This window comes from Sarcophilus harrisii, chromosome 2 (assembly GCF_902635505.1).
Source record: "Sarcophilus harrisii chromosome 2, mSarHar1.11, whole genome shotgun sequence".
Classification (NCBI taxonomy): Eukaryota; Metazoa; Chordata; class Mammalia; order Dasyuromorphia; family Dasyuridae; genus Sarcophilus; species Sarcophilus harrisii.
In genome coordinates, this window is record NC_045427.1 from 531,156,411 (window position 1) to 531,226,348 (window position 69,938).

Consider the following 69,938-nt stretch of genomic DNA (forward strand, 5'->3'; position numbering starts at 1 on the left):
ACTTCCAGTAAGTTTGGACATGACCTTGGCCAACTCACTTAATCATATCTTAATCCGTAATTCATTTTCCAGTTTTGTGGAATCCTGCCTACTTCCTGTCTCTATTTCTCTGACATGCTTTATAGGAAAGCTTGCTAAAACTGTGTTAAGTATTTTGAACTTTTTAAGTAATGAGTCTAGACAATGTTTCAGTAATGTGGTGGTAAGAACATGAAATTTGAAATCAATAGATTGAGTTTTGAGTTTCAGCTCTGCTGAATTTACTGAGTTAGTTCCTATAGAAGTGATAGGGAATTGGAATTCAAGTTCCTTGTCTTTTAAAGTGGAATTAGAAACATCTTAACCTATTTCTTTGGGTTTCAGGTTCCTTATTTGTAAAATGATCAGATTGGGTTAAATAACCTCTAAAATTCCTTCCAACTCTAGAGTTTGTGATCCTAAGGATTAGAGAAAGGGGTTTGTGCTATTCTAGGATCCCAGACTAGGTTGAGGATCTGGATAGTGACAGCTGTGGACACAATCCTGTAGGAAGCATGTATTTGTTGCCCTGGACAACTTCATATAAGGGAGAGAACATTAAACTAGCAGGACACCTTACCAGAATGAGTTACAAACAAATCCCTCTGTAACTTTGTGCAAATTTCTTAGATTCTTTAGGGTCTTTTTTTCCCTATCCATTAACTTAAAGAGTTAGAAGACACTATTTAAAAGGTCCTTTCCTAGAGTTGGAAAGTCCTATAAGTTTGTTATTATTGTTAAGATTTCCAATATATTGTTATTATTTCCAAAATAATATTAAGATTAGGTAAGACCCAGAGAGATCAATTGACTTGTCCAAAACCACTCAGTTAATTAGTGGCTGAGTAGATCCTTGTCTTAGTGGAGGATTCATGTAGAGTTCTTTGAAAATCTTAAATCTATTGCTGAGTAAACAAAACTAGGAGAAAATCACACATACAGTAACATAAAATTTTGTTCTTCTCAGGCAATACAATGATCTAAGACAATTTCAAAAGACTCATAATGGAAAATCATATGCACATCCAGAGAAATATGGAGTTTGAATGCAGGTTGAAGTATATTATTTTCATTTTTAATTTTTTCTTTCTTGTGGTTTTTTCCTTTTGTTCTGATGTGATACATTTTTTTACAACATGATTAATGTGGCTTTGTGTTTAATATAATTGTACACATATAACATATCAGATTGCTTTTGTATTGGAGAGAAGGGTGGGGAGGGAGGGAAGGAAGAAGAAAAAATAGAAATCAAAATATTACAAGTGCTGAAAACAAATAACTAATTCTTAAATTGATATATAAATATTGACTACTATTATCATCATCATCGATATAGCTTTTGTTAGCCATTGCTTTTTGTGCCACTGTGATTGACAATGATTTGAATCCTTTTAGTGTCTTTTTATAGCTGCTTTCCTCCTTTGTAAAAACTTATTTGAATTTGTGTCCTTCTCAAAAAACCTAGTATGTTTTCCCACTTCTAGATGCTTTTCTTCTGCTATTCCCTCAAGGACAGGGAAAATCTTCATATTAGAACGAGAAGGAAGTGAAGGAAAAAGAGGAGAAGAAGGAAGAGGAGGAGGAGATTCAGTCAAAATAAAATTGAAATGTGAGAGGGGCCACATTCCCAGGATGTAACCATGTGTGAGATATTTTTTTCTCCATTATTTCAAGAAATGTCTGACCTCTGACCCATTACTGGGATTGTCTCTGGTAGCCTAATATCATGACTGGTTCTTTTGCAGTGAATGTCAGGCTCCTTCAGGTATGCAGACCTGGATAATGGGATCACATTTCATCCTCTTCTTCAAACTCTCCAACTTACATAAAGCCCTACTGTTGTGCATCAGAGCCATTCATGAGCATCCTCCTCTCTCTCACAGGGTCTTCTCTAACTGCTCTCCTTCCTACTTCCCAGCTTTGTCTGCAGCTGTAAAAAGAAGCCCCTCGAGACTCCTGTAGGTCCATCAGGCCAACAGAGAACAACATATAAAGTCTGATCTTGGACTCTTAGGGTCTGCAGATTAACTCAGGAGAAAGAACTCGGCAGGAGGGCATTCCAGGGCCTGAGTTTCAGTCAGTCACGCATCAATGCTTGGTGCATTAAGGGGCTAAGAGACAGGTGCTTTCAGTCCCAAGTTATCTTAGTTATTGAAAGTCCAAGTCCAAGGGAATTTCTGTGTCACATTATCAGCATGCTACTAAAATTGAACTGGGTTTAAAAAATTGTCTGGAATAATCTGGGGATGAAAACCAGACAGCATTGTAGAACTCCTGAATCTGAGATGATTGCCATTCCAAAAGATACAAGATTAAAAAGTCTTTCATCAACAATTGGTATTTAGATGAGAGTAGGGATTTTTAACCTTTTTGTGAATATAAAGATATCTTTGAAAATCTGGTGAAGTCTATAGCTATCTTCCAGGATCCTGCTTTTAAGTGCATAGAATACTATGGACTTATAGAATAAAGGACTAAAAAAGAAACTAGCTGCATTGAAATAGTCATCAAATTTGTTTTATAGTGATAGACCTCAGGTTAAAAACTTCTGGTCCATAGGAAGCAGCTCTATTTTTTTTCTCTTTTTCTCTCTATCCTACTTGTCATGCAAAGTTGGTTGGAGAATTTGAATATTTTTGGAGTTGCTACACTGATGTTTGTGGATTGTTGCACCTAAATTCTCAATTATTCCAGTTGTATAAAGCCATATTCCTGTAAAATACTTTAGTTTTGAGACTTATTTCTCTTCCCCTCATTCTCATTTCCTGCCTACCCAGCCTTGAGATAATTAGAAGAGGTTCTGGAGTACTGCCAAATCAGAGTTTCTCTCAGTTAAGGAGAAGGCAGTGTTGCATGTGTTCATCATAATGAACAACTAATGTAATAGAATTTGAGAAATTAATTTATACATAGAGCTGGGAGGCCTAGTTCTGGAGAAAAATAGGAAGCATAAGTTCATCTTGACTTCACAAGTTTATGTTTGCAAATTTAATATTTGAAAATTTATTTTCCTATTCAACTATCTTGAATACAGATAGTACAAAGTGTCATTAAGTGAGCATAAGTATGGTTATGATATAATCTGAATAGCCTTACTTCAGCCATTGACAAGGTTAATTGAAAGCTGAGCAGGGTTTTATACTCATTATCCTTTTAAAAATAAAATACCCAATTATTTATTAAATGGCTGAACATAATCATAACTATTTTAAAAATAATATCAATATGGAACAAAATTGAAAGAAATTAACACCTAATTACACTTCTACTCTTTTCTCACTGGTCCCAAAATATTACTATTCTCTGATTCTTCTTCTGTTTTTCCTGTACAACTTCTAAGTTACAATCTTTTGGGTTTTTTTCATCTGACTTATTTTGTTTGGTACAGAATTTCTAATTCTTATACAGAGCATTGTAGTTTTACTTGGGAGTTAATATCTCCATCCCAGTAGCTTCATTGACAGCTACAGATTATATCTACTAAATCATTGTCTCTCTTATTCACCAGGGGGATTACTGCTAAGGGGAGAAAGCCAAGACATCTCTATCAGCATACCTCTTTAAATATTACTTCTTTTTCTCCTCTGCAGCAAAAGCAGAAAGAGATTACTTTCAAGCTACTGAATCCTAGAAGAAATGGAGCCAACCTATTCTAGTAAATGCTGTAATTATGGGCAATAAATGAGGAAAGTACCCCCTAGGAAAAGAAGAACTCTTCCAAATTATACTCTGAAAGGATAAATCATAGTCTGTGCTAAGTTAAGTTAAAGGTGTTCAGGGTACTAAAACCAGATGAGAGATGAAGAAAAAAAAAAACAGTTTATTGCAGCATTTATGAACCTGCACAGATCAGCAGAGAAAATACTTCAGGGCTAAAAATGAGGGAGTTAGACTAGATGACCTCTAAGTTTTCTTCTATCTCCATTATCTTAAAAACCAATAATAACTCCTAAATATAACCAGTGTGAGAATTTTCAGTGATTTGCACTGATAAGATATTTTATTTTTCTCACTTTAAGTGGGTATTATCTAGCTCAGAATTCAAGCTAGTGTCCCTTTAAAATAAATTGTGAAGGGAGAAATGTCTTTTAACATTCTAGGGTATCAAGGATAGTGAAGTGGTCTTAAAACAATAACAACAACAATGGAACAGGCATTTCAATGTAAAAAGAAAAAGAAAAAGAAAAAAGAAAAGTAGTAACAGTCTGAAGAGGTAGAAGGGAAGCCTAACTCAATGGAAAAAGAAAAATATTCTCTAGAGGAAAAAAAGAAAGAAAAACTACTGTATACATGAAAAGACAGAAACTGGATGCCCTGAGAAGCATGTAGTTTGGTACATGCTGTTGGAGGAGAAATTAACAGAAAAGCATCAAAACAGGAAGAGAAGAATAACATGTGTACTCAAACCTATTCATCAATCTCATAAATAGCAATATATTTTTGTCTTCCTAGGGCACATATCTAGGATATAAGACAGGTTCTTCCATGATTTGTTAAAGTGGATAGCTGCTACCCATTCACAGGAGACCAAATGATAGTGCCAGAAGGAGCCTCAAAAGCATTACCACAGACTATGAAGTCTTAGGGATGAAACCAAAGACTATCAGGTCACAGATATTTTTATACTACCACACATTGAAAGTAAGTTTACAAAAGAGAAGAACTGATTCTGGAAGTAAACAGCTGGTTAAGAAGATGTTATCTCAAAACAAGATGAGTATATCTAGACTACAGATTAAAATATAAGGATGATGCACTCCAAGCTAAGGATGGAATAGACCTTAAAAAGTCTAGTAAGACTATATTTGCCTCAAAATTACAAAGAACTACATGGCCCCAAAGAAAAGATATGGGAAGATACTCCCATCCCACTCTTTTGCAGATGTTGAAAACTCATATGTATGTGTGGCACATTGTATATATATATATATTTTCATATTTCAACAATATTGACAAATGTCAATTTGCAACAACATATATATATACATATATGTATATATATAAAAACACACACATATATAGTAGTTAAGGGTCTTAATCATCTGCTATAACTCTCTGCTGAAAGAAGAGCAACTAATATTTTTTGACTTTCCTTTTTGGAGGAGGGAGGATAAGGGAACTGGCCCTATTATTTCTTTAACATTGGGAATTTGAAGTAAAGAAATTCCCTCTACTTAATGCAGGGTAGCATCTCCTAAACTGACAAGTTTAGTGATCTGCCCAAGATCACATAGCCAAGTCAAAGGTGATACTTGAACCTAGAATGTGACTTTCTATTCACTAAGACACGACTTGTTCTAATGATAATTTAATCCTTCAAAAGGTGAAAGAAGCAACAAAGAGAAAGAAATTCTATTCTGGATCTCATTTTCATTAATGGAAAGTTGGTTACCAGAAAAATATGGGAACCTCATGGGGGATGGGAGTGAGGAAAATGATCACTACCTTTTAGAGTTAGTTATAGAAGAGTAATTGGGCAAAATCTGACATGTCTTCTATAATTTGGGAATGGAAATTCCAGAGAGTCCAGATTAGAGTAGATTCAATTCTGTGGAGTTGGAGGGTTTTAATTCAACAAAGTAAGAGTATAAGAGAGATGAGAAGCTTTTAATAAAACTTGAAAGACAAGAAGACAAATAGGCTCAGTCAGGGCAGTGACAAAGAATATCAGCTACTTCTGATTTTGTTGCTGTTGTTATTATTGTGGATTTTAGGCATGGGCAATCTCACCCTATGAAATTATGAGGCATTTTGCTTTCACAAAAGGTAAACAAGCTAGATTAAACCCCAAAAAATAGCATGAACATTTCTATTATATGGTATCAATCTAGAGATTCCAGATTTTTAACATTAAATAATGTCTATATTTACACAGGATTCAGTAATACAAAACACATCTATATTTTCAATCTTCTACAGAATTTAATAATGTGAAAATATAAATAGTCAAGCAGTCAACAAATGAAAATCTGGCAAGATTGTGCTAATGACAATGACTTATTAGAGAACACACATCTGAAAAAAATGACCATACATTTACAGCCTGATTTTTTGGTTCAAATTTCTGTAGGATCATAATTACAGTTTAGGAATTTAGAATAAAAAATCCAAGGCAGATAATCTTTCTAGGTTTTTTGCAAAAAAGCCCAGTCTTATCCCAGACATGCCCCATATATAATATAGATCACAATGACTCTCACTTCCTAGAAGGTCAAGTGAGTCAGTTTTCTCCTCCTTCAGGGTTCTTGGGTATCCTTAAGAGGATTGGGGGACAATTTCTAGGCTCTCTGCAAGTGGCTACAATCTCTACCAATGGTACCTCAATTATCGGGGCTAAGTTCCCTGTACCTAGTCCTATTTGTTTAGTAACAGGGTAGCTTTTGCAGGAAATCTTTACTCTAAGATATAATCAGAAATAGACATATTTCATTTGGATGTGGAACCATTGGTTATAACAAATGGAGAAAATGTGAATGTTGTGGATAAGGTCAGTTACTTTGGTAGTATACTTTCCAGGGAGGTACATGTAAATAATGAGGTTGATGCAGCCAGAGCTAGTGTTTGGGAGGCTCCAAAGGAAAATATGGCAGAGAGGAGGTATTCATACTAAGGTCTGCAGAGTCATTATGCCGTTCTCATTATTCCAGGCTTGTGAAACCTGAACAGTATATTAGCACCCTGCCAGGAAACTGAATTGCTTTCATTTGAATTGTTTTAGGAAGATTCTAAAAAATCACCTGGCATTCAGACTCTACTATAAAGAGTACAATTCTGATGGGTTGGCCACATTATTCAAATGCCAACAGTTACATTTGCCTAAAAGATTATTTTAAGGAGAATCCACACAAAGCAAGTACTCCCATGGAGGTCAGAAGAAGCTACACTCTGGAGGTCTCTCTGAAGAACTTTTTTTTTTTTTTTTTTTTTTTTATTTAATAGCCTTTAATTTACAGGATATATACATGGTAACTTTACAGCATTAACAATTGCCAAACCTCTTGTTCCAATTTTTCACCTCTTACCCCCCACCCCTCCCTAGATGGCAGGATGACCAGTAGATGTTAAATATATTAAAATATAACTTAGATACACAATAAGTATACATGACCAAAACATTATTTTGCTGTACAAAAAGAATCAGACTCTGAATTATTGTACAATTAGCTTGTGAAGGAAATCAAAGATGCAGGTGTGCATAAATATAGGGACTGGGAATTCAATGTAATGGTTTTTAGTCATCTCCCAGAGTTCTTTTTCTGGGTATAGTTAGCTCTGAAGAACTTTGAAATCAGTTGTGAGACACTGGTCTAGAACTACCTAGCATGTGCCCACATAAAAGAAGAGGCTGTATTCTCTGAGCGAGGCAGACTTTCAGTTGCTCAAAAGAAATGTAAGTTGGGAAAATTTATAGATTTCTCCACTCCAAATGTTCATATGGATTATTTGCGAATGACTTTGGTAGAACCTTTGAGCTCTTATTGGTAGGATCAGTCACAGTTGAACACACTGTATCTCATTTACCCCAACATAGTAATCTCATTTTGGTCCTCTTCCAGAACAAAGGACAATAATCAACTATAAAGAAATACTCACAAATATATTAACTTTCCAACACATGGGAGGAATAATCCCCTTCCTTTCTTGTATTGTCTCAGTCTCTAGGGTGAAGGAGGGGATGAGGGTAGCTTAATAGTTTCCCTTAGTTCCTATAGAGCACAGTCTCAATTTCAGATATAAAACTCCCCTTGGGCTCAAGTTCCAGGCACCCTGGTTTCTTAAAGCTTCCCTGCTAGGCTGACTGGCTGAACATCCTGCTTGCAATCCTGGCTCTGAGGAGGATCCCTTGGGGATCATTTCTGGCACCCGAAACTGAGGAAGACAAATAACATAAAACCAAAATAAATGATCTCAAGTCTATTTCTTAGAGTTATAAGAGAATGAAATGGAAAGAAGTCTTTCCCCTCTTCTTAGTTTAATTCACAGCATCCATAGTAAAGGTGAATGCTAAGCAGGAAGGAACATATGGAAAGAGAGAATGCAGAAAAGCATAGAAAGATTCATAAGCAAGAAAATTCATAAGTGAACAAGAGCTACAAGAGATCAAACAAGGCAAAATGTATAATTTTGATTTGACAAAATTTTGAATTTAAAAATCAGTGTTACAGGAATTAAAGGAAAAACTAAAAATCTTCACATCAAAAATGATGTTAAATAAGTGTGATACAGAAGATATATAGGGAATGATACAAATGTAAGACCAGGAAAGGAATGCTGGATTTTAACATGGCAATCACAGAACATTATCCAGATCCTTGTTGGATCTCTTGGTGAAATTGCTTCAGTCTGGAATGCTATGGCCCCTCTTGGCCCCTCAATCAGTTGATAAGGAACTGTCTAGAACTATGATGGACCTACTGTTTTTTGTCCCTTTTTTACCATCCCTTTTAATGAGATTCTCCAATACTTAAAAATATCAATATTGGAGATTAGGATACCTAATCAAAGTCCATTGACCATTGTAAAGTACGGACTAACTCCCTGAAGGCCTCAGGAACAGTGGGAGTCAGGATAAGTAAAAGTCCTTGGTCTCTAGGGGGAGAAGTGAAGGAGACAGACAAATCTCCATGAGGCTCAGGTCACCACCAACTTCCCTTCTCCCGGTCCTGCTGCAAAGTGAAATTCTCTCTGCCTCTCTCACTCCATCCCCTCATTCTTACCTACAATTCTCTTAACCTCAAACATTGAGCCAGCATTAACTGTGAGAAGAGCAATTCCAAACATATGCTAATAGAGTCATTGTCAAATAGTAAAAGCCTTAAGTGCTTGGTTGTCTGATTCAAGTGCACCTATTCAGAGTTTCAGGCCTTTACAGACCATCATTGCTACAATGTAGAGCCTTATACAGGCTTCTGGGAGATATACTTTAAGTAGATTTTGCCCCAGTGAACAAAGCATTGTGGGACTAAGTTGATATTTGCATAACTAATTCATCTCTCACAGCATACAGATACTTCAATCCAATTAAACTAACAAGTATTAAATATTTACCATGTTGTAAGGACTGGAAATGGGTTGTGTCATAGATTTTCACAGACAAAAATGAAATTCAGAAGCTCTTAGATGTCATTTAATCTAACCCTATCATTTTACAAAGGAGGAAACTGAAGTCTAGATAGATTTAATGATTTACCTAAAGTCATACAGTAAGTAGGAGAGCTGAAATTTGAACCCAGGTCCTCCAACTCCAAATCCAGTTTTGTTTTGTTTTTTTCCCTTCAGTACCTCACAACACTGTCTCACCTACTTTTACAAAACTTATGTTTACCTTTCAATCAATTTGAATGGCTCTAAATGTTTTTCTTAACCTAAGCATGATGATTTGCCTGCTATTCTGATAAAGGGTTCTTAGTTTTTCAAAGATGATTTAATTAAAACATTCATACATATAAACTTAGGAGTCACCCATCTACAAATTTATGTAGTTTTTTTTTTCTTCTATGTATGTTTTATTGTATAAACATAACAAAAATATCACATTTGTATTTAGATCCTCCTGTCAAATTTTGGCAAAACTATCCTACTGATCCTCTTCTTTTGATTTCTCTCACCCTCCCCCACTCAAATCAAACTTACTGCCCCCAGGACTATCCTTGATATTCTTGCTGGCTATTGTGAAATGTCAAGTAGCAGCATACTGCTTTCATTACCAAGGTAGAGAACCTTATATTAAATAGCATGAGGAAACTTTCTTGGGACTTTCCATTTACTATGGATTGAGAAGAATTTATTGATGTTATTTACATAGCGAAACCATGTCTTCTTAATTTGTAGATATGAATCTGTTTTGTAACACCATTAAGTTGGCCTTTGTCTTGGTATCTATATGGGATGAGACAAATAGTTTAGTTCCACTTACAGGAAGATTAGTCACTTAGATAAACAAGGATACAAACTTCTTGAAGAAACTAGTTCAGTGAGATTCAAAATGGGATTATAAAACACTGAAATTTATAACATTAATTATATGAACTTATCACACCACACAACCTTACTCTCTAAATATTCTATTCGTCCTCCTTACTCCTATACCATGAACTACACTGAAAGTACTTTCTTTTCTCTCCCTATCCATCCTCACATCCAATCCAATGAACAGATGTTATTCCAGGTAGAAGATTCAAAAATAATCCACATTCTCATCAACTAGCTAAGAGCAGTAATTAACTAGTGTCAATTGATCATAACTAATTTGTTAATAAGTACTAATGATAAAGTAAGTTATTCACCTTCTTAAAAAAAAAGCTTTTTTAAAACATGTCATCTCTATAATTAAACAACTAATTTATGTCCAAAAATTATTAGCCAATTTGTGGATTTTTTTAATAGATTTATTTGAGAATTTATTTCCAAATTAGGAGGATTTTTAGTTCACCAAAATGGTAAATATTGCATCTGGTGAAGTGATATATTATACATTGTATCTATTTTTCCTTGAGGTATTTACAAAAACCTATACTATCCAATCACAACACACACACACACACAAATTATTAGTTTGAAAACAAATGTACCAAACACACATAACTCATTATTGGTGGATATTAGATAGTAAATGAACCCTAAATGCACCAGAATTTTTCATGGCCCATTATATAAGTATCTGGTATGTACTAGTGTGTGTGTGTGTGTGTGTGTGTGATTTGTATTTGCCATTCAATCCAGGTGAAATTGGTAATTAATGACCAAATAAGGCCTTCTCTTCTATGTATATTTTAAAAAAATATTATTTGGTTGCTCTTATATATTATATGGTTCCTCTCTGATACATGCTGACAGATAAGTCTGATGAAAATACTTTTTTCACTTATGACACTGATCCTCCAATTGCTATCTCATTATTTATTGAACCAAATCCAAATTCTTCTACCTTCCACCAAAGATCCTTACCTACTCATCTATCCAACCATATAGCTTCCCATTCTCTATTGCATATCTTCTTTTCCTGTGAAACTGGGGGTTTCCTAACTCTACCAAGCACTTAACTTTTACTGTTCCTCCATCCAAGAATTTGCCTTTTCTCTCCCTTCCTCTTTTCCTCCATATTTTAGCCATTCTTTTAGGCCAATATCAAGTTCACTTTTCTCCATAAAGTCTTCATTACATGACACTCTCTTTCCCTATTGGTGATAAAATGGATCTCACTGGGTTATTTATATTCAATTACTGCTATAAGTAAATATTATCCCTCCTTTTCAGTAACAGTAGTTTGATATATGAGTGTGTTAAGGTTTGTACAACACTTATCTAAACATGATTATGTATGTAAAATAGCTTTTTGAATCAAGATTTTTTTGATATGCAAATGTCAGTTGTCATTATTCCTCACAACCACCCTATAAGATAAGTAGTATGCATATTATGACCATTTTATAAAAGGAGCGGAAAAAAAAAAAAAAAAAAACATGGCTCTGAGAGGATGCGTGATTTGCCTAAGTTTAGAAACAGATTAAAATTCAGCTTTTTGACTCTTGTCTAATATACTTTCTCCTAAGCTTGTCTTTGTCTTTAAACTCTTCTTTTTTGCTCAATACAATCAATAAATCATTCAGTAAACCAACCTATTCCCTCTAGTGAAATGTTTAAATAGTAAAAAAGTCATATCTGACAGCCAGTCAGCCTTGGGTGAGCAGAGTCTGATGAGTGACACCCATGAACGTGATAATTTGTGGAGACTACAACTGAGATAACTGATTGCTCCCTTATGTAGGGACATAATTAATAACTGCTATCTAGACAAGGAACTATGAATTTTATTGATATACCTTGGATTGCCCAATTAATTGGGGAGTTAGGACCAAATCACTTTTTTGTTTCCTCAAAAGGACTGGCCCAGATCCCTACTGTAGACTCTCAGAGCAGATGGATCTTTGATATTGGGTTGATTTTTTTTTAATTAGGCAAAGAAATCATTCTCTGCCTCACTTTTACCTAGCCTTAATCCTTGAATGGGTATTGTCTCAGTCAAACTGAGACCTGGGAAGGATCATACTGTAAAAAGGACGATGTCTCCCATTGCATCTGGGGCCATTTCCAGCTGTTCTGGTCTGTGTTTTGCAATGGTACCCAAATAGCTCTGGTTGAGAAAGTGAGGCTAGAGGACTTTGCACAGCCCATCTCCATTCAAATCCAATTTATTTGGAAGTTATGCCATCACCTTCCTGATGTCATGGTCTTCTTTGAGAATGAAGGACAAACAACAATGAAGGACTTATAGTAGTGTACTCCTCCCCCCCTTTATTTCCCCAGGTTTGATTTTTAATCTCACAGAATTAAAAATCTGTCCCATTAAATGGCATCTTTTCCATTAAAATGAAATGAGTACCTGTGTTAGCAGTTGCTACTAATCAGTTTTCCCTAGGGTTTTTTGTTTTTTTGTTTTTTTCATTTCAGGGGATTGGACACTAGAAGGAGGTAGGTTCTTTTTAAAGAAAAGAGGCACAATGGGAATATATCTCTTGCTGAATTCTGAAAATATCAAGCATTGAGTCTCTGGAATCTGTATAAAGCCAAAGAGCTTCAGGGAAAAAGTAGTAGGGGACAGTATCTTTCCTTCCAACCCCACAAAATCATTAAAGGTAGCAGAAGTTTAGCTTAGCAGATAGAGCTCCCAATTTGGTGTAAAGAATCATATAAAAAATCAGACCCTTACTAGCTCCTTTGAGATCAAATCACAAATCAAACCCTTACTAGCTCCATGAACTCTGGGCAAATCACTTGGCACTCTTCCTAATCTCTCCATCTCTACCCCCCAGTTTCCTTTGTAAAATGGAGATAATAAAACACTTAGACTACAGTTGTGAGGATAAAATTATACATACATACATACACACATATACATATAAATTTATACTTATATAAAAGCACTTTGCAACTCCTAAGGCACTATATAAATTTTAGATGTTAGTATAACACCTGAGAATTAGATGAATGGCATCCATTAAAGTTGTGAAGGCTCTTCAGAAAATCTAACTCTCCACTGATGTTTCTACAATTTACAGCGCTTTGCTTCATTTGGGGAAGTAGCACCCACCTTTTGGTTCTAATTTGCCCATACCAGGAATTGCGTTTAATACTAAGCAGGTAGGCCTATGAGCAAAAAGTCAGTAGTCATATAGTTGTTTTGTTGTATGGATTCACTAGCTTATTTAGATCCTATAACACTGTTTCTAATCTCTTGACCTGTTTAGGCAGGGTATCTCTGTGCTGTTAATCCTTTTAAGGGCCCCTTCTAAGGAAGAATAGCTAGTCATTATCTAGAAAAAAACATAGATGATTCTTTCCAAGTTCTGAAGCTGACTCTCAGAGTAGAATTCAATACAAAGGCAAATAGAAGATAGCATTGTACTCCTTGGGAAAACAGACTGGATTTGGAATCAAAAGATCCATTTTTTACTCCTAACTCTGGTTCCTACTTCCTGAGGAATCTCAGGCAAATTTTTAACATCTCTGGATTTAGGTTTTCTGATCTCTTAAGTGAGAGGGTTGGATGAAATTATATCTAAGAGTGTCTAAATTGATGATTCTTTATTCTAACATTAGACTCAAAGTTTAGAGGTTTTCCAAACCAGGTAGTGTACAGCCTAGAAGTTGTCATCTTAGCAGGAAGATTCAGGAGGTAGTATGGTCAAAATAAAGAATCTCAAAAGTTTTAGTTCAGTTTTAACCATTAAAGTTTTCATCTGCACTAAGACTTTTAGGATGCATGGTATGGTTGTCTGGGAGTTCAAGCAGAACAAGAATGAGATTCTTTGGTAAAGTTCTAAATCAATAATCCTACAACCTATGAACTATTCCTTCTGGTTCCCTACCCACTATTAAATCCTGAATTCCCACCAATAATTAAATAGATTCCATTCCAGTATAATTTGGATTCCTGGATACTAATTCTAACCTAAATATTTTGATCATACATCTTGGCAGTTGAAGCTTTGGATATAACCTCCAGCCTTTACACTCTGCCTAATTAGGGTCGCTTAACTAAGACCTGGACTTTGCCCATATCCTCCAAATGTAGTACTGTGGAAAGAGTGCTATTTGGACTCAGAGAATCTGGGTTCTAATTCTAGCTTGACTATTTGCTACCTTTGTAACTTGGGGCAAATCCCTAAACTCCTCTGAGTTTCAGTTCCTCCTCTGTAAAATAAAAAGACCTCCTCTGAGGTCTCTTTTCTCTCTAACCCAATTCAATCTAATCTAATCTTTGAACTCTGTCATAAAATTCAGCCTTATAACTGGCAGTAATCACATGAACCTATGCTAACCTCAACATTCTAATCATCTCTTCCTCCTTACTTGTCCTTTCCCATGGCCACCTACAAGCCAAGGCTGACATCATAGTGTCACTTGTCATGCCATCTGAGGTGAAAGCCACAATGGCAAGTTGCTAGTGAGCACAGCCCAGGGCCACAGGGCAAACATGTTTGGAATGTGGAAGAAGTTTCCTAAGGAGACAGGTACAAAAAGGGAGTAGCTCCTGAGTAATGTTTTGGGGTTATATATAGATGACATAACAGGGAGTGAGAGGAAGAAACAATTAAAAAGAAAGATCAGTTCTAGAGAAGCTTCCTGATGGTATGAGTAGGAATGAATAACTACCCTAAAGGAAGTGACCAGAGACTTATTTAAGCAATAATTACTCTTGTAGAGACATCTCCATTTTGATTCCTTTAAAGCCCAGGGTCGGTTTAGGTGAGCCTTCCAATGAAACATTAATCTGCTCTCATTCCCCAAAATTCATTTTTTGCTTTCTGTTTGCCAAGAAGGAGCAAGTCCCCATTTATTCAAAAGAAACTCCCAAGTTTTGTTGGCCCACGCAGCCACCACATTTGCACATCCTCTCCCACGCTGGTTAAGGATGTAGCAATGAAGCATCTCTTTGTTAGCAGTGAACAGCAGTTGTCTCAGGATACACTAGTGGCCCCACCTCTCTCTGGGACTTAGAACTAATTTGCATGGATAATAAAAACTAATGAGCATATCCCAGACAACACTCTCAGCTGGATGATAGGGAATAGCAATGATTTCATACCTTAAAGAAAGCGTTGTCAATCTCATTTCAGGATATGAGCTACCAGTTTAGGAAAACCCCGTATACTTTGTCCTTAGGAACTGCCAGCAAAAGTCCGAGGAAGACCAAATTTGCTGTTCCATTATTTGTAATATGAGCCTTAGAAATTTAGACTTGGTCATTACTCATGTAAATACTGATTTTAAGCATCAACAACAACTGAGTAATTCCCATGAGGTATTGGGTCAGATTTTTATAAAACCTAGAACAGATTGAGCCAAGCAACATAAATAAAAGATCTGTTCTTAGTTACAAAATAATTTTACTTCTGTTCTAAACTAGAATCAGGTCTCTGTTCATTAAAAAAAAAAAAAAAAAAAAAACACAAAACCAAGAAGAAAGTCACATAAAAACATTTACTAGCCCATATAGTCGCATCATTTACATATCATTTTCCATGCTTACCAAGATAGTAGTAGTAATAGTGATGGCCGTAAGAATTAGTGAACTGATTTTAAAATAAAAACATGTTTAACGATTAAATACATCTTTTGTTCAATTTTTCAGTTGTGATCACCTCTTCATGATCCCATTTTGGGTGTTCTTGGCAAAGTTACTCGAGTGGTTTGCCATTTCCTTCTCCAGCTTATTTTCCACAAGAAAAAACTGAAGCAAATAGGGTTAAGTGATTTGCCCAGAGTCACATAGCTAGTAAATGTCTAAGGTCAGATTTGAACTTGGAAAGATGTTTTCCTAATTCCAAGCCCAGGACTTGTAATGGGCTGAGGCTTGAGTTGATGCACTGAGGTCCCAAGTACGTGAGGCTAACTAGTAATTGGGCTATACTCTATTAATATACATGATTGGATAAAGAATGGTCCCTTCCCACTCTCCGTGCAAGTCCTGATGTGTTGTATAGGAAATGACGATTTTGGTGGGTGGAGGCAGAGAGAGAGACAGGAAGAGAAGCTGGTTGTGTAGCTGCTGGTCGAGCTAGCTTCTTGACTCAGCTGCACACATTGCTATCGCCGATTCTCTTCCACCTCTGATCTTTCTTCACTGAGAATAAAGACTGACGATTTTCCCCTAACCTGAATTCCTGTCTCGTGCTGATTTTAAAATACACGATCTTCACAAGGACTCTATCTGTTGCACCATCATATTTATAAGGCAAATACAAATTAATGAGATAGGATAAGGAGGCATTAGCAGCTGGTAAAATTTTTTAAAAGCTCCATATGGAGAGTGCTTTTGAACTGAGTTTTGAAGGAAATTAGGGATCCCTAGATTAAGAATTGATCAATAAAAATTATATTCAATAAAGGGGCAGAGAAAGATAAGACTAAAAACTAATTGGAAATTGAATAATTTATTTCTAAAAAATGAGTGGGTCAAACAAGAAATCACAGAAACAATCCATAATTTCATCCAAGAATATGACAATAAGACAAAAAGCAAAACCTATGGGATACAGCCAAAGCAGTTCTAAATAGCTACATGAGTAAAACAGAGAAAGAGATCAGTGATAAGGGCATGCAACTGAAAAAGCTAGTAAAAGAACAAATTAAAAACCTCCAATTATAAATACCAAATTAGAAATTCTGAAACTCAAAGGAGAGATTAACAAAATTGAAACTAAGAAAACTATTGAAAGAATAAATAAAACTAAGACTTGGTTTTTTGAAAAAAATAACAAAATAGATAAACCTTTGTTTAATTTGATTAGAAAAAGGAAAGATTAGGACTTAAGCACTGAATGAATTAAAGACTAAGGCTAATTGCCAGTACAAAGGCATAGGAGTGGAAAGTGGAATGTTGCATTTAAGGAATAAAAGGAAGATCCATTTGGTTGTGTCAGAAAGGATATCTAAATCTTAGAATATCTTTTCTATAGAAAAAGTGTCTGTTGACACAAGGGCAGCTTCAAAACCTTCTAAAGAAGGTTTTATTTAGGTAGGGACTTTGAAACAACTTCTTCAACGGATATGAATTAATGACAATGAATAAATGAGTGTAAATGCATTTATTAAGCACCAGTTGATCATTTAAAATGAATTCTTTTCTTATTAATGTTGTAAAGAATAAACCATGTTATCACCAGTGACTATTTTTTCTGTGAAGAACTAATTTTATAAATAGAGATTAGGGACTTTTTGCAACTCATGATACACACTTAAAATCTAAAACCAAATGAACCTAATTTAGGTTAAAATGACATTCTGCTGAAATCATTGCAAAGAAATGTTTACTTTTAATGTGGGTATATAGAATCCGTGTGATGATCTTGGGTTATTTAAATGCACTTTGCCTCTAAAGCAGAGCAAACACTAGGTGCAGACAATGACCTAATATATAAGACAGCAAGGCCACAACAAAGGGCATTTTTTATTATTACTTTTTACAAATGTTTCTTTTTCTTAACCCCCAAATTGCAAATCAAAATTCATTAGTTCAGTGATCTGAAAGTGCAGTGTCCTTTTTTTCTCCATTCATCCAAAGATGAAGGGAAATGAAGGCCATCGCCTCTGTTGATACAAGGACAGCTTCAAAGCCCTAAAGAAGGGCACAATACAATTCATATATACATTCATTTGGTATGAAAAAAAAGCTACCATCTTTTGAACTACTGTCCAGTGACATCCCAAATCAAGCTTGGTTTTCATAAGCCTGCCAATATATTATAGTTAAGTAAAGAAAATTGCCAACCAACTCCAAAGTGACAAAAACATCCCCCAAGCCAACTGGCTACTGGGCTAGAAGCCTAATGATCTTTTAGGTCGAAGACATATAAAGTCAGCCAGAGCAGAGTTTTGGCTTAGACTAAAACAGATCTTGGGTCAAATCCTAAACCCTTCTAAACCCTTAACATAGGACTTGGATTAAGAAAAACCTCAGATCAGGGAATTACCTTGTAAATACAAAGAATGTGAGAATCCTAGCCTAAGAGAAAAGTACTAAGGACTGAACACTATTTCATTAATATTTAATCACTCAGGCTATGGAAGCTGAGGGAAACAACTGATTATTTAAGAAGTTGGTTAGGTATTCTTTGCCATTATTGCTATTAAAAAGCAATTGTTGCTTGAAGTTTGGCTCTCAGGTGGTTCTACAATTCCAGAAGCAGCATTTCATGGGCCATCACTAAAAATTATTAGCAGATTTAAGATTTTATCACCTGAGGTCCTGAATGAAGTCAGATGTGTTCTGACCAAAACAGCTTAAAAGTCCATTTAAAAAGTTTTATTAATTATTCTTTTTACTATAGTCATTTATTATATGTTTCTCCCTCCACTGAATTCTCCCTTTTAACAAAGAAAAACAGTTAAGCAAAAATCAATCAACACAGTGATCTTGTCTGACATTTTATACTGTACTCTTTAACCTCTTATCTCTACTGAAGAGACATGTTTAATTATCTGTTTTATATGGCTCCAACTGATTATTACAATTGGAATATTGTTGATTGTTAATATGGGTTTTGTTATCATTATTGTGCAGTGTAGTATGGTCATTATATGTATTGTTCTTCTGGTTCTTACTTCAGATTTTATCAATACATAAAAATTTTTATGCTTCTTTGAATTAATTTAACTATTTCTTATGGTACAACAATTTCCTATTTCCATTCATATATCATAATTTGATGAGTTAATCTTCATTAATGGACATCCCATTTACTCCCAATTTTCTACTACCATGAATAAAACACTATTGTCAATATTTGGGGTACTAAGGGAACTTTCTGACATTTTATTTTGTTGAAATATAAATCCCATAGTGAAATTTCTGGGTCATAGAATATGAACAATGCAGTGATATCTCTTACATGATTCCAAATTGTTTTCCAAAATGGTTGCAGGGGTCCTCAAACTTTTTAAATAAGGGGCCAGTTCACTGTCCCTCAGACTGTTGGAGAGCCAGACTATAGTAAAAACAAAAACTTTGTTTTGTGAGCCTTTAAATAAAGAAACTTCATAACCCTGGGTGAGGGGGATAAACGTCCTCAACTGCCACATTTGGCCTGCGGGCCATAGTTTGAGGACCCTTGAAATTCACAGTTCTATGAACAGAATGCAAATCTGCCTGTTATATTGAACACATACCAAAATTTACCTTTTGCATCTTTTCTCACTGTTATTAAATTGTTGCTATTTTTGGAAGAAATAAACTGAAATCTCAAAGTTCTACTATACATTTTTTTGTAATTAGTCATTTGAGGAATATTTATATGGTTGTTGACAACTTAGAATTCTTTTGGAAACTGTCCATATTCTTCAACTATTCATGGTCCATTGGCTCTCGATCTTATATATTTGTATTAATCCCTACTTAACTTGGACATAAATATTTTATCAGCTCTATTTTATACAAAGTGTTTTTTCCTATTTATTAACAGATTCTTTTCTTATTTTAATTGCTTTTTTTCAATTAAAAACTTTTAATTTTAATATAAATAATATTATTTATTTTACATGTTATGGTTTTACCTCCTTTACATACTGGCTTAAAGCTCCAGACAATTCTTGATAGCCATGATTTGCAGAGAAGGTGCCAAACTTGAGTAGGTAAAGGTTGTTTCCTCATCTGGGAATTCCCTGTGTCAATTAAATCACAAATCTATCCCTATTTCTTTCCTTATGACCAATTCTATCGCTTGTTTGGATAAGAGTCTTTCCAAATGCCATATTTATGAAAGGTACTTCCTTCTATTCTCTTCCAATTTTTTTAAATGATGTATCATTTATATTTATGCTGCATATCTATTTGGAGCTTTTTGTAGTATATGGTATTAGATACTGGCCTAGCTATAATTTCTGCCAAACTGCTTTTTAATTTTCTCAACAATTCTCATCAAATAGAGCATCTTTCCTCTACCAATTAGGTACTTTACAAGTCAAATCCTATAGTCTTGCTTCCTGTTTAGCACTAAAAAACTGGTCCACAGCAGCACTTAGTTTCATAATGTATCTCTTTCTTATCTTCTGGCAAACATGAGGAGCTGAGTCTTCATCCTCCCCCTTCACTCTGTTACCAGAACCCAAACATAAGTAAAAATTTCCCAGAATTTGGAAGGCAAAATAACCAAAAGCTCATTTTTCCTCACTGCAGCTGTAAGGCCTCCTACAGTTAGCAGAGTCACTATGGCATAATAGAGGAATATTACTTTTCCTGTAATGTTGATTATGCCCATATAATCATATGAGTACTTAGTCTCTTACAAAGTTTTACAGAATTTGTAGGGAAATCTTGGTATCTATTAATTTTGGAACTAGGGAGGGCATGGATGGAGGCAGGTACTAGGCTTCTGGAACTTACTTTCACTACAATTTGTCCATTAAAATGAATTGTGAAGGTATTTTTATTTTCTCTTCAAAAATTGCTTTGGTCTAAGTTTTCAAGTTTTTTGTTTTTTTTTTTTCCCCTGAATGATTTGTAAAGTCAATGTAAGCTTTGCTGAGGAAAACACTAATGATAACTTCTCTCACCTCCATACTTCCAATGTCTCCTTGATTCTAAGAATATTAACAGGTAAATAATGCCCTAGGCTAAAACAGATCTCTAACCATTATTTTTACTACACTCTCTTTACTATCAGGGACTCCTTCACAAGTGATTCCATCGATATTAAACCAGGAATCAGACCAGGAACATACCTTGTAGTTCCTTAACCCAGAAAATTTTGGCTATATTAATGGCACAGAGACGTCTACTGAGACTTCTCTTTGAAGTTCAAGGAATCTATAATTGTAATGAGCTACCATTGAAACGAGTAAGGTACAAAGACACCATAAACAGCACTAACACATCAGAAGGGTTTTTTCTCCAAGAGTAAGGTAGACTTTGTACCAGTCCTACCACAAGTTTCTAAAATATTTTATTTATTTGTTGGTTCTTTTTATAACTAATGATATTCATTTGTGAGATAGTTGCATACATATTCTGATTATATGATGTAATCATGGAATGGAAATAAAACTAAATGACCCATCCACCATCTCATTAGTACAGTGCTTTCACTTATTGTTATCCAAAGAAAATAAAGAAACTTGGTTAATCTGAAAGGTATTCTTGGTGTATCTTGGCACATCTTGCTCTCTTTTTATAATTTTAGACCAGAATAATGATGATGGTAGTAAAAATGGTGAAGAAAATAAGCAAAATGAATGGTTGATGATTATATATGTATACAGATCTATTATACCCCAAGTGCTATATGAGTAAATGTGTTTGTGATTTACAAAAGGGAGCATAGATGGACAGATGGTTGGAAAAGTGAATGTGAGGATAGAGACATAGAAGAATAGATGGCAAATTTGGGGAATTAAGCTCCTTTGTATCTTGGAAAGTCCATAGGTGGGACTTCTTTTTTTTTCTAAAGAGATATGGGTGACTATGGAGATACAATGTTGTATTTGCTATCAGACATAGTCATTATGTAATAGTTTTTGCTCAACTCCTTTTCTTTGTTACCAAGGAGGGTAAATATTAGGGAAATGACTGTCATGTTTTTAAAAGACATAATCAAAACTTTTTTTTAAAGAGAAAGTTCTAAAATGAATCACAGGCTGAAAAAAGTTAAATTGGGAAACCCTTCTCTTATCAACTGAGCTCACTAGGTAGAGATGAATGAGCAGTTCCAGACATTTAACAATGGCCTGGCAACTACTCCCTGTAAATTTTGAAAATGTGCTAGAATTTGTATGAAACTTTCTGTTATTTATTTTGGAGAGAAGGAGGGTTCCTTAAAATTTGTGACTAAACATAAGATAGAGAACATTATGAAATGCAAAAATAACCCTTTAATTACATTAAATTAAGAAGATTTTGCACAATAAAATTAAAGCAAGCAAGATTAGAAGGAAAGCATAAAGCTGGGAAACAACTTTTAAAGCAAGTATTTCTGATAAAAAAAACCCCTCACTTCTCGAATATGTAAAGAATTGAGTCAAATTTATAAGAATACAAGTCATTCCTCAAGTGACAAATTATCAAAGGATATAAATGGGCAGTTTTCAGATGAAGAAATTGAAGCTAGCCATAGTCATATGAAAAAATGCTCTAAATCACTATTGATTAGAGAAATGTAAATTTAAACAACTCAGAGATACTACTTCACACCCATCAGATTAGCTAATATGATGGAAAAGGAAAATGATAAAAGGAGAAAATGTGGCAAAATTGGGACACTAATGCATTGTTGGTGGAGTTAAACTGATCTAACCATTTTGGAGAGCAATTTGAAACTATGCCCAAAGGGCAATCAAACTGCATACCCTTTATCCAGCAATATTACAAGATCTGTATCTCAAAGATCATTTTTTAAAAAAGGGAAAAGGACTTACATGTACAAAAATATTTATAATAGCTCTTTTTGTAGTGGTAAAGAATTGGAAACTGAAGGAATGCACATCAATTGGGGTATGACTGAACAAGTTGTGGTATATGAATGTAATGGAATACTATAGAGTTATAAGAAATGATGAGCAGGTAGATTTCAAAAAAGCCTGGAAAAACTTATGTGAATTGATGCTGAATAAAGTAGGCAGAATCAGAAGAACATTGTTTAAAGTAACAGTAACATGGTGCAATGATCAACTATGATTGACAACTTCTCAGCAATATAATTCAAGACAATTCCAAAAAACGCATGACAGAAAACATATTGAAGCATATTATTTTCACCTTTTTTTGTGGCTTTTCCCTTTTTTCCTGATTCTTTTTTTTCACAACATAACTATGTGCAAATGTTTCAATGACTATTCATGTATAACATATAAGATTGCTTGTCATCTTGAGAAGAGGGGAGAGAAAGGAGAAAGGGAGAACAATTTGGAACTCAAAATCTTTATAAAAATGAATGCTGATGGGACAGCTAGATAGCACAGTGGAGCCCTGAAGTCAGGAGGACCTGAGTTCAAGTTTGACCTTAGACACTTAACACTTCCTAGCTGTGTGACCCTGGGCAAATCACTTAATCCCAATTGCCTCAGCAAAAAAAAAAAAAAAAAAAAGTAGAAAACTATCTTTACATGTAACTGGAAAAAATATTATTTACAAAAAAGAAGAGAAAAGAAAGGAGAGTTCTTTTCACTTATTTCTAAGTGCATTCCTAGCTAGCTCTTCATCATTACTTCCTATCATAAGTCTTGATACTGGTTGACCTCTTGTAGGATGGATTTTTTTTATTAAAGCTTTTTATTTTCAAAACATATGCATGGGTAACTTTCTTTTTTAAAATTTTAATAGCTTTTTATTTACAAGTTATATGCATGATCAATTTTACAGCACTGACAATTGCCAAACCTTTTGTTCCAATTTTTACCCTCCTCCCTCCCCCCTCCCCTAGATGGCAGGATGACCAATACATGTTAAATATGTTAAAGCATAAATTAAATACAAAATAAGTATACATGTCCAAACCATTATTTTGCTGTGCAAGAAGAATTGGACTCTGAAATATTATACAATTAGCCTGTGAATGAAATAAAAAATGCAGGTGGGCAAAAATATAGGGATTGGGAATTCTATGTAATAGTTCTTAGTCATCTCCCAGAGTTCTTTTGCTGGGTGTAGCTGGTTCAGTTCATTACTGCTCCATTGGAACTGATTTAGTTCATCTGATTGCTAAAGATGGCCAGGTCCATCAGAATTGATCATATAGTATTGTTGTTGAAGTATATAACATGGATAATTTTTCAACATTGACCCTTACAAAACCTTATGTTCCAAATTTTTCTCTTCTTCCCCCCATCTCCCCTAGATGACAAGTAATCCAATATATGTCAAACATGTTAAAATATATATTAAATCCAATATATGTGTATACACACACACACACACAATAATCTTGCTGCACAAGAAAAACCAGATCAAAAGGGGAAAAAATGAGAAAGAAAATAAAAATGAGAAAGAAAATAAGCAAACAACAAAAAGAATGAAAATACTATGTTGTGATCCACACTTGGTTCCCACAGTCCACCCTTTGGGTGTAGATAGCTCTCTTCAGAACAACATCATTGGAACTGGCCTCAATCACCTCAACTGTTGGAAAGAATCACATCCATTAGAGTTGATCATCATATAATCTTCTTGTTACCTTGTATAATGATATTCTGGTTCTACTCATTTCACTTAGCATCAATTCATGTAAATCTCTTCAGGCTTTTCTAAAAATCATCTTGTTGATTGTTTCTTATATAACAATAATATTCCATAACATTCATATACCATAACATATTCAGCCAGTCTCCAATATTGGGCATCCACTGATGGGCATGCACTCAGTTTCCAGTTTCTTGCTACTACAAAAAGGGCTGCTACCAATATTTTTGCACAGTTGAATCCCTTTTCCTCATAGGAGGGACTTTTAACAAAGACTCTTCTAAAACAGTTGAATTTGACATAGTTCCACTGTCAGTATTTCTCCCTTAATAATGACTTCAATTTCAAAACTTGGGGTTTACGTCAAAGATAAAAACTGCAATGAATAAGATTATTTGATAATTTCAGAGAGGAATTCAGAGCATACATTTCCACTAAGAAATAACAAGGTAAAGAAAAAATATTCTCTCTTCTTTAGAATTAATACTAATAATTTTATCTACAAACCTGTACTAAACTCACTCCTGTTGCTTCAAATTATCTCCTGCTTCACTGGACCAGAGTGGAATGTAAAAATGAGCGCTAATAAAGAATCCAACAGCAAGGTGTTGGGGATGGGAAAGTGTGCATGTTTGAACTACTCTGTCCCTATGGAAATTAGCAGCCACATTTTCCTAGTGGTCCTAGTATCACCAACAGAACTAGTTGCGATGATGATAATGGCAAGATAGCTGACATTTGTCCTTTTTTCTATTAAAATTTTATTTTGGTTTTACATGTATATTAACTTTTAAAGTTTCTTTTTCAATTTCTTTATACATTTTTTGTGAATCATATTGGGAAAGAAAATCAGAACAAAAGGGAAAAACTATAAGAGAGGGAAAAAAAAACAGAAAAAAGTGAAGACAGTATGTGTTGATTTACTTTCAATCTACATAGTTCTCTTTATGGATGCAAATGGCATTTTCTGTCCAAAGTTTATTAGTATTGTCTTGGATCACTGAAATGCTGAGAAGGACCAAGTCTTTCATAGCTGATCATCAGACACCTTTGCTGTCACTGTGTACAATGTATTCCTGGTTCTGCCTGTTTAGCTCAGCATCAGTTCATATAAATCTTTCTTTCTTAGTACTTTCTAAAATCAGCTTGTTCATCATTTTTTATAGAACAATAATATTCCATTACCTTCATGTACAACTTGTTCAGCCATTCCCCAATTTATGGGCATCTACTCATTTTCTAATTCTTTGTTACTACAAAAAGAGTGCTACAAACATTTTTGCACATGTAAGTCTTTCCCCCTTCTTTATGATTTCCTTGCAATCCAAACCCAATAGTGGCAATGCTAGGTCAAAAGATATGTACAGTTTTATAGCCCTTTGGGCATAGTTTTAAATTGGATAACTAACAGTTATATAGAATGTAGAAATAATAAATATAGCACAATTGACACATAAACCTGGATCAGACTCTCTCACTAATATAATCAGTACCTTTTGAGAACAGTGGACAGACAGTATTTAAAAAAAAAAAAACCTATAAGGGAAGCATTTAAAGGAATCCCATATGCTTAAGGTCACATAGCTCTGGAGTGTAGGCTTGGAGGTCACTGGATCATTCGTGATTATTTGTACCATGTAAGATTGCTTCTCTAACTTTCCCTTTTGTTTCTAACTACTCTCCAGTTGAGCAAATCTTAAACTAAAGAAATATATTTGCCTGCTCTTTGAATTTCCCAATTACCCAGTATTACCTCTTAATTTGGATAGCAGTTTCCTTTAAGCCAGGAAACTGCAAAGCTCATTTAGTTGGCCCTCATTGGTTTAGCTCTACATAATACTGGATCAACCAATTACCTGGCAGCAAACAGAGCTTACAGAAAAGCCTTTAAAGTTGTTTCTCTGGGCAAGGCAGAGAAATCCAGCCAGATCATCACTCATCAGGACTCTGTGTTATCCAAAATCAATCTCAGCATCTATTTCTAAATATAACAAAGGAGTTGCAAAACCTCTTGATTCTTTCTGCTTTGCTTTCTCAAACTAGTGACACAAGCAAAGAAATTTCATTTCTCCCAAACTGAGTCTGGGATTTTTAACCTGGGATACACATCTTAGCGTAGGAGTCTCAAGGCTCCATGGACAGATTTCAGAAGGTTTCTGAACTTGAATGATAAAATGGCATCTTAAATATGATTGGTTTCCTCATGTATTTTATTTTATTAAACATTTAAAAAATTTCTGAGAAAGGGTCTTGAGATTTCATCAGACTGTCAAAGAAGTCTATGACACCCCAAAAAAGTTAACAACTTGTATTGTAAATAGGGTTGAGGGGTAATGACTGGAAAAGAAATTTTCTTTCAGCAATTTCTTCAGCCAATCATGAATTTTGTAGCTGAAACCTCCTGTCATCTCATTGTTTCTAATGCCTTTATTCAAACAGCAGCAACAGAGCTAGCTTTTTAATTCCCTACTGAGTCATTGCTGTTCTTCCTGATCTTGAGATCTCTAGTGAGATTTTTTTCAACATCTTTGTTATATATTTAATGGTTCAAGTCAGAGCTCACCACTCCTAGTACAACAGTGACTTTCATTCCAACAATTCAACATTTCTTATTTAATTATTCCATAGTCTCAAAAGTTTTTCATTGTGAACTTTACTCCTTAATTCTTAAAATAGTTGTATGCAAATGAGTTGAGAGATCATAATTCACTACATCACCAATCATTTATTAATTCTCAAAGCAGATCTCTTCTATAATGTGTACCTTTTAAAATTGTCCCTTTACATTTATATTTTATAAAATCTTAATAAAGAAGCCTTCTTTTATGACTTCTTTAAACTATCAAACTATTCACCTATAAAAGAGGCATTTCTTACATCCAATATTCTTTAATAGATGATTTAAGCCTTTGTATTTATGCCATAGTTTGTTTTCTGCCCCCAAACTACTCATAATTTATGTGAAAACTTCCTTTTAATGAACATATTTTAAAAGCAGTTTTTATTAAAACAAAGCCTTCTTAACAAGAAATTAAAGGAATTATAGTAAGTAATGAGGAAATCAGATATTACTATTTACAGATGATATGATGGTATACTTAGAGAATTCTAGAGTATCAGCTAAATAACTACTAAAAATTAAACTAAAAATTCCTCATTACAGGTACCAAAATGTGTATTTATTAAAGAGGTAACACTCTACAAATCTTATGAGTTCAATTAATTTCTTTTTCTTATGCAAAAGTGCCTTTTCTTTCTTTTTTTTTTTTTTGCTTTTTTCAGCATCAAATTGTTCCCTATGAATAAGGGCAGTACCTTAAAGAAATCATATCTTACAGATATCAAATTGGAGATACTTACCTGACAGTTGGTGATATAAGAATGAAGCTCAGGAAAAAGACTCGGATTGCATATATAGTAAATAGAATATATATTATATATGTGTATACATATACATAAATATGAATGTATAAATATATATATTTATTTATACATCAGTGAGGTGGCACAGTAGATAGAACTCTGGCTTGGAACTATAAAGACCTGAGTTAAAACCCAGCCTCAGACAATTACTAGCTGTGTGATCCTCAGCAAGTCATGTAATTTCTCTCTGCCTCAATTTCCTCAAGTGTTAAAAAATATATATTTAGCACCTCCCTCCCAGAGGATCAAATGAAATGATATCTGTAAAGCTTTTAACAGTATCTGGCACATGGTAGGTGTTTAATAAATGTTTATTCCATATATATATAATGTGTGTGTGTGTGTGTGTGTGTGTGTGTGTGCATGCATGGGATTCACTTGCTTAAAGATGATAATTGAATATGTGGGAACTAAAAACCAAGAAAAAGGATATAGAAAGAGAGCAATCTGGATACCTGATCTCTCTACTCATTTTTATGATGCCAGACTTTCTTTTATCTCTTTGAATCTAGGCTTCTCTGCTAGTGCAAATTTTCTGGAGTGCAGATTCTATTTCTTCACCTGGACTTCTGGTACAAACATACCCTCCCTGTGCTGATTAGTCTTCTGCTGTCCAAACACTCAACATCAAAATAAAAAGCTTTATTAAAAAAAAAAACACACTCATATTTCTCCAATCAGCCTTCCAATCCTGTTTCTTTTGGCCTCCTCTGCTCTACTATTCTCCAAGAGACAGAGGAACTTAATCACTTTCTCGCCTACCCCCCTAAAGACCAAGCATTGACATACCCTTCCAAAGATACTACCAATTTCATCATGATGATTTATGTGTTGAAAAAGCAGTTGAAATGAGTGAGTAAAGGCCATATTTATACGTGGGTGCCTTGCCTGAAAAAGAACAAAGAATGAGAATGAGAAATCCAAGAAAGACAGTGTCAAACAGAAGCTTATTGTTTTCATCACATATTCTCACAAATTGTCAGCAAATTTTAGGCCAGCCTAACAGTAATTGAAACTTTTCAGCCAAGAGAAGATTATTAGACTTATGTTAGCCTTTCTTAAGTGCAGAATGATGATAACCTGGCTTGTGTGGCAAATATCTTTAGAACTAAGAAAAAGTTCTAATTTAATACTTTGAGTAGACACCTTTATTCAACAGTATTTAATATTTATTAAGTGCTTTCAAGTGTGCCTTTTCTTCTTTCCTTACCCTAGAATTCCTTATGAATTAAAATAATGTCTAGGTTCCTTTTCTCCCCTAACTTTAGTTCATCCTCTCACATATTTCTTCTCCTTTTTTAGAACAGTCCTCTCCATTACTTTTTTTTTTTTATCATTTACCCTATCAGTAAAAAAAAATTTTTTTTGATTATATCCTTTCAATATATGTAAATTAACTTTTTAATAAATTGACACTAGTACTATTATGATAATAATTACATACATTATAAAATTTACATTGCAGACAGAAATTAAGAAAGATGAAATAAAGATGAATCATATTTTATTCTAGAGTTAATACAGGGACAGTGAAATTTATTGAGTAGGAAAGTGGAATGGTTAGACCTTGCTTCAGAAAGTCATGTCATATGTAGATGATTGTTTGGAAAAGGCAAAGGCTTGAACTAGGAAGACTAGGTGGGAATCTATTTCACTAGTCTTAGGCTATAAGGTTGATAAAGGCCTAAAGTAGGGTGGTGGCTGTATGAGTAGAAAGTAGGGGATAGATGGGAGAAATGCTATGGAGACAGAAACTATCAGGACTGGGGATAGATTAGTTATATAGGTTAAGTGAGAAAGAGGATATGGAGATAACTCTGAAACCATAAATCTGAGTGATTGGAAGTATGGAAGTGCCCTTAACAGAAATAGAGAAGTTTGAAAGAATAGTGGGTTTCTTTTTAGGGAGAAATAATTTAATGAAAACTGAGATACAGATCACAACCCATCCATGTCTGCTCATCCTATGAGAAGCACTCTCTTCCACCCCAAATAAAAAAGGAATAAAGGCTTCTTATTCTTTGACCAATACTCTTGAGTACAAACTTTTACCACCAATAATCTATAGGATAGAGAGCAGGTATGTTAATTGGAATGAGGATAATTTTTAAATAGTATCTGGAAAGTTTCTACTGTGGATGCAATAATAGTGGTTAAGTTATAACTACCCTAAGGGGCCATGAATCAGTTCAAGGGAGAAGATGGGAGCAGTACACTAGCAGGAGGGACCTACTGTGATAAATAGAGAAATTATGATGTTGGAGAAAAACTTCATGATTAGCTATAACTGGAAATTTAAGATCTATTTTCCTATTTTCTGAGTGATTACATTCTTATTAGGGTTAGGCCATAGCTCCTTTGGGGCCAAGACACAAAACCCCAGGGGATCTTGGTTTTCTTTTTAGAGATCACTCCTTTATATGATGAATCATCTACTACTAAGCCTTACTAGTTATGATATTAATCATGTCAGTTTTTAAAGTGATAAATCATTGAGATAAACCAGATAAAAATAAATATTTTTATTTCATAGATAAGAAAAGTGAGATAGAAATTCTAGGTCACAACGAGTTAATGGATTTTGTGCTGGAATTTGAACTCAACACTCTTTTGTGTTCAGGATAATCCATTCAAGGTCATTCCAGCCACTCCATAAGACCTCCTGAAATTATGGTTCACAATCTAGGCTATCGTACAGTGATTTCAACAAAGGAACAGGAAATATGAAAGTCTAGCAACACTGGAATTTTAGAGCAAATATTATAAATTATAAATTTGTGACATCCAGACCCTAAGATGATAGGTTTAGAAATAGAAAAGAGTCAAATGTGTTTATGGGATAATAGATTCAGGGCTGGAATGAACTTTCAAGACCAAGTCCAGCTTGTTTATTTTATGTAGGTAGAAACTGAGATCCAGAGAAATTTACTTACTGGTCCACTGTCACATAGCCAAGAAATATATGTTTAGATTTGAATCCAGGTTTTTATGAATCTATGCCCAATGCTCTAGCTTTTACATCATGTTGCTTCTTAAGCCCCTTTTCTCTATAACTATTGCGTGATTCTAGGCACCCAAATGGAAGAAGGAGTTATAGAAACCAAGAAGTAAAAGCTGAGTTAAACTAGGCTCTTTGAAGTTACTTAATTCAATCACCTCATTTGACTAATGGGACAGTGAAGCTTAGTGCTTTGCCTAATGTCACACAGCTAGTAAACAGAAGAAATGAGATTCAAACTTTAGGTTCTCTGACTCTATAACAAGACTTCTCCCACTGTTCTACACTGCCTGGGGCATCTGTGGCAGTAGCAAATACCTTTAGTGAGGAACAGGCCTCCTTGTTTTATGCTTCACTGATATTAATAATCAGAGGATCATTTAAAAAAGTTATCTTTGTTACTTTATCTATGAAGTTATCTATGTACTCAACATATGCATGGGAGACTTTGGAGAAAAGGTATCTACGCCCATTTTTTTTTGCTCTACTGCAATCAATTTATTTTTAAAAAGGTAGTTGATGAACACAGTGAGAACTTGTGTTCTCTATAACTCCCAGTTCATTATGTAACTAATAAAGATGTGTTGTGATTTGGAATATTACTTGTGGAAACTGGTTTGTTCCCTTCTTGTATTTCATCACAGATACCACAAACACATGTGTAGCTCCTTCTGACATCTTTCGAAAGGAGAGAGGGTAGACATATAGAGATTTGTTTTCCTAGTCATTTCCTTCTTTCAGGTGTCTTGGGAATTCAGGTCATTTTTGTCAGAAATATTGTTACCTACATCATGAACCTCTTTCTATATATTTGGTCTGTTTCAGCTGCTCTCCTCATCTTTTCTTTCTTTAGTAACTTACCTGCTTTCTTAGGAAGCATACTGAATCTAGGGGTGGTACCCTCATATCACTGATGAAAAATATAATTTGCTAAAGAAGTTTTGATGGGCTTTTTTCCTTAATAATAATGCATGTACATAGTACCTTAGGACTTGCAAAGCATTTTTAAGTGATCTGTGAGGTGGTAATAAAAAATGTTGCTATGCCCATTTTTATTGTTAGAATCTTTACAAGGTGTTAAGTCACTAGAATTGATAGAAACAATGCTTATGTTTACACCTTTGAGAGTTCACACATTAGCTCACACATTAGTTCACAAGTTTGGGAGATGTCAGGATTCAGTATGAGAGTTTACACCTCCCACAATCCCACTCTCTCAGAGGAAGAGTCAACCTTTGGGTTCACACTTTTAAGATATCATATATAAGAAGCTCCTGGAGTCAGAAGTAAGTCAGTTGAAGAGACTGAGAGCCAGAATTCAGTCGGGAGATTCAGAACTAAGATTCAGAGAGCTGGAGGCTGAAGTTGGCAGACAAGCTACAAGAGCTCTTGGAACCAAGGAGGGAGATAGGCCTCTAAGAAAACTAACTGGGCTATTTTAGAAGAGACAATAAAAGATTTTATCAGCTGGCTGCTTTTGAGGTGATTATTGATCTGAACTGAAACTAAGGCTGCCTCCAGAAAACCTCCCCAAGATACCTGCTCCCAGAGAACCATCATATTATACAAAAGAAGAAAACACCACATTTATGATGAAGAAACAGAGATTCTGGGAGGATTCAATGACTTTTTAGGTTGTTAAACACCAAAGTTGAGACCCAAACACAAGTTTTTTGACTATGTTTACTGCCCATTATATTGAACCATGCTACCTCTCAATTAATTACCTCTGGTTAGTCACTCAATTAATTCTCTTATTACAGTCTTTTGAATGTAAAACAATAGATTGATCTGAATGTATTCCCTTCAGGGAATCCAATATATTCCCTGGAACTTGTTTTTCTTTCTTACAAAGTCTACATTGTGAGTTTGTGATTTGCCCTTTTCCTAAAACTAAAGTATAGAATAATTCTAGTTAAACCTTTTCTATTATCTCATGGTTCATAAATTCCTTAAGGATCATTTCTTCTTTATCATTGTATCTTGGTGGCTAACAGAGAGTATTTTACTTATATCTATTTACTGAATGCTGAATGAATGTTCAAGTCTTCCTCTACTGGGATCTGTCTTTTTCACTGAAATGCCACTCTCTCTAGAATAGAACCCAGAAACTGTGAGCTAAGGCAAATAGAAAAAGTAAAGGCTTTGAAGTCCATGATTTGCCAGCTGTATGACTTTGGAGAAATCACTTATTCCTTCCCACATCTGTAAAATGAGGAGGTTGGGCTCCATGACCTCTAAAGGTCCTTTCAGTTCTAAATCCTGAGCTACTTGATTCATGTGCTGTCCATGCTTATTAACTGTGTGACCTTCAGCAAGTCACCCAATCCTTCTGAGGTTGAGTTTCCTCATCTGAAAAATGGAAATAATACTTGCATTGTGTATTTCACAGGGTTATGCAAAGATTAAGTAAGTTTATAATATATAAAATGCTTTGAAAACCAAAGTACTTAACATAATTGATGGCTATTATTAATAACTCAGTGAAAGGACCCCATCATTTGGTTGGAAGATGATTATCCTAATTAACTAAAATGGACAGGATATTTTGCAGATTGAATACTCTGGACTCTGGCCAGGGACCTTTTGGCTCTTTCAAAAAGAACCAGAGGAACTTGGGGTAAAAAAAAAAATTAGGGGAAAATGCACACCTTCCTTGAAAGACTAAGGGGAAAAAAGTCATACACAGTTATGCATCAGTAAACACGGGTCAGGGCACAGAGAGATTACACATTCTCTTCTGTTGTCATAAGTTACAATCATTGTTCTGGGAAGTTTCTCATGGGTTTGGCTTTTCCTTATAAACAAAACCACATATCATTCTCAGAGCTGTCCAATAACTGGAACACAAAGTATTACATTATCTCTCCGAAGCCAGAATGTGATGCCCGGGGATCTCTAAGGACCAAAAGAAATCTGAGTCTGTTTCACATCTTGTTTAAAATCTGGAATCTACAATCACCACAAAGCATGGTTCTTAAACATTGCTCCCACCTTATTGTGGAAAGATGATCTAGTGAGACTTCCTCATCCTAAATTCTGACAAGTTGCAGATAGATCTCCCAGGATTTCTATTCACCGATCTAGTATATTTACTCTACCCTTACTAAATGCCCCAAAAGCGATAAGCCAGAAAAGGCAGGAATTAAGCAGGAAAAAAGTGTAGTGTGTTGGGGTAAGGGTAAGGAGGTGATGTTTACATCTTTACAGAAGATGTAAACACTTAGCTAAACAATTAGACAGATTTAATGGATTTATTAATAAAAGATTATAAAATTCAATGCACAGTTTATTCATTAGGCCAAAAAAGAAAAAACCAAACCAAACCAATAGTTTTATTGACAAGATCCCTGGTTTTCTTTAACTTTTTTTCATATTTCTCTCTTTGTAGTGCAGTTTCCTGTTCTGTATCATGAACCTCACCTTTAACCTTTAATTCCTCAAAACTAATTCAAAAGACTCTTCATCTTCCTCTAGTAGTTTGCCATTGTGACTAACCAGAGGTAATATCAAAGGAATTATTAACTCTCTTGAGAACCTTAGCTCATTAAATATTATGGTCTCCCCCCCACATTCCATTTTTTATCTCCTGGGTGCCATCTTATATTGTTTTGCCAGACTAAGCTTCTGAATTTTTTAATTATGTCACTTCCCCAAGCCCTTTTTTCCCTTTAAAATTCCATTTTATTTTACTTTCACTTCTAAATTCTCCCCTTCCCCCACTCATTGAGAAAGCAAGATAAACAAAACCCATGACAAATATGTATGAACATGCAAAACAAATTTCGACATTAGCCACCACCCCACCCCAAGAGAAAAGAAGAGAAAGAAAACGAGAGAAAAATAAATATGCTTCAATCAGTATTCTGATTGTTCTCTATCAGGCGATGGATATCATGCTGAATCATGAATTCTTTGGAATTATGACTGGTCATTGCATTGATTAAAGTTGCGAAGTCTTTCAAAGTTGACTTTCTTTACAACATTGCTGTTATGTATAAATAGATCTCCTAATCTACTCAATTCACTTTGCATTAGTTCATACAAGTCTTCCCAGGTTTTCTTGAAACCATTCCATTCATTATTTCTTACAGCAGAACAGTATCCCATTGCATTCAGATATCATAATTTGTTCAGCCATTTCCCAAATGATAGACATCTCCTCAGTTTTTAATTCTTTGCCACACAAAAAGAAACTGCTATAAATACTTCTGTACATATATGTCTCTTTCCTCTTTCCTTGATTTCTTTAAGATATAGACTTAGTAGTTGTGTTGCTGGGTTAAAGGGTATGTATATATAATTTAATTGCTTCCTCCCACCCCATCCCAAACCTTCATTGACTTTTTATTTGATGATATAGCAAAATTCAAACACTTTCTACCATATAAAGGTCCTCCACAAAATCTCAAGTATCTTGCACCTGAATATGAAGTTCTCTATAGTGTAACCCTCCAGAATTCTGTTGCAATGCAGTGCAGAACAATTCAATCCAATGCAATTCAGTTTTAATTAACTCCAACATTCAGCCTCAGTCTTTTCTACTTCAGTTTTCTTCCTCATGTCTGCCGCCTAAAATGTCTTATATTCAAATTCTATTTATTTTTCAGGGCCAAGCTAAATTCCTATCTCCTTTTTAATTGTACTAACCTAAAGTTACCCCTTCTCTCTAAACTAGTATCACTGGGTTTATACAATTGATTTTGAATGCTGATCTCCTTTTTTGATTTTTGTCTTGAAGTGTTATGCAAATATTTTAATTTCAATGATACCTGGAACTCTCAGGATTCTTCTACCTTATCTTTACCATCTGCTTGACTTCCCTAAGAACCTCCACCTTGAAGCCCCTTTATCCTGATTGTGGTCTTTGAGATCACTCTTTTAGGAAGGACTCCAGCCATGCTTCAATTTACTCACATGTGGGCTTTCTCTGTCTCTCTATCTCTGTCTCTGTCTCTGTCTTGCTCTCTGTCTTTCTGTGTCTCTGTCTTTGTCTCTCTGTCTGTTTGTCTCTGTCTATCTTCAGAGACTATTGCTTCTCCCCTTTCTTCTTTCTCCCATTTTCCCAACACATTTTTCTGTGTTGTCTTCCTCCATTAGACTATAAGCTTCTTAAGGGCAGGTACTGTCTTGTTTGGCTTTTTTTGTAATTCCATCCTTAAAATGCCCAGCATACAGTAAGTATCTAAAAAATCCTTTATCTATCCGTCTCTGAGTCTCTTAAAATCCTATTCCATGAGTCATGCTAGTTTGGAGATGACTCTGGGTTCTAAAAAATAAGACAGCTGAGTAATCATTCTGGTAAATTCTACAATGCAGAGGATTCAAGTGTAGTCTCAGCAACTATGTCTAATTTCTGATGATCAACCTAGTTCACTGTAGTTGCTATAGTTATCCACATTTAGCAAAATAAGAAGGGCTCATCACCAATAAATGGATATTTGTTAATATATTTTTGACCATAGCAATCCAAAAAACAAAGAAAATTATAAAAGAGATCTCAGTCCTGTGCAGGGAACCTTTTCACTTTAGCTGTTATTGTGGAGGCAAAGAATGTTAAAAATCAAAGTTTGTAGATTGCCTATAAGCATTATATTGGTATTCTAAATATCAGTTGGTTCTTGTCCAGGGACTAATGAGGGAACATACTACATGAAAGAATTAGATCATTTAAGTTTTGACATTCTCATTATAAAGTAGTGGAGTGAAACCATTTGGTCCACAAAAGAGGCTATAGATAAACATAAGGATGCCTTGCATATTATCCTTGAAGAGACAAATAGAGAAGTTATAATATGGAAAAAGGTCACCAATTCACAATGTACTTTGTCATCTTAGGTTGTAGTGTCTATGAAATGTACTTTAAAGTGTCACCATTTTTAAATGTAAAGATGACTGCCCTTTATGTGCCAACATCTATTGTTGAGTAATGCTAGTATTCAAGAAGCCTTTCCAAATTAAATCAACATATACCCTAATATTTTGTTACTTCATTGCAAAGGGAAATATTAGGGAAGGATGGAGAAGAGTATGTTGGAAAATAAGGCTTTAGAAAAAAATTAATAAAGCCAAAGACAGAAAACTAGCACCATAAATTATGAATATTTTCTTCAAAGAAAGATGGAAAACATTGAACATGAAATTTACTAAATATCATTTTAGAAAATGAAATTAATTATATTTTCACAGATGGGAAATAATTGACCACTGAAGGGTCTTTTCCAAATCAGCTAAACTTATACAGTTAAGGCACTAATTTATTAGAGCAAAGATCTAAACCAATGCTGATTTATTTAAACAAGTTCTTGATGCCAATAAGAGAAATGTATAAAAGAGCAAATATCAACAGAGAAGTTCACCAGTCTTAATGAGATTCAAATGATACAAAACAATTGTTACAATGAGAACATTAAAAACACCTGGAAAACACTGAGACCCCTCCCCCCCTTCAGGTCATAAACACTTTAATTTTTAATAAGGGAAAAAGATTTATCAGAAATAGGCAACACCGGTTTAGAGCACAAACTCATTTGTAAATTCTTATGAAGGATAGTTGAAGATTATGTACAATGTCACCTTATAAAATTGAATAGCATTGGAGGGAAAATAAGTTTATGGAAGATTTGGCTGGAAATCCAGTTATGATATATCACTTCAAAGGCATTTAAAAATTAAATTAGAGGAAGGACAGAAAACATTTGAAAAATGGAACAAATATCATGAGATTTCGATACCTAGTGATTTTTTTCTATCAATGACAGTTATCACAAAATGACAAAGTCATCTTAACTTGAAAATATGAATATATTTTCATGAAGTAGAAAAGGCACTAAGGAAAACAAAGCTAGTAATATTAGATGGACAGAGAAATATACTTGCAGATAATCCTTGCTAGCAGTTACAGTTTTAAAGCACTGAGGGCATCATTTCTCAGGACATTTTCAAGAAGAAAGGATAGCACACTCTTAGGGGAAAAATATAATTATTATTGCTGTTGAAAAAAAGACTATCAATCTAGATGCTTATTTTCTCATCTCATCTCTATGAATTCTTAATGAAAATTGTTTATACATGATATCCTTGATAAATTGTGAAAGCAAAACCAGTAGGTTTCTACATATTCCATAGAAATGATATTTTACATTTCTATGGTCCTACAATTGATAGGTAGACAGAATACAAAAATCCATTGTGTTTATTGTTGACTTTTAAAATTTTTGATTATAATGAATATCTCTTCAAAGATTTTCTTTCAAGAAAGGTTATCCCATTTATATGGTAAAATCATGCAAAATTTCTTGAAGGATGTAACTGGGGTGATTATTTTATGTTCTTCCAATCATTAGTATCTAGTGAGGCACATATCAGGGAAATATATGCTTGATAAAGATATTTTTCATTGTTATGGAGGATGCCTTTTGAAAAGTAGTAAAATTTGATAAGTTTGGAAAAGTAGACTGGTTCCAGATTATGAAGGATTTTAAATGCCAAATTAAGGAATTTTATTCTAATTCATTCTAGCAACAATAAGGAGTCATAGGAACTTTTTGAATAGGGGAATGATATGTCAGATTTGTGCTTTAGAAATCTCAACTATGTGGCTGTGTGGATGGAGTGGAGAGAGGAGAAATGAGTCAGGAGGTCAGTTTGTAATAATCCAGGAAAGAGGTGATGAATATTTCAGTTAGGGAGATGGTCATATGAATTTAGAGAAGGAAACTAACTTGAGAGATATTGTGAAAGAATCCACAAAACTTTGCAACTGATTGGGAGGGGGGGAGGATGAGAGAGAATTGAGGATGACTCAGGTGGTAAATTTTGATGATTGCACTCCTAATTGTGCTCTTCTACTTAGGGAATTTTTAAATGGACAGTGAAGATATACAGGGTAAAGAATTGAATAAAAGAAAAAGAGCAGTCTGGATTGAATTTGGGAAAATGCTTAGTCTTATTAATAATCCCCAATATTCTCTCTGAAACAATGTCTCCTCTTTTTAATGACAATATATTTCTGGCTATTCTATGTGGCTATGAAAACATGAATGCTATAATCTCTGAAAAATTTAGGTTGAGAGTCACCAAAAGGATAATAGAGAGATTCATGATGCATATAAGTAGACTACCACATAAGACCATCAAAGAACTATACAGGAAAAGAGGCCCACAGCATATGAGCAAAGCAGATTAATGTCCTGAAAGGATTATAGATCCAACCAAGAAACAAAAATGAAGGCTAATTAATGGAGAACACATATGGTCCATTGATGCCTATGCAATTTCAAGAAATCCAAAGATATCATCTTAGGTGTATTCCTATAGATTTAGGAAAGAACACAGAAAAGAACTGAATAGGATTAGATTAAGATCTGCACCAATGAAAGGAATATCCACATTGAGAAAGTGAAGAACAACTGATTTGTTAAAGTATTCAATTTTCATGGTCTTTGTTTCTTCGTTCCAACTAGATGATAAGTGATCGGAGATTGTATCTTAACAGGTTTTGTTGTTATTGTTTTGTTTCTCTCCCCATAACACCTTGTATTATGTCTTGCAGGTATCAGAGCTCAATAAATATTTCTTGATTTTATTTGATATTAATACTTAAAACAGATATAGTATTGAAACAATAGGTCTTGTATACTTTCCTAAATAAAGATTCATTTTTATTTAACTAGACAAACTTTGTGTTCCCTACTGAGACACTGATGCAAAAGAAGGGTATATCCTTTGGGGAAGCTTAATGCCAATGACACATCTGGCAGTGATGGAAAGGAATGCAGGTTCTAGAAATGACCATCAGCTCTGGAGCCCTGAGACACGCCTTTGGCTGCTCCAGCCAATCTTAAATTGCAGTAATTCCTGGAAAGCTCCCACTTGATCCATTTTCGTTTCAGAATGACATTCTTTATTGCTGACCACACTGTCTTTAGATTTGTGATGTGTAAGGAATGAGTAAAAGAATGAAGTACTAGGATGTCACTCCTCAGAAACTAGAATTAATCTTACTGCTGAACCCTGGACAAACAAAAATAAGGAAAACAGCATTTAATAATAATGCTTATGTATAAAACATCCATGCTAGTTGTTGAGAGAGTTCCAAAGATAAATAAAATACATTTCTTACCCTCAAGGAGCTTACAGTGTAAGAGGGGATAGGAAACATATAAATGAGTAACTAATACAAAAGAGCAAATAAGTGTACAAGAGTATATGTTGGGAAGAAAAAACATTTTTTCAACTGAAGGTTTCAAAAAGAGTTTTGTAAAGTAGGACTTCAAACCTGGATCTTGAAGTAAGTGTAAGATTTCCACAGATGAAGATAAAGGAAGAGGGCGATCAAGATGACTGGGAAGAATAGGAGAAAAGTTATAGCAGTAGAAAAGTGAGGGATCTATTTGAGAAATAATGAATAATACAGTTTGGTTGGATGCTATATATGACAGGAGGAATATTGATCAGAGTTTCCTCTAGTGCTATGCTAAAAAGGTTAAAAGGCATTTAAACTATCCTTGAGACTTAATTTTTCAATGAACTAAAGTGAACTGATTACCTAATGATGTCTGAAAATCCACTAGAAGCTCCTTCTTCCCTAATATTTGGTTAGGGACCACCATGCATAACTTAGAATTAGGGTTTCTGTGTTTAGCTAAATCAACAAGGTTTACTGGATGAACATCTTTGTTAAATATCCTTTCCCTTCTGTGGCTAAATAAACCTCCTTTTTGTAGATTTTTGGATGTATCACGTCTCCTATATTACAATCTTATTTATATATTTTCCAATCTTCAGATATTCTCTTTTTAAATTTTCTCACTTAATAATATGGTTTTTATAAAGATAGTTTTCAACATCCATTTTTGTAAGATTTTGAGTTCCAAATTTTTCTCCCTCCCTCCTGTTCTTCTCTTTTCCCCAAGACAACAATCTGATATAAGTTGTATATGTCTAATCGTGTTAAACATATCTCCATATTAGTCACATGAAAGAAGAATCCAAACAAAAGGGAAAAACAAGAAAGAGAAAACAAAATTTTTTTTTGAAAAAGTGAAAATAGTATGCTATAATCTTCATTCAGACATGGTTCTTTCTCTAGATTTCATCAGTATATTCCATCACAAATCTTTTGGAATTGTCTTGGCTCACCACATTGTTGAAAAGAGCTAAGTCTATCATAATTGATCATTATAAATATTGCAGTTATTGTGTATAATGTTCTCCTGGTTCTGCTTACTTCCCTCAGCATCAGTTCACTTTCATTCCAACTTTGATTTAAAATTACCAGTAGATTGGGCTGAGTTAGTCCTTTCCTATAATACTAGAGTAAATTAAAGAGAGAAATATGAAATAAAGTTAGAGTCAAATCATGCAATACATTGAAAGCCAGACAGAATTTGGACTCATTTAGTAAGCAATTAACAGCTAATGTCTTTGAACAGGTGTACAGGTGGCAGGTGATAATCCTGAGTTTATCACTTGGGAGAGGAGTTAGATATATATAGACCGCTGGGTGGGAGTAGGTAGAATTGGATTTGGAGTCAGAAAGACCACTTTAAATCCTGCCACAAACACCTAACTGTATGACTCTAATCCAATTACTTAGCTCCTCTTGATCTACAAAATGAGGATATTACTAGTATCTACCACAGAAGATTGTTGAAATGATCAAATGAGATAATGTATGTAGTTATTTGGAATTCATCTTCAAAGAGATGATATTTAAAAGCAAGGAAATAGATGAGATCACCAAGGAAGAAGGCGTATAGAGGGAATAGACCTATTTTTAGGATGCAAAGAGTAAAATAAGAGAACAAGGATGGTAAAGGAGATAGAAAAGAAGTTAGAGAGGTAAAAGGATAATCAAGGGAGAATAATACAGCAGTACAGGGGAATAATGAGTATAAAGTGTTATGCCACAGTTCTCTTTTATTATCCTGACTCAGTTTCCCTAATTATCCTGACTCAGTCCTGCCTCAGTTTTCCTGCTTCTCAGTTCTGCAAAACCTCCCCTCCCTCTTTATCAGAATACTTGATAGAACATCAGAATGCCTCTCCCCATCCCAAGCTATTAGAATATCAGATACTGTTTTATCAAGATGCCTCTCCCTATGTCCTCCCCCTGCTTATGTATCTCCTCTCTCGAGGCTCACCCCACCCTGTCAGAGTCCCCTCAGTACCCTGACTCCACCCCTGCCTCAGTTTACCCCCCTGTGTCTGAGCCATGTCCATATATGTCTTTGAGAACTCTCATTGTTTGCTGGATTCTTGGAGACAAAGTCTCATTCAGCCCTGGGACCAACCATGGATCCATTTGGTCCCAGTATATCTCTCCATTTAATAAATTATTAAATACTCTCTAATCTCTATCTTGTTCAGTTTCTCCAGCATTACAAAAGAAGGATGTTCTAAAGGACTGAGGAGATCTGAGCTTTGTAGAAATAATGAAAGTAGTTCTTAGAAAAAGAAATTGAATACATGGGGAAATCAAATACACTCAATAAGAATTTAAGAGCCAAGCACTATTTAGTAGTAACTTTACTTAAGTAGTGGAGATACAAACAAAGGCAAAAAGCATTCTTTCCCTTAAGGAGTTTATATTCTAATAGGAGATGAGATATACAAGCAATATATATGAAAGATAAATATGAAATAATCACAGAAAGGAAGCATTTGCATAAGGAGGACTAGGAAAAACTGTTTGCAAAAGGTGAGATTTTTAGCTGACACTTTAAGGAAGCCAAGGAAGTCCAGAGGTGGATGAGGAACATTCCAAGCATGAGGGACAACCAGTGAAAATGCTGTCTGGATTTTTGTGCGTGAGGAACAAACAGCAAGGAGGCCCTTGTAAATGGCCTAAAGAATATGTAAAATTCATAAAGTAAAATTCATAAAATTTCAAAGTTCTGTTTAGAATGTTTGTTAGGAAGGGAGTATTTACAAGCAAAACACACTTCCTGATTTGGGAGGGAAAGAATTAAAAGGAAAAAAAAAAACTGGAAACTAAGGGGTTTCACTTGGGAAATGGCTAAACAAATTGTGGTTTTCTGTGAATGAGTGAAATTCAATTTTATTAGACTGTAAAAAATGATGAAATGATTTTAGAAAATTCTTGGAAGTATGGACTGATACAGAACTAAATGAATAGAATCAAGAGAATAATTTTTACAATGACAGCATCATTGTAAAGAAAGACAACTCTAAAAGACTTAGGAACTCTGAACAAAGAAATGGTCAACAAAGTTTCTAAGGGACCTTCTAATGCCAGAGAAACTGAGCAAGACAGATTAGAAAACAATTTAATAGTTTATTAAATGGAGAGATTTACTGGGACCAAATGATCCATGTTTGGTCCCAGGGCTGAAAGAGACTATCATCTCAAAGAATCCAGCCCTAAATATCAGATACAAGACTTTTTTATAGGATAACAAGAACAATGGCATAATGGAGGAGGTACCTGGATGGGAATGACCTAATGGGGGGAGGCACCTAGGATGACATAATGGGGGAGATATTGGAGAGGCTCCTAATATTCTAATGACATCTAAAATGGATAAAGACCTTTATTCCATTAAACATTAAGAGGGAAGAAGTATAGCCTAAGGTCTAAGATATAAGACCTTTATCCTATCAAACATTAAGAGAGAATGGTTATAATCTGAGGCAGAGTAACTAAATAGGACAATTAGGGAAACTGGGTCAGGACATTAAAAGGGAACTGTGGCACAACAGACCTATGAATAAATGTGTTGCTCACTTCCTTCCAAAGAGTTAAGGGACTCGAGGTGCAGAAAGAGACATTTTGGACATAGACACTGGACTTTTGTTTGACTATGCTTATTTGTTACAAAGGCTTTCCCCTTTTCATTTGAATTGTGGAAAAGTGTAAGCAGGAGTAATGTCAAAAATAAAAGATTATTGAAATATTTACTTTAATGTACAAAAAAGAACAGAAATTCAAAAAGAACAAACAGGAGAGTTTTGAAAATAACATGTAGAATTTATTCTATATTTTTCAAAATTAAGAGATGTGAAATGGAAATTCATTGCTTTCTATTTACAATCCTCTTTTTATTATATGCTGTGTATATAGAAATGCTCTTTTTTATTATCTAGGTTCAGGGAAAAAATTTTAAATTTAAAAATTAGAATGTTTATTAGGTAGAATGTTGGAATGGCAAGGTGAACCTCAAAATCTTTTCAAGCAATTTTTCTAGTTTTCTTTGATGCCACTTCCTCTTGAAGAGAGATATTTCAGCAGAATTTTAGGGATGGAAGCTAAATGTAAGAGATTGAAGAATGAATGACAAAGTGAAGACAACAAGTATAGATTACTTTCCCAGGTTTTGGGAGAGAGGGGGAGGGAAGGGGAAGCAGGGGAGGAGGAGAGATAGGACCATAGTATAGATATGAAAGGAAGGTTTGTTACTTTATCATGGCAACATTTCCCTGATATTATGATCCTCTTCAAAAATGAAGGACAAACAAAAACAACAGCTTCCAAGTCTATGATCCTATAAACCTGGGCTTGCTAATTTAAAAGTTCTGGTTTACTTATTTTTTATCCATTATATCAAGGATTCTTAACCAGGGTCCATGAATTTTTGATGGGTCTATGTAAAGACTTTAGGGAACACATGAATTTATGTTTTAATATTTTGATAACTACATTTCAAACTAATTGGCTTCCTTTGTAATCTTTTGGATTCATTTTATTCATTTCAAAACATTCGGAAAAGGGTTTCAAAGGCTTCACTTGACTACCAAAGGTCCATGATACAAAAATATCTTTAATAGTATTTTATTTTTCCAAATATATGTAAAGATAGTTTTCAACATTCATTTTTGTTAAGACTTTGTGTTCTAAATTTTTCTTCCTTCCACCCTAACCTCCTCTTTCTTCAAGACAGCAAGCAATGATATAGGTTAAACATGTACAATCCTTTAAAAGATATTTCCATATTTGTCATGTAGTACAAGAAACCAAAAGGGAAAAAACCAAGAGAAAGAAAAATAAATAAACAAAAAAAATGAACATAGTATTGCTTCAATTCACATTCAGTCTCAATAGTTCTCTTTCTAGATGCAATTGACAGCACCTCTTTATTAAGAAGAGGCAAATACATCACAATGGTTAATCACATAATCTTGTTATTTCAATGTACAATGTTCTCCTGGTTCTGCTTACTTCATTCAGCATCAGTCCATGTAAATCTTTCCAGGCATTTTCTGAAATTAGCTTGTTCATCATTTCATATAGAACAATATCCCATTACCTTCGTATAACATAACTTATTCAGCCACTCAATTTCTGGTTCCTTGCCACTACAAAAAAAACAAAACAAAACAAAACAAAACAAAAGGGCTGTTACAAATATTGTAGGTCTTTTTTCCTATTTTATTATCTTTTTGGGATACTGACCTATAGTGAGACTGCTAAATCAAGGGCTATACACAATTTTATAGCCCTTTGGGCATAGTTCTAAACTGCTCTGCAGAATGTTTGGGTCATTTCACTACTCCACCAAAAATGCATTAGTGTTCCAGCTTTCTTACACCCCCCAACAATTATCAAGATCTTTTCCTGTCATTAAACAAAAATATTAAGAACTCCTACTTTACCCTTTTGAAAGCAGCTTTCATTACTTTAAAACAAAAGCAAAGCCTATAGCAGAAGAGATTGAGAGCAAAGTTAAACAACTCTGGCCAAAGATTAACTCTCTACTTGGCTCCTGGAAATGCAGGAAATCTGACTCATTTCTCAAACAATTTACCAAGCTAATGCAACCTAGGCTTGCATATACTTCTTGTGGGTTAGCTGGAAACTTCTCAGAGGATTCATAAGATAGAACTTAATTATTAGAACTTACAAAATAAAAGACTGGGTCACATGTGAGGATATTCTCTTTTGGGGTATTTGGAGGGAAGGTACAACATTTTGAGTGCTTTCCTTCATCTTATACCATTGGAAATTCATATGCATGACTCTGAGACAAATCTTGAGGTCCTTAGCAGTAATATTCAAAAAAGCACTATTCTATGCCCACTTGGCCAGGAAAAAGTAGTTCAGAATGACAGGAGTCCCTTTCAGTCCAAGGGATTACATTAGAGGGAAGTAACATTAAAGTTAAACCAAGTGACTGGAATTTACTTCACATGTGTCTATGCTACACTTGGCAAACATTTTTCTGTTTACACAGCTGGCTGAGCTACCATTTGTATTCCATAGATGTATTACTCTCTTGTTCCCTTGGAGGGAGCTCACTTGTGAGATATCTAAATGTGTGTAGTGGAGAAGGGATGGGGAGGAGCTGAGGTATTCGTAGGATACTACCAGTGACTCACATTAATATAGTGCTTTAAGGTTTTTTACACAAGTGCCTTGTAACAACTCTTGGAAGGGAGGGAAGAGATGTACTATTGTCTGCACTTGATAAATGAAGTACAGAAGAATCGCATGACTTGTCCATAGTTAGATAGCTAAGAAATATCAGACCCAGCATTCAAATACAGATCTCCAAATTCTGAGTCCCAAGGTCTATTCATTATGTTGAACTAGAAGGGACCTTAGAGAGTATTTAATCCAATCACCATTTCTCTCCCTTCCCCTTTCCTCCCTTCCTTTTTCCTTTTTTTCCCTTTTCCTCCCCTCCCAAAAGTACATGAGTGAAATAAAGTGAAATAAGGTGACAAAGATAAGTTGAACCAAAGTATGGAAGGTCTTGAAAGCTGGAATAAAAAAAAAAATCTACTTTATTTGCTAGTCTACGGAGAGTGGTATGATCATAACTGCCAACAGGAAGATTATCCAGATGGGAATGTGGATGATGAACTGCAAAAGAGAGAGAAATTGAAGGTAGGAGAATACTAAAATAGTCCAGGCAAGAAGTGAGAGTCTGAGGGTCTGAACTTGGGTGTTAGCAGTGGAAGGATCAAGTAGGCTTAGTGTCTGATTGAAAGGGGAGGATGAGGAAAGGGGCAGAATCTAATATGGCTGAGATTTGAGCCCAAGTGACTGGGAGGATTGTAATGATATCAACAGAAATAGGAAGGACATATTTAAGTAAGAAAGATAAGTAAAGTTTTGAATAGATTGAATTTGAGTTGTATATCTAGATGGAGATAACCAATAAGCAATTAGAAATAGAGGAATGGGGGCAGCTGGATGGTACAGTGGCCATCAAGCCACAAGGCACCAGCCTTGAAGTCAGGACCTGAGTTCAAGTGTGATCTTAGACACTTAACACTTCCTGGCTATGTGTCCCTGGGCAAGTCACTTAACCCCTTAGCAAAAAAAAAAAAAAAAAAAAAAAAAAAAAAAAGAAAGAAATAAAGAAAAGAAAAGAAATAGAGGAATAGAGCTTATTTAGAGCTTCATTGTATCTCTTCTCTTGTAGATGATACTAGTTACCAGTTATATACCAGCTGGCGTATATGTATATATACCATATACCAGCTCTTGAGAAATTGGCCATGAAGCCTTAGTTGACTATGCTTTAACTCTTTCATGCTTTCAGGGCACTGGGCTAGAATGACAGATTTGGGAATTGTCTAGGAGCAGATTTCAGGAGGTACGCTTTCCCTCTCTCCCAATCCCCTCATATATAGGGATAGGAGGAAGTCGAAAAGACAGGAAATTGAAAAGTTGAAAAAGGTATCTCTTTCTATCTGTAGGAGATATCAGAAAAGCAGGAGGTAAACAGAAGACCATCATGAGAAATCAGGATATCAAGGAGAATAGGGCAAAAAAAAAAAAAAAAAAAGAATAAGAATAGACAGATGACTGAGATTTTGGTCATAAAGAAGTCACTGGTGAATCTTAGAGAGAATTGTTTCAGCAGAGCATTAAGTCTATGTTGCAAGGGTATGAGGAGTGAATGAGTTGGTGGTAGGTAAAGAAGCGGAGGTGATGATATGGATGACTCTAAACTTTGGCATTGGAAGGCAGGAGAGAGATAGATTTAACTTATTTAGCATAGGGGAATTAGTCATCCCTAAGCTTTCATCATATCTGCCAGCATGACTATCTGGATAGGGAAAGGGATCATACAGGATTAGACAACCTCGACAAAGTTATCTGGGTAATTCTTGTGATGTCAGGTTATTGGAGAGAGTTGGGGGTGGTATTGGGAAGAAGGAAAGAATGAAGAGTACTGCTACTCCCACTCTTACTATGATGTAAATCTAGTTACTTTAGAAAACTTGGATTTCTGCACATAGCATGTGGGTATAGGCTTAAGAGCAGAATAATAGTTTTCTCAATTAGAATGACAGTAATAATATCAGGGCTTCTCCCTCTCCCTTCTCTGGAAAGCAGTATTTGATGCACTTATGGGTGGGTGAGATAAGGCCCCCCAGGGCCCTTGGGTGGAATTGAAGTAACACCCATGGAAGAAGCATTTGAGTCATACTTATTTTACCCCTATCTCATTGTTCTGGCTGTATCCCTTCTACATCTGTTCTGGAGTTTTATTTTATTTAGGTGTTTTGTTTTTGTTTTAGAAGAGTGAGGAAAATTCTTTACAATAAAAATGGGCTCTTTCCTTTACCCTTCCTGGAGTTACTGCTGTACTTTCACAGATAATTCTGTCTCTTTTCCTTGCAAATATTACATTTACAAACTTTGGAATTTGGTTTAAACTGAAATAGATAATTCCTTCCATTATACTGTTTGGGAGAAGTAACCAAAAGTTTTCATCAATAACCGGAATACCTTTCTCATTTGATGCCAATATTAAGAGGTTTCATAACTTGGTTTTTTCCTATCCTTGTAATCTTTGGGCTAATAATATTGCTTTGTCAATTGTTTCCCTGGTATTCCTAATTTAATGGTTTAGATCTTCTAGAAAGTATCTTTTATTTAATTAGTGACCCTCTTCCCATCTTTTCATTTCTTTTTTCTCTTTCATGCCATTTTGAAAGTGAGAGATATATCAGGCTTTTCCTCTTTATCTTACCACTCATTTAACTGAATTAAAAATTATCTCTATATATGAACCCAAAACTACAAGTTCAGTGCCTGCAGGCCAAACATGAACATCTTAACTTTTGGCCAAGTTTTTTTTTTTTTTTTTAAACCAATCTGTTATCATATTTACATTAGTTTTTTCCCTCACTTTTCTCTCTTACCATGTGTCCTCCTCATAATAGTCAATGTCCTTTACTCTTAGAAGATAATTATAAATATTTATGTTTAAGTCTTCAGAACTTCATTGTATCTCTTCTCTTGTAGATGATACTAGTTACCAGCTATATACCAGCTGGTGTGTGTGTGTTGTATATATATATATATATATACATACCATATACCAGCTCTTGAGAAATTGGCCATGAAGTCTTAGTTGACTATGCTATAATTCTTTCATGACTTCAGGGCACTTCAAATATCTATTCCATGAGTTCTAGACTATTTGTGTGACATGAATCCCTTTGTCAGTCTGGTGAAGTCTATAGATTGTTTTTCAGAATAATGATTTTTTTAAACATTTAATTTATTTTTGCCACATTTTAAGTTTTGAACTAATCTTTTTCCCATCCCACACTAAAAAAGATTACCCTTTGATGCATACACACACACACACACACACATGGATGGATATACATGTGTGTAAATCATATTATGCAAACTTCTATTTATCAGTTCTTTCTCTTGAGTTGGATAATACTTTCCTTCATAGGTCAGATGTTTTGTAGTTAATTTGAATATTTGTAATACTCACAATAGCTTAGACATCCACAGTTTAAAATAATGTTTTAAAATGCATAAAACAGAAATGATAACAAAGGGAACTAATTATATTGACATAAAGATATAATTCCCCCCCCCCCCAAATCCTAGTTTATAAACAAACACCCTGAAATCTAGCTATAGATTCCTTTGAGGTTTATGGACATTATAATTCCCCCCCCCAATCCTAGTTTATAAACAAACACCCTGAAATCTAGCTATAGATTCCTTTGAGGTTTATGGACATTATGTCAAGAACTGCTGCCCTAGACAATGTAAGCCTTCTACCATCTTATACCTAGGTTTGCTAGTCCCAGCTTCCATACAAACGATCTCTTCAGTTGTGTTTTGGAATACTTCATTTTTGGTCCCTTCAAATAGATTTCCATTTTTTACTCTGGGTTGGTTTATGGCAAATACACAGCCATTTTCTTCCTCCTTCTACCAGCACTTGGGCAATCTCTTTTTTACATCAATAGACTTTGGGGGGTTGGAGAAGAAATTCTGCTTTCTTACTGTTTGTCTTTTCATTTCCTCTCTTCATCTAGGTTAGGTTATGAAAAAGACTTTAGGATCTTTCCAAAGATCTGCAAAGGCAAAGAAGGAGTAGAATTAGTGATTCCTAATAACTATTTTTAGTGAAGGATTTCTAGTCCTGTCATTCAGAGGAGGGTGGCAACTCTTACTATACAAGTTACTTGTGAAGAATCACTTCAAGTGGCAACAGAGTTTGTATATCTCTGAGATTTGTTGAGGCTGGGCCATACCATGCCAGTCAATTTTATCAGCAAGCATTTGTAAAGTACATATTATGTCCCAGGCACTGTCCTAACTATTAGCGATACAAAGAAAAGCAAAAACAGCCCCTGCCCTCAAAGAGCTTACATCCTAATGGGAAGACAACATATAAAGAAACAGACAACTACAAAACATCTCTATTTCAAAACATCTCTCTCTATATATAAGTCTGTCTATCAAGGAAGAAAGAGAGATGGAAATGGGAAGGACGAAGGAGAGACAGAGAGACAGAGACAGCGAATTAATCAGAAAGAGGAAAGTGGAACAGAGAAAGAACTCATATAGAAGGTAGCATTTGACTGGAGTCTTGAAGGAACTCAGTACTTCTAAGAGGCAGATGTGAAAAAGGAAACATTTTCTAGGCATGAAAGACAGGCCTTTAAAAGCTGCAGGTGGGAGAATGAATATCATGTATGTGGTATGATATAGCAAGTAGACCAATGTAGTCAGATTATAGAGTGCTTGGAAGAGCACTATAAGACTATAATAATTTCAGTCAAGAGCTGGTAAGTACCTGCAATAAGGTGATAGCTGTGTAAAGGAGAAGGGGACACACAGGAGAGATGCTGTAAAGCCGTCAGTCAGCAGCTGATACTAGTTCAACATATTTCCAGCATTTACATGGCTGTGTTGATATATGTTATAATTTGGAACCATCTTATCTTTTGGTAAGATTGATTCTCCAGCTGCATAGGACTCTAACTCTAGCTTCAAATCAGTTTCATCCTTTCTTCAAAGGGGTAACTCATATGTGCTCCCTACCTTATTCTCAGATGGCTGCAATAAGAACCACTCCAAAACATTTCGGTAAGTAATTAATTCATATCTTGCCTTTGAATTCATACATAGTTTCCTTCTCTTCTCCCACTTGATCTTACTTCTCTTTTTATTAATTCCTGCCCAATTCAGGGAATGATTTCTATTTACCATATAATAAAGACACTTCAAAAAATTGAATGGTTGTGACATTTTATATATTTCATTCTCTGAGAATGAATAAAACAAAATCAAAATAGAATATGCACATATGTATTTCCATATGTTTCTGCAGCTGTATAAGTACCTGACCAAGAATTGAACAGCAGGAAGAAAGATTGCATTTGGGAAACTGATCATTATTTTCAATATCCACCCCTACCCAAGCTTTTCCTTAAACAAAATCTGACTTTTTTTAAAATACCAATATTCTTTTACTAATATTAAATAGCTGTAAATGAGAGAATACCATACTCTCCATGGAATAAAAATAGCATGTTTCCTAAAGGGCAATGAAGAGATACATGTAGGGAATAAGAAGGCAACAGCATATACTATAAACTATGAATGGCACACACACAGTGCTACATGAAGCATCATCTTCAAAGGGAGGTATGACTGAAAAAAAGAGGTAGTCTCCTTATCTAGTAAGGACAAGGATATTAGACGGAGGAATCCAAAAGAAAGTCCCTTAAATGCTGTCTGGACCTCTATGGAAGCTACCTGGGAGGAGATCGACAAGAATACAGATGTGGATTGATTGTGAGCCACACTCTTGAAGAAAGCACTCACACTAATGCAATAGATTCATTGTAACATTGGAGTTCAAACAAGCAGAATAAATGCATCACCTTGATTCATTGATATAGATAATTCTAATATCACTGCATAATTTGATATCATTAGTTTATCTGTTAAGATGATTAATATTTTAAGACCACAGTTATTGAAGGAAAATTCAAATGGAGAGAGCTTAGCTATTTGGCTCAGGACTACCCATAAAAGTAAACAAACAAATCAGCCAGGACATCCTCATTTCCTGCTTCTCAATATAGTGGGAAATTCTCTTAGTTTACCTGATTGTTGTAGGCTGATGAAAAGGCTCAGGGAAGCTGCTGGTCTATTCCTGTCTTGATTGGACATTGGTACCTTTCTAGTTTCATCAACATCACCTTCTCATCTCATCTTCACCTCTCTCCAACTTTTCAAACATAAAAACACACACACACATATACACATACACAGAGTGCATGCACATGTGTCCACATGTATATGATGTAATAAGTCAACAATCCTTAGCCTTTCTGGAAATATGTTTGTTATGAGCTAATGGGAGGCAGGTGGTTTGCAAGACAAAAGACACCCAGTAGGCTCTCACTCCTGTTGTACCATACCTAAAGCTTGAATTGTGAAAGTAGTCCAGGCAGCTGTCACCGAATGCTTGTTTAAAATAGTTCCTCAAGGGTGATTGTTGCCTCCCATCTTTAATTCAGAACCATTTCTCCTGGAACTAATATTTTTATTATTATTTATGTTGATATGGTCCAGGACTTCTCTTTGGAAACCCCACAGCTGCTTTCCAGCCAGCTGGTCTGACAAAGAGTAACTGGATGATTCCTTTTTTGGATCAGCTTACGTTTTCCTATCCCCAAAGGCCTTTCCTTTCCTTTTCAACACTCCTTTTCTCTTTCTTCTTTTTACAATCTGAGATATCTGAGGGATATGTACTTTACATCCTATGTTTAGGAATTATAGATTTGTTCTCTGGTAAACCCAGAAATGTGGGCCCAGTTATACCATCTTTCATCTCACTCAGCTTCCAGCCCAAGCTGAAATCAATTCAAATCTAAAGTGAAGGCCACTGAGCCCATCTTTATTTAGATTCCATTTCATTTCCCCAGAAGGCTAGTTCTCAATGATAATACAGCCAGGGAACCTAAGTCCATTAGGATGTCTCTGGTGGCCTTGGAAAGTAACTCAGAGCCTGCCATCTAAAACTGAATCTGATATTAGGGAAATATGTTTGTCTTCTTCCCTTTCTCAATTGCTGAGAATTTCAGAATACAAGCCAAAAGGAAGTGAGAGGCTCATTTTGGGAAAGGAATATTGAGCCTGAGGAGTCTGAATTAGTAATTTAGAAAATTACCTCTTTTAGGGCACTCAGTACTCCAGAGAATCTAAATTAACAATTGAAATTTCATTTTCCCCAACTGTATCAGAAGCAATAGATTAGCAAGAAGAAAAAAGAAAGAGATCATCTCTCAACTTTTTATCTGAATAAGACTTCTTGTATTCTAGATGCTTTACCAGACATGTTTGCCTTTATCACAGGTGGACTGCTGATCTTAAGTTCTACTGAGATTCTGTTTTAGAAAAATTCTTATTCCTCAATTACAAGCTTCTGTTCAGCTAGTAAAAAATGACCAGTTTTAAGGATAGGATCAATTTGGTTCTTCCAGATTAAAACAGAGGCCATGTAGTACAGTAGGAATAGTGCCAATTTTGAAATTAAAGGACCTGAATTCAAATCCCAGTTCTCCCACTTTATTGTTCATGGAATATTGGGCAAGTCACCTAACCTTTGTGAACTTGTTTTCTGAAGTATTAAATATGAGAATTGGAGTAAATGGAAGGAATGAAACTAGCATTAAATAAATACCTACTATGTCCTAGATACTATGCTAAAAATATTAAAAATTTTATCTTATTTGATATTCAATATTCTATCTTCCCTACTTTACAATTACCTATCAGATACCTATCAGATATTTTACTGATATCTATCTATTTTACAGTTAAGAAAATTGAGGCAGATAATATATAAGTGATTTTCTTAGGATCATACAGCTAGTTGATGTCTTAAACAGAATTTGAATTTAGTTCTACCTGATCTCAGGCCCAATGCTTTATCCACTGTGCCATCTAGCTGCCACATAGGTGGTCTCTTCATGTTCTTCTAATTCTGTGGTCTATAAGCTTCCTTTCAGAGCTGTGGAGTGAAACAAAGTATTCCCTTGAACCCTTTATAGAGAGAGGTAAAATTTCCTATTCTTCTATAGTGTCTTCTTTTCTATAGATTGATTACATTTATCCTCCTAACGTAGTAGGCTGAAAAATCTGCTGGGGTATTGCTTAGCTAAGTTATGATGTGGCCCTCTCAGCATCCTCTTAGAAAATTGTGGGACATATTAAAAGGTGTTTCATTTCTCCAAAATATGGTAGTGCATTCTGGGAAGCTGCAACGCAATATGAAAAAATGGGCTGGTATATCAAATATGGAGAAGAGAGAAACAAATCTACTCACCATGTGGATGTTCTTCTGACTCTGCCTGGGAATAGCAGGGTCGGGGAAAGGAGAGGATACAAGTGAATTAAGGATAGGGAGAAAGCCTAAAGATTGTTTGAACCTTTCCATGTGACTGCTGTACTTTGTTTTACCTATAACAAGGCTTACTTTAATGTATTTCCATATAACTTTCTGCATTATTATTTATTCTATATTTCCTTATAATATAATCCTTGTTCATACAGTCTTGGGAGAGAAAAAAAATCAAACAAACAAACCAATAAAAACAGATCCTTCCTGAAGGAAGAAAATTGTCCCAACAAGAAGGTAATCAGAAACTTTTCTCTCTCCCCCAGAAAGCCTGTAAAGACTTTTTAGATTCATCAGAAAAGTTTTGTCACCAAAAAGGGTGACTGGGAAAATTCTTCTTTTTCCATGGCCCCTACTTGTGTTTCTCTTCAGTAATTGCAATTATCTAACATTCTTGTTAACATTAAGAAGTCCCTTGGAAAGAGCTCAAAGGATACAGTGAATAATTTACACTGAACATTGTATCTTCTCTATTCTTACTGATACCATTCATAATGAGAGCATTTATTTAGACTTAAAAGCAAAACATCAGTAAAAATTTAAAGGAACCACCATTTGTTGCTTCCATACAACAATAAAAGGACTTCAGATGCCCATAGCAAATATCTAAGGCAAAACTTGTTAAACAGAATCAACAACTTCATTACCAAACCCAGATAAAAATTCATGTATCATTTCTGGGGTGACTAGTTGTTGAGATGGCTGATCCATGTTGGGACTTTCCCAAAAGGCTTCTAGCCAATTCCTCAAATATTGGCATAATTCCCTCTGCTAAAAAAAATGGGGCAAATTTCTAAAACTTATCTTAGTGTTTGAGTCAGAAAAAAGTCTGCTGATTTATGCCTTGAACTATTCATGAAAGAATGCTATGTGTACAAGGTTTGGACTTGCGTCCTAAGTTTTCCAATTTGCAACTCTTCTGTTTAATATACAAGTCTGGGGTCATTGAATGTGAAGCAAATTATGCTAGGAAAAAACCCAGTGATACTGGGGGACTTTGAATTTAATTTTTTGGAGAATGCTGGGTTGAACTTCCCTTCAAAATGGAATTGGTGGACAAATGGATGGGAAATGAACATGATATAAAGATGAGAAACATCAATATAGTGTATTTTTAATGGAATTGGAAGTTTATATAAGGGAAATGGGGAGTGGAGTTAGGAATAATATAGTCTGTTTTAACAAGGGTTGCCTCAAGTAATATTTCTTTTCCCTTTTCCCCCAACCACTTTCTCTTCCACATGAATCTTCTTCCTATCTTTCACCATGCCCCATTTAATATAATCATGGATCAAAATATCAACTAAAGGGCTTCACTGTCATGCCTTAGACATTTTTTTTTTTTTTTTTTGGTATGTCTGCAAATGTCATAAGACTATAGTTGCGAGGTGTGGGTTGGATGCCTTGAGACTGAAAAGTATGATGAGGAAGGTTAAGTCATAAGTGTGGAAAGGTAGAGAATAAGCTGTCCTTGGTCAAGAGACTTATCAACTCCAAATTAAGAATGAGTAATATTACTCCTGGGACCATCCCAATCTAAATCTATTCTCCTCATCACCAAGGCAAATGGATTGTCTCTCTTCATTGGGGGAAGGAGATATTGTTCAAATCTCTAAAACACTTATATTTCTTGGTTTGTTTATTTTTCCTTCAAGTTTATCTTTGACTCTACTTTTAAATAGAATTACCCAAGCTTTCTCAAAAATTTTATGATAACCAAAATCCAGAATTCTCCTCTATAATTTTTGGCTTCTTGATGCAAGTTTATTCTAAATAAAAGAGTGCTAGATAAGATAACTAGGGAATATGGAAGTACATTCCCAGATGATAGTTTCAGCAAATGAAATTCCCGCAATTTGTTCCTCTAGATCTCCTATGTCATTTGATTCAACAATTAGTAATGCTTGGTTTTAGAAAAGGACATCTATAGCCCAGTAAAAGCTATTGGTCCCTTCCAATGAATACCATCTGGATCTTCATCAGGTAATCTTCCAGAATAGATTTCTATGTTGGTAAATATGTCTAAATGCATGTTTATATATATATATATATAGGCCTTGATTTTGGGAATAAATGAGACCCCTCTCAAATAGAAGCATATTCCAAGGATTATATAAATCCCTCTCTTTTGATTGGTGAGGATCACTTTCTATCAATGGGTGGCCACATTACAAGCTTCAACTGTGATGCACAGAATCCAGGTTTTTAATATGAGAATAACTCCTGAGCTGGGCATATTAATAATGGTCTATTATAAGTCAACAGGGTAGCTGACTCTTTCAATTATATTGGTGTCTAGTCTTCTTTATAATATAAAAGCTATTGTTTCCTTTAACTGAATAATTGACTTAAAAAAAAACAAACTCTAAATTTTTGTCTGAACACACCTCAATCCCAGTTATTATTAGGCAATAATGAAACAATCTAGTTAAAATAAAAACAGTAGTGTGATTAATGACTTGTGTTTTCTGGGTACAGATTAGTACTATGAAACAAAGGTTTTCATTGTGTTGATTTTCAAACAACAGTTTTGGGGGGTGTTCTTGGTTGATTCTGGTAACTTGATGAGAAAGTTTTCATGTGCATATAATTATGGAGATGGCCAATGTGGGAATTTTTTTGTTTGATTATGCATATTAATTACAAAAGTTGGGGTTTTTTTCTTTCTCTTTCTTTCCTTCCTTCCTTTCTTTTTCCTTCTTTCCTTCCTTTCTTTTTTCTTCCTTCTTCTTAGTGGTAAGGGCAGGAGAGAAAAAATAATTCTTTTTAATAGAAAATAAAATAAATGTTTAAAAAGACAGTTTTAATATAATGGTATAAGTGTATCTCTGCTCTCCTTTAGGTTTTTATTTTGATGAACATTTTGTACATATACACACATGGTGTTCATTTCTCCCTTACTCTTTTCCTCTCTGTGCCATTAGAAACCCAGAATATGAATAATATTCCTCAGTTCCCATTAAGGAAAGTTGGGATATTTGAGACAACTGAGGAAGAATTGAAGTGTTTTGTCAAATTCCTAGACTGAAAGGACTATTTGTTTCTCTGGAAGACAAATAGTTGCCTGAGGGAGAGATCAGTCTATCTAAACCGAGAGCTGGTGATGAAGACCCTTTTAAAGATAAACAAGGCAAGATGTTCCCAATCACTATACAAACTTCTATTAGGCCAGAGGTTATTGAGAATCAACAATAAAAGAGAAAAGTTCGGATTGGAGATCCTTTGTCTGGCGTTGCATAAGAACTGGGGCAAAGGGAAAACTACAACTTCTGCAGAGATAAGAAAACTATGGGATGTTTCTTTCAGCAGTGATGGAAAGGGATACATGACTGGGAAGGAACTTCTTGAATAGAATAGGGGAGGGGGAGTGGTGCTTGAGGATTTACTTGGCAAAATACATGGCCAACATAACCTATTGGGTACTATATAGAATTTCAAAAGGAAATGCTTTCCAAAAAATTAAAACAAACAAAAACCTGAAAGAAGTGTTGCTTCCTATGAGTTCTTCTAAGGACTTAAATCTGACTAAGTCTTTTATAGAACTTTTTAAGGAGAGAGTTGCTCATTAGAAGGTATTTTCATTTTCTACAATCTCTGCTACTAAATTCTAATATGTTTTCTTTATTTTGACAGTACACCATTTCTTCCTTGAGTTTTATAAACTGTGTGCTTGCAAGAGTGAGTTGCTAAGAGCACTGCAGTTTCCCAGAGCTTCCTGATGGGGTATGTGAGGTGAGGCAGAGGATTGAGAAATCCCCTAAATTGTACCTGGGCCCTTCCTGTTATCTGAGAACTTCTGATACAAAGGTTATTTACTTCATATTTTAGATCACTTCTTATTCATATTTGTATATATACTCATATTTATACACAATATGGTCTTACAAATAGTGTTTAGCAATCAGTAGACCATAGAAATTGTTAGAATTGAAAACATGTTAGATTTTAGCATCTTCATTAGTGCCATACTCTCCTCTACCTTCCACCTGATATTTTTCTAACACTAATTTCAGTGTTTTTTTTCCCTAAATTCAGAAAGCAAACACCTTTTAGTCTCCTCCTACCATACTTCCCAAAACATTCCTATGCAAAATGGAAACCTAGCAAAAAGGAAGAGAAAATAAAAGTAGTGTGAGTCTAATTAGTTTTAATTTTTACTATCCCTTCCCTAGACTCACCTCTTCATTTCTTTTTGAAAGGTCATACGATGTGATGAATAGGAAACTTTTTTCCAAAATAAAAAACCCAAGATTGAGCTCCACGTCTGATACATACTACATGAAATGAGACAAGTCACTTAAATTCTCAATTTTCTAAGCAAATTTCTGAGACTATAAATTGCAGAAAAGTTGCTGACATGCATTGGTAGAGGTCATTTCCCCATGTGGAAATTCTTCAAACCAATGAAATCTAAGCACTATCCTATTTATTTTAAACTTTGAAGACATGGGCCAATGCTTATATTAGACATAACATATATTATATGTAGATTACTACATATGTTTTTTCAACTATGAATGTGGTTATATATTTGTTATATATTTGACATATAATTTTAACAGGTTAATGTGTGTACATTGGCTAAACCTGATACTCTGCCTAGTTTTTCATATAAACAAAAACAAACAGAAAATTTCCATCAGCCTCCTTTCTCCAAATCTGGAAGTGTATAAGGCTTAGTTTTGTAGGCTGATCAGAAGTGATCATCCTAAAATTAAAAGTGGAAATGCATCCGTTTTTTTCCTGTTTTTATATATAGTGGATATTACATAGCCTTTTAAAGGGCTGATACTAAACATTAACATGGTGTTCAACATCAGTAGTAGCATATTCATCAGAGAGAAAGTTTATAGTGTTAAATAAAAATATTCTTGCTTATGCTATTAACTTATACGAAAAAGGGATGTCAATGAACAAGACCCTTCTTAAACTTCACAAATTTTCCCTTAGGGCATTAACAATGGGTTCTAGTAGCTGTCCATTAAGTTTATACATGTTTCATAGGCAGTCTGTGATATCTACATTAATAATTTGCCATCCACACTTAACACTGTACACCTAGATAAGGTCAAAATGGGTTCATGATTTAGGCATAAAGAATGAGATTATAAATAAATTGGAAGAGCATAGGATAGTTTACCTCTCAGACCTGTGGAAGAGGAAGGAATTTATGACCAAAGAAGAACTAGAAATCACTATTGACTACAAAATAGAAAATTTTGATTATATCAAATTGAAAAGTTTTTGTACAAACAAAACTAATGCAGGCAAGATTAGAAGGGAAACAATAAACTGGGAAAACATTTTTACAATCAAAGGTTCTAATAAAGGACTCATTTCCAAAATATATAGAGAATTGACTCTAATTTATAAGAAATCAAGCCATTCTCCAATTGATAAATGGTCAAAGGATATGAACAGACAATTTTCAGATGATGAAATTGAAACTATTACTACTCATGTGAAAGAGTGTTCCAAATCACTATTGATCAGAGAAATGCAAATTAAGAAAACTCTGAGATACCACTACACACCTGTCAGATTGGCTAGAATGACAGGGAAAGATAATGCGGAATGTTGGAGGGGATGTGGGAAAACAGGGACACTGATACATTGTTGGTGGAATTGTGAACACATCCAGCCATTCTGGAGAGCAATTTGGAACTATGCCCAAAAAGTTATCAAACTGTGCATACCCTTTGATCCAGCAGTGTCTCTACTGGGCTTATACCCCAAAGAGATACTAAAAAAGGGAAAGGGACCTGTATGTGCCAAAATGTTTGTGGCAGCCCTGTTTGTAGTGGCCAGAAGCTGGAAAATGAATGGATGCCCATCAACTGGAGAATGGTTGAGTAAATTGTGGTATATGAATGTTATGGAATATTATCGTTCTGTAAGAAATGACCAACAGGACCAATACAGAGAGGATTGGCGAGACCTACATGAACTGATGCTGAGCGAAATGAGCAGAGCCAGGAAATCATTATATACCTCAACAACAATACTGTATGAGGATGTATTCTGATGGAAGTGGATTTCTTTGACAAAGAGAAGATCTAGCTCAGTTTCAATTGATCAAGGATGGACAGAAGCAGCTACACCCAAAGAAAGAACACTAGGAAATGAATGTAAACTGCTTGCATTTTTGTTCTTCTTCCCAGGTTATTTATACCTTCTAAATCCAATTCTCCCAGAGCAACAAGAGAACTATTTGGTTCTGCACACATATATTGTATCCAAGGTCTACTGTAACCTATTTAACATGCATAGGACTGCTTGCCATCTGGGGGAGGGGGTGGAGGGAGGAAGGGAAAAAATCGGAACAGAAGTGAGTGCAAGGGATCATGTTGTAAAAAATTACCCTGGCATGGGTTCTGTCAATAAAAAGTTATTAAAAAAAAGAATCTGAAAAAAATAATAATTTGCCATCATCATGTACCTTTTATCTTATCCTGCCCACTGGACAGTATCATGGTGCTTTCCTCTATATCTATCACTCTACATATAGTATATATTTAACAAAAGCTTAATTAATGTTCTACAGTATGCCTTTTCCCTGAGATGTTTCAAATAGTCACTAGTGTTTTCTTCCTCTATTCTATCTCAACGCTTCTTACTTGGACCAAAATAACTTACAATAACAATTATATCAGATATAATTTTCTTTTCATATGTAAGCAATTTTTAAATGAAATAATTTTAAATGGAGTATAATAATGGCCACAACTTCTGTCTTAGAATACAGATTTGAAAGTTGTGATGTATCTGAAATGGGATTTGAATTCCTGTTTCTACACTGCTAATATATCAGTCTATCATGATATTTCTGTATTATAGAAATAGGGATACTATTGTGATCAAGGTACAACTTTTTCATGTATATTTTTGTGATAGTAGATTTTTTTTAATGAATTCCCCCCTGTTGAAAAAGGGGAGGAGGGTCTCATATGACTAGACAATAAACAAGAGTGACTCACAAAACCTCAGATCTGTGTCCCTTCAGACCATACTGTGTGTGACCAACTGACTTTGGATTTTTATTTACTTTGTGTTTAGTTGTTGACTGAATAACATTTAGAGAGATAAATAAAAGATGGAATTAGAAAAAAACCACCATGGTATAACGAACTGAGGAACAAAATGCTCTATCCAAAGAAAAACAAACAGGGCTAGTCAGGACTTAGACTTTATCTTCCAACTCTATTGCTTCACTTAAATTAAAGTAAACATATAGGGGATAAAAATGCAAAAATTTTTTTAAAGAGCTACACATCTCAAAAACACTAACCAGTTCCTGGAAGGATTTCTAGTATTTCCCAGCTCTCCATTTCAGTTACCAGATGTTTTCCTCATTAAGACCTTTTAAGGCAGAAATGGGCCCTACCTAATTATTGTTCCAGATTAGTAATAGTTTCTAATAGGCCTATAGAATGTCTTCTTTGGCGTTTCCTTTATTAATTAACATTTAGAAAATTTCCCCCACCAATTATTGAAATAGAAAACTATGAATTGTGCTGTTTTTTCTACTGAAAAGCCCAAGGGAAAATATTCTACAGACTGACTATATAGTTAGTCACTCTGTAGAATATATATATGGTATGATGGTATGTAAGTGATAGGAAAATGGGAAAATGGGCTGGGGACCTATATGAGGTAGCCACTCTTTTTGTTCAGAGTAAAACAAAGAAAACTATTACAAGTGGACTTAATTATGGATAATTAATTATGGGATATATATGCTGTTTTTTTTTAATAGCATTATTGTGTATGTAAAGATACTATAATCAGTTAAAAATGAGTAGTTTCCATTAATTTGCTTGCAATAGCATGGAAGAAAAGACCACCAAAGGCTACCTTGTATATCAGCATTCCTCTCTATTTCTGTGATTAGATGGCAAAAGTTGATGTGTCTGTCTCAGTCACTTCCTCAAAAACTCCTACAGTATTTGGGGACACCCATCAGGATTAATAACGAGCCTATTTCAGGAAGCAACAAGCATAATTAGACTTTTCCTTTAATGACAAACTGCTAAGGGCAATATTTTTTCAGAACAAACTGTCCATGAAGACTGTAACAACAGTTCCTTTTAGTTTAACTATGAAGTTTAATTAGTACATTTGATCTGCACTGAGCACCTTATAGAATTGTAAAAATGTTGTTAACTTAACACAGGAAAAAACATGTTTTACCACACTATTCCTTTAAAGACTAAAAACAATACATGATACTTAAATACATGTTGTTTACATATTCCTAGCTGGAGGGTAAAAAATGACTGACACACACATCTCTGCTGAATCCTGGGTAGTGGTAGAGTGCAAGTCCTTCAGTACACATGTGCATGTGGACCAGAGGAGAGTCTTCCCCCTCCCCCTTCTTGTTTTTTGCATTAAAAGGCCATAGCTTATAAAAAGTTAAAGCTCTTTCATGCTAAATTTGTTCAAAATGATCAGGTATTCCTACTTTCAGAAGGAGTTGATTTATTGCAAATATCTTAACCCTGGTTGATTAAAGAAGCATTTTAAAAGTTAACTCTCAGGGGAGTAATATTTAATGATTGGTTGGTTTCATTTTCACCTCACTGTTCTCCAGAAGGGACCAATAGTTTGTTATTGTTGTGCTCAGGAAGTCCTTCTAGTGATTGAATTTATCCTTCTATCAAATATAATTAATGTGGTTTTTATGTCTTTTAGCTACTGATTATCTATCGATCTATCTATCTATATCTTAAACTAGCTACATGATGATTGGGTATTAATCTTTTGAAATCTCCAGCTTTTATAAACCAACAAGAAAGGGGGATCTGTAGTTTTCATTTGATGAAACAAATCAGCATGTGAAACATCTTTCAAGTATTCAATTTAAGCAGGCAAGGACAAATAGATTTAAAAAACTATTTAGAAACACCTTTCTTAATGTTCAATCCCTGTCCTACATTAGCAGTCTTTCCTTCATAATCAGCAAAAGTTAGGGAGATGATTGTTTAATCATACTTATTTTTAAAATTTAAAATTTTATTTATTTAATATTTTCCCCAGTTACATTCAAAACCAATTTGAAAACAACTTTTTAAAACATTTGTTTTTAAATTTTTTTTGAGTTCTAAGTACTCTCTCTCTTATCTCCACCCATAATTAAGAATCCACATGTGAAGTTATGTAAAACATTTCCATAAAAATCAAGTAGTGAAAGAAAACATAGATCTCCCACCCTAATAAAAATAAAAACTGTTAAGAAAAATAAAGTTTTCTAAAAAGAGAGAGATAGAGAGAGTAAGAAAGAATGCTATAATCTGTATTCCGACACAATCAGTTCCTTCTCTGGGTATGGATAGGATTTTTCATAAGTCCTTTAGAATAGTCTTGGATGACTGTACTACTGAGAATAGCAAAGTCATTGCTATTACTTTGTATACAGTACATTTCATTTTGCTTGAGAGTTCTTGGAGGACTTTCCAGGTTGTTGTTGTTGTTGTTCTGAGAGCATTCTGCTCATCATTTCCCATAGAACAATAATAGCTCATTGTAAATGCACCCACAATTTATTGAGTCATTCCCCAATTGATGGGCATCCCCTCAATTTCCAATATTTTTGCCTTGAGAAGAAAGATGCTATGAATATTTTTTTGTACACATAGGTCATTTTCCTTTTTTAAAAAAAAATTTCTTTTGGTATTCATGCCTAGCTAGTAGTGGTGTTGTTACATCAAAGGATATGCATGAATTTATAGCCCTTTGGGCACAGATCATCTCTCTTGATCATTTATCAGTTAGGATATGATTCTTTTTATAAATTTGACTTAGGGGACAGCTAGATGGCCCAGTGGACAGAGTACCAGCCCTGAAGTCAGGAGGACCTGAGTTCGAATCCAGCCTCAGACACTTAATATTTCCTAGCTATGTGATCCTGGGAAAGTTACTTACCTCAATTGCCTCAGATTTAAAAAAAAAGGGAAAAAGAAAGAAAATGTTCTCAGATTCCTTTGCATTTGAGAAACAAGAAACTTGCTTATCAGAGATCACTTATAAGAGACACTTGCTTCAAAATTCTTTTTACAATTACTATTGCTAACTATTTCCCACAACTTATTCTCTCTCGCTTTTCATTCAGTCCCTCTTCAAAAGTGTTTTGGTAGTGACTACTCCATCCCCCAATATGTTTTCTCTTTTATCACCCTCTCCCCCTTCTCATATCCCATTCCCCTTTTATTTTCCTGCAGGATGAGATAGATTTCTATACCCATATTGAGTGTGTATGTTATTTCCTTTTTGAGCTAATTCTGATGAGATTAAGGTTCGCTCATTTGTTTTCTCCTCCTCCTCTTCTCTATTGTGAAAGTTTTTCCTTGCCTCTTTTTTTAAATAGATAATTTGCACCATTCGACTTCTCCCTTTTCCCTTTCTCCCAGTATATTCTTCTTTCACCCTTTAATTTCATCATCTCTTTAAAAAAAAATTATCCCTTCATATTCAACTCCCACCGGTGCCCTCTGTATATAAACTCCTTGTAACTGTCATAATAATGAGAAGTTACAAGTATCACCCCCCATGTAGGAATGTAAACGATAAACTTTATCAAGATCCTAATGTTATCACTTTCCTGATGACCTTCTTTCACATTTTCTCTATCTTTTTCATTTTTTTTTTTGGGGGGGGGGAAGAGGGTTTGCTTTATTGTATCTTGATTTCTTTTATCATTAGCTTCCATTTGCTCAATTTTTTAAGAAATTATTTTCCACAGTGTGCTTTTGTACCTCCTTTTCCAATTGGCCAATTTTGCTTTTTAAGGCATTCTTCTCCTCATTAGCTTTTTGCATTTCCTTTTGTTCCATTCTCAATTCTTTTTCTAATTTTCCCTCTAATTTAATTTTCAAAATTCCTTCTGAGTTCTTCCATGTCCTAAGTCCAATTCTTGTTTTTCTTGGAGGCTTTTGTCTGCTCATTTTCCTAGTTTATTTCTTGTCTTTTAATCCTTTGTTAAAGTAGCGCTCCGTTTCCAGAGTGGAGGGTGCATTGTCCCAAGCTTCAGGGGTTTTGTGCAGCTGTTTTTCAGAGATCCTTCTAGGGAACCTGACCGCAAGCCCTCTTTTCTGCCCTGGAGCTGTTGGAGTGTCTCTTCCCTCTCCTCCCCCCCTCCACTATAGCTTTAGTATGGTGTCTGGGGCTGGGGCCAGGGCTGTGCTGAGACTGCACACCAGACTCCCACATCATTGCCACACACCCTCCCCATTGACTTTTCCGAATCCTCCCTGGTGTCCCTGGCCTGAGAGGTCCAGAAGCCTCCAGCACAGTTTCTGATTCAGAGGCCCCTCCTCCCTGAAGCTGGGGTTTTGGCCCTGCTGGACCAGGGCTGCTCTGATGTGGCCTGTATGGGGATTATGTCTAGTTAGAACCTTTAGGAAAAGGCTTACTATACACCTCCTTATGGAAAGTGAATCAAATGTAGAACTAGAGATTTCTTATACTTTTATTTATTCCAAGCTTTGGATCATAATTAGTCATGAATAAATTAGAACTAGAGTGCCTTATGTGGAGCCAATGGAATATAAGTAAAAAAAAAAGGAATGCGCTTTATTTTCAATCTCTCCCTCATTCCCCACCTTACCATCAACACACACACACACACACACACACACACACACACACACACTGTATATTGCAGTGGCACAAGAAGCAAAATGATCAAGACTGGATTTGGTGTCAAGCAACCTGGTTTGATACCTATCCCTTTCTGAAAAATGAGAACTTTGAGTAAGACGACTTTGGTCATCCCTACTGGCTCTAAATCTATAATTCTATTACTTCTTCCCCTTCAAAGTCTCACAGTGTAGAAAAAGGACTGAATTTAAGGGCCTCTGTTTTCTCATTTATAACATTAATAAAGTGAATTTTAAATGATATTCCCTTTCTAACATACTGTCCCAGAGAAAATACCTACTGGACTAGAGCTCGCCAGACCATTTTGGATTACCTTTATAAATTCTGTAACACTAGGTTACTAGACCCTGAATTTATTGTCATTTTTCATTCAGTGCAAATACTGAGTTGGACAACTATTCGAGGCAGAAAAAATAAACTGAAAATGGACAAAAAAGGATTTCTAATCTTTTCTTAATGATTAAGAATTACTTTTAATTTTTTCCCTTAAAGCCTATGCTCACCAACATTAGGTATAGCCCTGTCAGGATACTGTAAGTTACTGATGGAGGAAGAAAGAGGAGAACAATAACTAGCCACTGTCTATTGCTGGTCTTCTTTCAACGAATGCTTCCAAAAAGAAAACTGATGGAGGATTTAGAGATGATTTAGAGATATTTCATATAAGGTTTTGAGATCTAGTGATAAATCATAGTCTATTGATTTTGGGGAGAAGAGGAAGATGATTTAGGAAGAAAGATCAAGAATTCTTAAAACAAAGTTAAAAAAAATGAGAAAATAGGGAGAAATGTTAGATATCTCATATAAAAAATAATTGAATTGGAAAAGAGATAGAAATAACATGAGAATTCTAGGGTTACTTGAAATCCATGACCTAAAAAAGAACTTGTACATCAAGATATCATTAAAGAAAATCTTGAAATGTAGCATGAGGTAATGTGAAAAATAGAGCGAATCCATTGGTTATTTCCTGAAACGAATCCCCAAAGTTCCAAAGAATGCCATTGCAAAAATCCAACAAAATAAAAAATAGAATAGCCAGAAAGAAAAAATTAAAAAATCAAGGAACCATAATCAGGATCCTAATTACAATCTTAAGTTATCACTTTTAAGGTAAAAAGAACATTGAATAAAATATACTAAAAGGCAAAAGATAAATGTCTACAACCAAACTTACGCAGCAAAACTGAATACTTATAAGGAAAAAAAATAGATCTTCAATGAAATAGAGAATTTTCAAATATACTTGTTTAAAAGAAGGAGTTGAAAAGGAACTTTGAATGTAATTGTGGAAGTTAAGAAAAAATAAAAATAACTACAAGTGAAAAAATCAGAAGGATCTTTCTATGGATGAACTGTTTACATTCTAAAGAACAGAGAGCTGTTATAAGGTTTCTTTTAGAATCCTAATGTCAAGCTTTTGTGACAAACTCACTATTTGGCAAAAGCACTAGGAAACAGACCAACATATCATACCAAATATTGAGATAAGATCACAATGGGTTCATGATTTAGACATAAATGATGATATCATAAGCAACTTAGGGGAGCAAGGAAACCTTTACCTATAATGTTTATGGACAAAAAATATTTATGACCAAAAAACAGACAGAAAGCATTATTGGATGTAAAAATGAATAATTTTGATGATATTAGATTTTAAAAAGTTTTTTCAAACAATGCAACCAAAATTAGAAAGAAAAGAAGAAACGGGGGGGGGGGGGAGAGAGGGGGAAGGTAGAATGTAAAATTTTTTTATTTTTTCTGATAAAGGCCTCATTTCTCAAATTTATAATGAATGGAATCAAAATTATAGGACTATAAGTCATTCCCCAATTGACAAATGATCAAAAGATATGAATAGGCAGTTTCCAGAAGAAGAAATTGAAGCTATCTATAGTGATATAAAAATGTTCTAAATAATAATTGATTAAAGAAATGGAAATTAAAAAAAAAACTCTGAGGTACCAACTCATTCCTATCAGATTGGCTAATATGACAGAAAAGGAAAATGAAAAGTACAAGAGGGGATGTGGAAAAGTAGGGACATTAATAGGTTATTAATGGAACTGTGATCTGATGAGACCAACCTGAAGAGCAATTTAGAATCATGATCAAAGGGCTATAAAACTTTGCATACCCTTTGACCCAGAAATACTGATCTGTATCCCAAGATGATGAAAGAAAGGGAAAATGACCTATATGTATAAAAATATTTGGAGCAACTCTTTTTGTGGTGGCAAAAAATTAGAAATTGAGGGGGTATCCATCAATTAGTCAATGGCTAAACAGTTATATTATATGATTGAGATAGAATGCTATTGTATTATAAAAAATAATGAGAAAGGTGTTTCAGAAAAACCTGGGAAGGCTTACATGAAAGCATGCAAAGTAAGGTGACCAGAAATAGGAGAACATTATACACAATAACAATATTGTATGATGATCAACTATGAATGGTTTAATTATTCTCAGGAATACAGTTATTCAAGATAATTTTCAAAGACTTATGAAAAATTCTATCCACCTCTAGTGGAAGAACTGATGGACTCTGCAGATTGAAGCATAATTTTTTGTTCTTTTTTTCTATTTATTGTTTTGGGGTAGGGTGAAGGAGGTGGATGGATGAAGTAGGGTCCTGCATTTTCTTTGGCAAAAATAAAAGATTACAAAAGATTACAGATAGGAAAGAAATGATAGAAAAGGAAATACAAGAGGGAGGCTAGATTAAAGGAGAGACTAGTCATGAGGAAAATAAATCTTAACTCTAAAGAGGTTAAATTGAGATGATAGTGGAGAGCTTAAAAGAAAAAAGAAAAGAAAACATAACATGAAACAAATAGGGAAAGGGTAATATAGAAAATTCTAAAATTGTTAACTAAGTTATTTGGAGTTATTGTCATCATGCTAAGCCTAAAATTGGTATTTACTGTATGTGGAAGAAGAAGGATGAGGTAAAAGTCTTATCAGTTCACCTCTGAGTATGAGATATGCAGCACCTAGTATTTACCCTGGGAAAAGCTATCTGCATGAGAAACATTCATGATGGCCTCATCTACCCCCGAAGTCTTCTTTTGGGTGGGGTTCCTGGTTACTGTTCCTAGTAACCTCTATACTAAATCTACTTTTAATTATCCTTTTTTTTTTTGCTCATATTTGGCCCCTGTATTTTAACCTACTTGTGAGATTTATTTCCTTTAGCCTCCAAGCTATGAACTTCCAACTATTTGTTCATTCTGAAAATCATTGGCTAACTGATTCTGACATTCAGCACCCTTCTGAATGCTGCTGTTGCCATCTTCAAGTCGCATCCTTCCCCTATTCAGTCTGGACCCCACTAGGCAGGGACAGCCCTACATCCTTTATTAGCATGAAGCAGCTTCAGAAGATGAGATTTCTGTCCCTTTATCCCAAATGAATTTGGGAGCTCAACTGAAGGAGTATAGCTTCTAGGGGAGACAGCACTAAGGAGGTTTCCCCCCCCACCCCCGCCCCAACCTTGGAGTATTATTGTTCTGACAATCTGTCAATGATTGTAAAAGTCCTCTGGCCTACGAATATAGTATTTCTTCCCTTAGACTTTAGGGAAGATATATTAGCAATCCTGAGACGTTCTAAGTTTAGAATACTATTGTTTTGACAATTTAGTATGTCATGATTCTAAAGTCTTCTTGCTTTAGGATAGTCCTACGTCTGCTGGTCAGTGATATCTAAATTCCTGAGACCACTCCTCAGTTCTACCTCTATATCATAAAATTAGCATATCAATAACATGAAGAACTAGATAAATGTGTCTCCTTGCTTCTAGTTCTTTGCTAAATTCTTTCTTAATTTAGCCCACTTCAATTAGTATTACAATTACAATAAGCTATTTCCCTTGACTTGCCTATGGGTTCAAGCCTGCAAATTCTTTTGAGACACCTCATGACACTGGTCTGCAACCCCCAACCTTTTGGAGTCCTTTCTCAGCCTCAACACCCTTACTATCTAAAAGAGCCCAGATTGACCTGGGAATCAGATC

The 69,938-nt window shown here is 34.8% G+C and overlaps 1 long non-coding RNA gene across 1 annotated transcript; it reads right to left on the bottom strand.

Annotated features, from left to right (window-relative positions):
* Nucleotides 1–28,290: 28,290 nt before the first annotated feature.
* LOC116421176 lies at nt 28,291–52,323 on the bottom strand. Its single transcript, XR_004231477.1, has 3 exons — nt 51,960–52,323; nt 49,628–49,916; nt 28,291–28,498 (listed from the first exon to the last, which is right to left on the bottom strand). It is a non-coding gene; the product is annotated as an uncharacterized LOC116421176 (long non-coding RNA).
* Nucleotides 52,324–69,938: the final 17,615 nt, after the last annotated feature.